General features: G+C 39.9%; 1 protein-coding gene across 1 annotated transcript; it reads right to left on the reverse strand.

Annotated features, from left to right (window-relative positions):
• Nucleotides 1-8543: 8543 nt before the first annotated feature.
• On the reverse strand, nt 8544-36810 carry LOC131232478 (protein TWIN LOV 1). The gene is made up of 7 exons (XM_058228737.1): nt 35961-36810; nt 29129-29336; nt 28961-29025; nt 19564-19643; nt 19381-19436; nt 19186-19249; nt 8544-9254 (listed from the first exon to the last, which is right to left on the reverse strand). The coding sequence occupies exons 1-7, from the start codon at nt 36610-36612 to the stop codon at nt 9099-9101; spliced, it is 1281 nt and encodes a 426-aa protein (XP_058084720.1). The 5' UTR covers nt 36613-36810; the 3' UTR covers nt 8544-9098.
• Nucleotides 36811-72089: the final 35279 nt, after the last annotated feature.

Consider the following 72089-nt stretch of genomic DNA (forward strand, 5'->3'; position numbering starts at 1 on the left):
GCCAACTTCCTTCTTCCCTTTCCTTCACGTTTCCGCCTCCAGCCGTCTCCTCTTGGTATTCCCGTTCCTCCCCGCCGAGCTCACCTCTCTTTCCCTTTTATAACAGCAGCAGCCGTCGGTGGCTAGGTCGTTCACCGACCTTATTTACGTAGGACAGTTTGCCAAAGAAAACATCCGACTGCGTACCTCTGTTCTGCGCAGTAAAAACGCATAACCGCATTGCGTTTTTCTGAATCTGAGACAAAGGATCATCTAGATTTTCATATTCGCCTTCTTGGACAGCGTTAGGACCTTCATTGCGAAAGTTTGGACGGTCCGGATCATGCATCAGAATGTGATCTTGATCACGTTACGTCCCACAAGTGCCGTCTTTTCCGGATGTGCGCGGGCTGCGTAAACAGCGCCCGATCTTGTCGGCGCTGGACTCTCGGTGGGGCCCACTTACCTTGTCGCTTGATAAATCTGACCCGCCCATTGAATTCCTCTCGAAATTTCAGCAGAAAGGGGTGCTTTTACTCGGGTTCAGTGCGGGCTATCAAATCAACTCTTTCCACCGTCTGCCTTCAGTTTTGACGATCAAAAACTGACCTCCGATGTATCTCGCCATTTCGCCACCTAGACCATGTTTACGGGGCCCTTTTAGGCCTGATGGATGGTCCCGATTATCTGGATCATCGACCGTGGTGGCCCACAAGACCGGACCGCAATCTCTGTTTCATAACAGAAACAGAACTTCTGTTTTTGAAGAGGAGACGTCCAGAGGACGGTTTGCCATGCAAGTCTTAGTGCAAAAAGTGTACTATGTACACTGTATGATGATTATGAGAAATCCACACCATCCATCTTGTTGTCCATTTCATTTGAGCCGTGGGGGCCGAAGTTAAAGAGTATCTGGACAGCGGGTGGGCCCCAAATCAGGGTTTTATGGACTGATCTGTTAGTTCAGCCACTTTCACGAGGATCCAATGGGTGAAATTTGACGTGTACGGTTAGTTTTTGGTCCTCGAGCTATGTATAAAGTTTCGAGCTAAACGGATGGTGGGAACCCTGTGATCTTGCATTCTGGACCAATTTTCGGGCCACTTGAGCTTCAGTTTCCCGATTTTCGCGGATCCCCGGTGTGTAGTTCCGTCGATCTTGGTTCCCTGGAGTCTGTCCCTTGCCTTGGTGCATTCTGAACGTTAAATCCGTGCTTTTAGCATCCCGATCCAGTCTCAGCTCGTAATTCCACCTTGCAACACAAACATGATTAAAATGGGTCATTCAATAGTACCATGTTCATAAATCCAGCAATAACTGAGTCTGATATGTAATATTTGACCCTCAACATCATTAATACAATTATATCATGCATGCAGAGAAAAAAAAACTACATACTTGGGATAATATAAGTGGAAAGAAAATATTCTAGCCGATTTATTAAAGATAAATAGAAAGTATAGATTGACAGCAGACAAGTACAAAGCAATCAAAATTCAAAGAATGAAAAAGAGGCAATCGCTTCTTGAAGCTTCGACCGCTTAGCTTCCTGCCGATGAAGAGAAGCTCTAATTTTAGCTTCTAAGCGTGTTATTTGATCAATCAGTGGAGTACACTCTTACATATAGGCACCTAGTTTGTTGATTTTAGCCTTTTGACCATGTCTGTGCTCGGTCAAAGATTTCTCTTCTTCTTTCAACACTTTTAGTCTATCATCCATAAGCAAGATTTGAGCTTTTAGATCGATCAAGGTTGTATCTGACTCCTTCAAGTTGTTGTATACAACATAAAGTTGTTTTTTAGCAGTTGCGATCTCAGTCATTCTGAGGAAGATGCCTAAATGCTTAGTCTAAAGTCTATCGATCGCACCAACTATATCTTAATGCTCGTGAATTAAACTCAAAAATTTATAGAGTGCGGGCAATTTGGCCAACAGAGACTCATCAGACCGAGTGAGAGTTTGGTACCGATTAATGATGAAGTGGAGTCTCTCAATCAATTCCGACGAAATAATGTCAACAACACCAGAGTGAATGAAAACTCGTAATTCATCCTAAAGTTGTTGGATCTCTGATGAAGGTGAAGGAGATTCGGCCATGAGAATATCACAAAGGAAGGCCTGATCAATGGAGGATAAGATATCTTCCACGGGAAGTAGCTCATCAGAAGAAGAAGACGGGGCAAGAAAAATATTGACTGATAGGGCCAGAGAGGCAAAGACGTAGACTGTATAAATCTCTATAGCTCGACCAGGAGAGACTTCAGTTGGTCAAGAGTTTTCTTCTTCCAATACTTCTGTTTCGTCCAAAGGAACCATTGTGTTACTCGACCGTGGTAAAGACTAGTTGATCGGTCGGTTCTATGGATGGAGCAAGCTAAATGGAAGATAAAGTTATCTGCGCAACCGATTCCACCACTCCATGATCCTAAATAGGTGCGAGCGATGAAGTTATAGATTGTAAAAGGAGACTAAAGGACCCCACAAGCTAGTATATTATTACCTCCTCTTGAGTTTGACCTTCTAACTGATTTTCTGATCGACGAATGTTGCTCATAGTCTCTTTCAAGTCAGAAACTTCAAGTCTTTTTGTAGGAGACCAAACAACATTGATAATAGTGTTTGGAATAACTATCTCATCTTGAGGAGGAGGCCCAGAGACTAGCTTTTCAAAAGTCGAGAGCTCTCTAGTTACTGTGAAAAAAGAAGGGAGAAAGTAAGACATGAGTATTGCAAAATAAATAAAAAGGAGGAGAACATAATATTGAAATAACATCCACCTAAATCTAACCGAACAATAACGGTGGTAAATCGGTCGACCGTTGGTGAAATTTTGGTGGGATCGACGACCAAAGCTAGAGCTCGACTGGAACAAGGAAAAGTTGGAGGATTAGGATGATATGGCTTGAAAAATTGATCAAAATGAAGATTGGGATCGTTTTATCTTTCCGTTTCACTTCGTCATTTATTAAAAGCTCTATTAAAGTGAGCATCCTCGTGTTTCATATACGCCTCTTTCATCTCCCAATAATATTTTAAAGGGGGGAAACCTAGCCAGAATTTGGTTTTGTAATATTTTTCAAATGTTGCGATATCTTTAGTCGAAGAAGAAATACCTAAAGCAGATCAATCAAAAGTTGCAAGAAATGTAGGATGAGGAGTTGAGAGAGGCACGAGCACAGAAATCCTCAAAATGCTTGGAGGAGCTATAGGTGTTGGGATTGAAGCAATTGTCGGAACCATCTTAACTAGACTTGCAACTATGGTCGTTTAACACTTCAGTTCAGGTTGAGCTAGCTTGACTATTCTTATTAACGTGAAAGAAAGTTCGACCATCTTTATTAGTGTTGGGGATGGGGCAGTCGATGCGACTAAAGTCATCTTCCTTGATTGTGTCTTCCTATGGATAGGAAACACGGCAGACTGAGGTGCAATCAATTTTTTGGTGCCTTCTTTAGTCATCTTCTTCTTTTCGGCTACACGTTTCTCTACTTTAGATGAAGGAGAAACTTGGCTGATGATTAATTCATGAGACCCACTAATCAAAGTCCCAAAATAGTTTTTCCACCAGGAGTGAAATGACTCTAGCTGTTGAGGATGGTTTGTAAAGAGATGAAGCATGAAAGAAGAACTTACATAATCAAGTCATCTGTGAAGAATCTGAAAGGTGATGATCGAATCCGCAACTGGTCAATGAGTTGGAGGTTGGTTACAAGTTCAGTGAATAAATGAAAAGGGTATGTTTTTAGCCAAACTAAATTGATGAGCAAGAAGAGTGGGGCAGTATTGTTCGATTATGGCCTTGGCATTAACTCTTGTATCTACTATGCCGTCATACGGTAGGTACCTGCAGATCAAATAACTTTTCAAGCTGCATCTCTAATACTTGGCATCTTGGTATCGGTCGGCCCATATTCTTCAATGAACCAGATTGGGCCGAATTCTTTATCTTTAAATGGATTGAAGGAATGCTTGGACTTATCAAGGGTAAAAGAAAGGAAGAAACTTATACATTCGTGAATGAATAATTGATTTTTGAGCAGAGGATATTATGGTGGTCAAAGGAAGTGAATTCCACATTTGTTGGAATAGATTTGATGAATTTTACACCAAAATATTCATAAAACCACATCTGGATAAGCCAAATAGGCCCGCTAGAATGGAAAAAGCTCTTCATGGTTTCTTTAAGCATGTTGCGATAAATGTAATTGAGCACAAAAGGGGTGAGAGAAAGCTGACGTCCTTGAGCAAGTGCCTCGACTAGATGGATGTATTCCTTGGTGATTTGAAGAGCACTTACACATAGCAGAAATTAGAAAATCCACATCAAAAGAAAAGTCGTGTGTTCTTGCTTATCAACTTCATCTTAAGATTTGCATTTTATAACCATAAAAGTGGAATACAACTTGTTGGTATTGTCCAGAAGGGTGAATAGATATTGATTCTTCGAAACAAAGCCTAGATAAACAGACTTACCAAAGGATAAAAGATGGGTGAAGGCACATACGTCCATGATTGTTGGAGTCATGAAACGACATCCAAAATAGAATGGATTTGTTGACCAACTCTAAAAAGTTAAAATTGCTGTAAGGAGGAAGGTATTGGTTGGGTATTCATGCAAGGAAATTTTGATAAATTCATCTATTCCAATCTGCTTCCATGTGTCATCATATTGTACTTCAACACGAGTAAACCATCTGCCCAACCATTCATCAATTTTGGCTATGATCTCAGAGACTTAAAGGCATTGGAAGGCTTCGGGAAATGATCAGATTGCACAAGTAGAACTTTATCAAGACACTTTGGAAAACATGGTTCGATTTCATGAAGTTGTTCGTAAGTATCTGCATGGTAAAAGCTGGACCAAGTGTCAATAATGCTTTATTCGGTTCGATGGGAGTATTGAAAAGAATGTCATTGACTACTCCTGAAGACGGAACATCCAGCTAATCGAGAGAAAGAAGGTTAGAAAGTGAGTTTTGACACAAGAGAGAAAAAGCAAATGGTGAAGAAAGGTAAGCACCGACTTAGAATTGTGTTTATGTATCAGCCACAATATATGCGCATTAATGAAAGGGTAATTATGACTCCTCGAATGATATAATTCTATACGACATGTCACATGGGCAGATAGAGGGAAGAGGTAAAGGATATCTTTTGGTAGAACCTTAGTTAGGTAGAGTAAATGGAGAGACAACACTTGGCCCAACGATTGCATTAATTACATTGGGCAATGGAACAATGTCACTTCCATCTTTTTCCTAAAGGTGAAGCAATGTAAGAGCTCTATTTCTGACGATTCTAGAAAAAACCAATAGGAGGGCGACATGTGACATTGTAAGAGAAATATGAGGTGGATGAAAAATGTTCAAGATACTTGGAATATTTTTTACGGAATCATAGTTGGCATAAATCCAATCTTACATGTCATTGGATGGTCGACGAAGTAATGCGGTCAAGTTATCCAAAAGTTTAACAACTGAAGAAAGAAACAAAATCGAGCAATTCAAGATACATAAAACGAACGAGAGATACAAAACTTGACCGACAGAAGAGGAATAGTCATTAAAAAAAAAAAAAAAAGGAAACATCACAAAAATAATGATTTAAAGAAAGGCTTTTCAACTACTGTAACTGCTAGAGTAAAAAAGAGGCATCTGAAAGAATAAGGTACATGGTAGAATTCCATAAATAGCAAAGGAAATCTATAGATCAATTACAACCAATCATCTACAAATCCAATCAAATCAAACAAACCTATCAATTTACTTTATCTCAGATTATCCTAGGAGTTGCGATAATCAAATAGTGATAATTCTTAACTATAATGTTAGTTATAATCCAAATCTACGCTCATATATTGGATTTGTCATTTATCCAGTATCACACATTCTTTTAAGAAAATAACATTTCCAAGAAGGAAATGTTATTTTCTTTGTTTGTTTTTCAAATGCATTTTCTAAATATTTATTATCTATTTTCTAATTCGTTGTTTGGCAAAACAAAACCTTTTTTTGAAAAATAAAAATAAAAATAAAAATAAAAATAAAAAAATAAAAATCTATATAATCACTGATATATGCTAAATTAACATGTAGCATATGTTGGATGCTTGAAGATGAATAATGTCACATATGGCACATGTGGCATACACGGCATATGTGGGCACTTAAATCTAAATTATTGTTTTCAGGTACTTGGAGTTGTACAGTGGTATAAGTCAAGCACTGGTACATGAGACATATAGGCACCTGAAGTTAGATGAATGCACTTGTGTGCATTGGCACTATTGACACATATGGCATATTTGGAGGTGGGCACAAGATAAGATGGATGATGTCACGTGTGGCACATTAGCATAAGTGGGATGCTTCAAACATAAGGTGCAAGAGAAGATGGATGTCACATTAGCAATTGTGCCATAGGGCATATAACCGAAGATGGACAATAACTCATCAGGCACATTGACACATATAGAACATGTGATAGATGATGGCACATGTGGGCTTAACCCCTCGAGAAACCCATTTTCATAACGGAAAAATGTCTTTCGTAGGATAAGAGGTGGGAAAATAATTTTCCAACAAATATGAAAAGTGCAAAAAATTAAATTTATTTATTTTCTAACAAATATTTTTTTTTAAAGTACAAGAGGGTGTTTTCCCACTAATTTTCATAAGGCTTGACAAAAGTTTCCCAGGAAATAATGATTTCTTTCCTTTCCATGAATACAAAAAGATGGAAGTAGGATTTGTTGTGATTGGATAACAAAATCCTAAGACTCATGGTCCAGAACGTCCATCATGTGGAAGCCTACCTTTGATCACTGATCAATCTCAAAAATCACTTCAACCAGGCCTACTTTCGATCACCTATCCACCTCAAAAATCACTTCAAACGGGATGATCCTCATCGATCAATGGTTATCCATATTGAATGTACTAGGAAAAGGCCACCATTGGCATGGACCATCCATTCCATATTGGTTGTACTAGTAAAAGGCCGTTCATTGGTGTGGACCATACATCATGACCTTTGAATTGCTCATCCCTCTTAGAATATCATTTCCATTGGATGATCTAGAAAACATAAGGATTGGTCACTGGTTAGGAGCCCAAATCATGTGGGGCATACCTTTATTGCCTTCCCTCTCAAAAGTCACTCTGATAGTATAATTCTGACCATCCGATCAATGGCTTAGATTGGCAGTCCATGCTAATTATATTCGAAAAGGTCCATATATATGGTCCTTCCATCATGTGGAGCCCACCATTGATGTTGCATGGTGATGAGAGAGAGGGACAACCATTACGGGCCCTTCAAGTTGTAGAGGGAAAGGAAGAGACTCGTGTGGAAACTCTTGTGCGTGTGATTTGCAATGAACTCGATCCACAGATTCTGAGATAACAGTTGATTGGTGGGCGTGGCAATTAGTCGGGTTCACAGGGTCAGCCGGGTTCAGACCGGGTTAGGGTCAGTGCAAACCGACCCATTTACGAAACGGGCGAAGATTCAGCCCAAACCTAACCCAACCCACTTAAAATTTTACCAAGCCCAACCCAACCCATTTAATTGTAAATGTGTCAGGCTCGACTGACCCGATACAACCCAACTCAGGTTTAAGAATTGCATGACAACATTAAGGCTATATAAAACCTAGCCCAGACGGTGGACACACACACACACACACAAAATCATATATAATTTTCTTCTTTATACGTTTCAGGTTTTGGGTCGTCCGGCCCCACAATTGATAACCTATTGGGGCAGCTTAGGTCAGGTAGGGTTCAACCCCAGTCCGACCCATTTACTTAAACGGGTCACAATTGTGTCTTAATTACCTAGGTTTTTAAATTCTCAAGCAAAAAGCTTGGAATGGAATTCCTGGTTAATGGTTTTATATATATATATATATATATATATAGATATATATATATATATATATATATATATAAAGCAAAGATCTGCTAGACCAAGAAATCGAAATACCACCAACCAAACACCCCCTTACTTTCTTATTTTTGTGTAAGTTGAATTCGCCTGGAAGAAGGGATCTGCAACGAATGACGACAACTTCCTTAAAGTCGAGATCAAGGACATCCAAACGACCCTAAAACTGTCTGAGGTCCATGACTCAGTGCATTGTGGCTTCCTGATGAGAACGTGAAAGGCGATGGACTGCAATGTTGATTCACTACCATTCACCATTAAAAAGAAAAGGGGAAAAAAAAAGAAAAAAAAAACAACTCTTACATCCATTGCAAATGCAGCCTACCAAGCTGATTCAGGCCTTCAAAATGTGGATGACTTATTTGAAGCATAGGATCCCAAGAATCAGACTCATCAAACTATCCTAACCATCGAATTGGTGGACATTAAGAAAAGGCATGGCCAGTGGTGTGTGAAAGCAGATGGTTAGGATCACCCAATCAAATGTGACTGTCGGTCTACAGTTGTATGATTTAGATTGGCATAAATGTATGACACATACAGCAGCAAAGAACTTGCCCCAACTCAGTGTGCTGTAGCAAAAGAATTCGTAGTCTGACATCTCTAAGTCAGCATGGAAAATGAAACTGTGGATATTGTACCAAATTAATAAATAGCAGTTTCAACATCTGATTGAAACCGTCCATCCGTAAATGACAAGAATTACAGCAAAGAGATGAACTAGTATAATCGAAGAGTGTTATACTGCCATTATAGCCAAAATGGTGGTGATTCATCCACGATACATGCATACATGTGACATGAAAAAAAAAAAAACATATCAGTCCAGCGAGTGTGGATGGAGCATATCTGAAAATCACATAGATCAGTTTTTTCCCTGCCCAATTAATAGCCATCAATTGGATGGCTGAGATGTCCAATCAGTGCGAACTTCAAGCATATGTTCCATCCTCAACAGTACACATGATTTGGATACTCCATACACAAGTGCCACATGTATGGCGGATGAGTCACCGCCATTCGGAAAATATTGATGAACTATCAAGTCATTAGCCCAGTTGAAGGGTGATTTTCGTCTAAAGATGAGGAAATACATATAAAACAGATAAGCAAAAGCACACTTTACAGGCAAATAATGGAAGTACCCCTGTAACAGTATAGATGAGGAGTCCTATGATGATTTTGATGAGCCAACGCCCACTGACAAGCTCCTGACCGCAACCTTAACTGCACCCACAGCACCAAGCTGCCTCATTTCCGGGCTCAATCCTCCTTCACTGACGTTCATCGAGTCCTCATCTATCTGAACTCCAACGTAGAACGCTATCTGCACAGACCACAGAGCGTGCAAAGTTACGAGCAGTTCTATTCATCTTTCCCAGGGAGAATGCTGCTTAAATCTACTTTTCATGACTTAAGGAGGAATGCCACTTACTATGACATGGGTACACCAAATATCTCAATAGCACCCCTATGCATGGTGTGCCGTAACAGCCATTACAGGGTCGTAAAGGCCGTTAAAGTAACGGTGGCAAGGTTACACATTACGGGTTCATAACGGCCATTATGGAAAAACATTACCCATAACAACCATTATGGCCCCCATAACAGCCCATTATGCCCCCTGTAAAGGCCGTAACAGTCCGTTACGGGGCAGATACAAGTTTTTCAGGTTTTTTTCAATTTTACAAAGAGAGAGAGAGAGAGAGACCATAACAGCCGTTAGAGGGGCCATAACAGCTGTTACGGCCGTATCATAAAGGCAATGGTGGTGGCCATTATGGCCACCATTACCTTATGGAATACCTTGCCCATATAACTTGTGCATGGTAATAAGCACCATTGATTTGGTAGGCCACCATATAGATGGACAATATCATTGAAGGGAAAAGGGATGGGACTGTGGAGTCATCAGATCAGTGCCCATGAAAATGGTACAGTTCACCTGAAACACGGGAAGGCAGCACACTCAATGGACAAATCTGAACAACTGGATGGCTGGAGTTGTCCCATTATCACAATTTTTTGCCTGTAGATCATCACCTTCTTTTCTTTTCCTTTTCTTTTTCTTTTTATTTTTTATGAATATATACCATTTGATGACCATTAAGACAGTCCTATTTACCATAGATGATACATGTTTGGCACATGTATTCTGAGGAGATGGCATAGGATATAACTTCCAAAAGTGTGTCTGAGTGGGTCCTCTTCCACAATGGTGCGAAGGTCATTGGTGTAAATGTTGTGAGTTGTTTTGCAATTGCACTACCAGTCTTGGCTTGGGTTTCCTCATTCTCAGCTTACTGACAAAAGACTACATGATGGCTTCCAACATGCACTCACATTCCTTGACATGAATAATCACAAGAATCAAACAGGATCTTTTTTCTTAGATAGTCCCAAGGAAGATGTCAGACAGTACTTGTGTTGTAAGAAAACAGATTCCTAACCAAGTGTGTCCCTAACAGAGAATCCTAGGCAATGCGAAAACCATGTTTTCGTGCTTAGGGGCCACGGTGGCAGCGACAGGAAAACTTGGAAATCATGCTATTGTGCTTGTGTATATCTAGAAACGCAGTGGAAAGTAGAGATGCGCACTAGGCCGCCATTACAATATGCACCATGCATGCATTTGTTTTAGTATCGATTCAAGATGCCCTCGTTGATTGTAATCAACCTATGTAATATACTATCAGATAACACTTGATTGTGATCAACCTACGTAATAGTCTATTACACAGCCTGATGCAGGATCAATGCATGAACTGAGTAACATGTGAGATCAAATAGCCGAATTAAAATATTTAATAAAAAAAACACAAACATCGCTATAATCATCACAAATATCATGAAAATCAAAAGAAAACCATGCATAATAATCCTAACCTAAGCTACCAACATCATAACTCAAGATCATTAAAATAAAAAGAAACTAAGATTTAATAGATGTAGGGACACCTAATTAGCATAGGGTATGGTCTATTTCAAAATAAGAAACCTAATAGAACCTAGGGTGAAAATTAGTGTTTTAGTAATTTGGGAAAGTAGGAAATTTAGAAAATTTAAGTTTAGGGTTAGGATTTTGGGGATGGAAGAAAGAGGTTTTAATATAATGATGGTGGAAAACCAAAAGGGGCAGGTGGGTTTCACACATGTGGCCGTACGGCCACACGTGTGGCATGGGAGAATGAGTTTAGGTCGGTTAGGGTTTGGATTGGGGATGGGTATGAAAAAGTTGGGTTTAAGGGAAGACGAAGATTTGGGATGGGAGAATTAAGAATCTGAAGAAAATACCTGGAAGGGGAAGAAAAGAGAAGATGGTGTGGGGATAGATGGAGACCTCGCATCTCCGTTGATGAAGATTAGCCTCGCACCATCTTCCTTCTAAATCACATGAAAGTATCTTCAAATCGCATGAAGATGAGAAAAGAAAGCAAGAGCTTTTCTCTTTTTTTTAATCATGAAATTCAAAGAGGGAGAGGTCACACACCCTTCTCTTTTTATAGATCCAAGAAGTTTCGAAAATTACAAAAATCCTTGTCTTGTGAACTTTAATGAAAATAGCCCTAGTCTAAATAAAATCAACTAAAACACTCATAATGTGTCCAAATATAAAATAATCAAAAACTAAATCCTAAAATATGATAAAGTCTAAAACTGATGTGGACGATCAGCGATCATGTGATCCATGCAATCCAATGGCCTGATCATCGCATCCCTCCGATCTAACGGTCTGGATCACTCTATAAAGCAGCCCATGTGCATCTTCCTGGTGTGGGATCTTCCAGATGCTCGCACATGCACATGGGGTCTTCAACACGATCACGGGTACTCGCCTAGCCATAGAAAAATCGACGCAGCCCGCTTCCGCCTCTAATACGTACATAAGGGTGTACGTGACGTGATGTCATCATCAACTCTCCTCAGCTGAGAAGAGTTCGCCTCTGGCTGACTAAAACTCTCGTAGCGCTCCAAAATGTCTGGATCTAAATGTTGTAACTCGTCCTATGCAATACACGTACTGTCAGAGATCGGCCTGTGCTTCCACTTGACAAGGAATTTCTGAAATCCTCCATGTCAAGTGGAAACTGCTTGTGTATCCAGTATGTCTTCCATTTGTTTACTTCGAATAAGAAAGGAAGGTAAAGGTGGTAATGGCTCGGATGATTGGTCAGGTAAGGGTCATGGATTTGGGACTAGGTCATGGTCTGTGGGAGGTTCTGTGGATGGATCAAAAGGTGAAGTAGCAGGACCCTTGTATTGTACTAGATCTTCCACATTAAAAGTAGAACCAATTCCCATGGTAAGTGGAAGGTCTACTACATACACATTAGGACCCAGTTTTTGCATTATTTTGTATGGCCCTGCGCTACGCACTTGTAACTTTTTAATGGCGCCATGTGGGAACCGTTCAGGCCTCATGCGAACCATGACATAATCTCATACTTGGAATTCATGAAACCTGCAATGAGAATCAGCAAACGTTTTGTATTTTTCATTATTTACATTAATTCGCTTCCTAACCCCATGCATGTGACATGCAAACTCATTTGCGGACTCAGATGTCCTATGGGACACAGACATAGGTATGAGATCTACAGGTTTCCTAATTCATGTGACGTCCGAACTTGGGATACCGTTTCTGCATTATTTTGTATGGCCCTGCGCTACGCAGTTGTAACTTTTTAATAGCCCCATGTGGGAACCGTTCAAGCCTCATGCGAACCATGACATAATCTCGTACTTGGAATTCATGAAACCTGCGATGAGAATCAGCAAACGTTTTGTATTTTTCATTACTTAAATTAATTCGCTTCCTAACCTCATGCATGTGACGTGCAAACTCATTTGCGGACTCAGATGGCCTATGGGATACAGACATAGGTATGAGATCTACAGGTTTCCTAGGTTTGTAGCCATGCACAACCTCAAATGGACTCATGCCTATAGACCTATTGATGGAACTATTGTATGCCAACTCGGCTATAGGCAAAACGGTATCCCAAGTTCGAACGTGATCACCCACAGGACATCTAAGCAGATTTCCAAGACTCCTATTGACAACTTCAGTTTGACCGTCTGTTTGAGGGTGATAGGCAGATGAAAATTGAAGCCTTGTCCCTATCATGTGCCATAGTGTCTTCCAAAAATAGCTCATAAAGCGTACATCACGATCAGATACTATGGTCTTAGGTAGACCATGTAAATGCACTACCTCCCCAAAGAAAAGCTTAGCCACGTTGGATGCATCTAATGTTTTCGAGCACGGAATGAAACGAGCCATTTTGGAAAAACGGTCCACAACCACGAATACAGAATCGTGTTTCTTGATAGTTTTCAGTAAGCGTAACACGAAATCCATACTAATATCCTGCCACAGAGCATAGGGTACTGGCAAAAGCATATACAATCCTATATTTTGTTTCCTTTGCTTTGCCAATTGGCAAGTCCTGCACTGTCCAACAATCTTGGCTACATCTCACTTGAGACTTGGCCAATAAAATCTATCCTCCACAAAGGTCCCTCCCCAAATGACCAGCTAGCCCTCCTGCATGAAGTTCCTAAACCAGGAAATCACGGAGGGAAATATGAAGAATGCAGGGTCTGTCACATTTAAATAGGAACTCATCGATGATGACAAACCCACAACTATCGGTCGACTGACCGTCTCGCAGTGACGCATACAACTCACCAAAGTCTGGGCATGTAGGATACTCTTCTCTCAGCCGATCAAACCTAGTCACTTCTACTCTCATACTTTGGAGTAACGCCACACGACAACTAAGGGCATCAGCAGGTTTGTTCTCGACCTCAGCCTTATGTTTAAGAACGAAAGAATATTCCTAAAGAAATTGGACCCATTTAGCATGCCTAGGGTTTAGTTTCTTCTGGGAACTGAGGTAAAATAAGAACTCGTGGTCAGAGAACAAGACAAATTCTTGTGGTAATAAATAATGCCACCAATGGCGTAAGGATTGGACGATCGCATAGAACTCTTCGTCATAGGTGGAGTATCGTTAATTTGCCCCATTCAACTTCTCACTAAAATAAGCAACGAGGTGCCCTTCCTGACTGAGCACGCCACCTATACTTACCCCAAATGTGTCACATGCGACCTCAAAGACTTTACAAAAGTCTAGAAAGCGGGTGACAAGGGCTTCGCTCATCTTGCCCTTAATCTCCTGAAAAGCTTTAGAGGCAGCTTTAGTCCATACAAACTCATTTTTCTTGATGCAATCCGTAATGGGAGCCATAATGGAGCTAAATCCTCTAATGAACCGCCTATAAAAAGTCGTCAAGCCATGAAAGCTTCGCACCTCATGAATATTACGCGGTTCAAGCCATTCAACTATTACACGAACTTTCTCGAGGTCCACTCTCATGCCCTCAGACGATACGATGAACCCTAAGAAGATAACGTTCTTTGACATAAATGTACACTTCTTAAGGTTATTATATAGCTTTTCAGTTCTGAGGACCCCACAAACTTGCCTCAAATGGTGGAGATGTTGTTCCTTTGATGTGCTATAGATAAGAATGTCATCAAAACACACCACAAGGAACTTACCCATAAAGGGTCTCAACACCTAGGTCATCACTCCCATTAATGTGGTCGGGGCATTAGTCAAGCCAAAGGGCATGACTAGCCACTCATATAGCTCATCCTTCGTCTTGAAGGCTATCTTCCACTCATCTACTGGATGTATACGTATTTGGTGATACCCGCTCTTGAGGTCAATCTTTGAGAAGATCGTGGCACCCGCCATCATGTCTAACATATCATCAAGATGCGGTATGGGAAACCAGTACTTGACCGTGATTTTATTGATGGCTCGACTGTCCACACACATACACCACATGTCATCTTTCTTAGGCGTGAGAAGCGCAGGCACGGCACACAAACTCATGCTCTCTTGAATGAAACCCTTTCTGGGGAGCTCATCCACTTGCCTCTTCAACTCCGCATGCTCCGTAAGATTCATTCGATAATGAGGGAGGTTTGGCAGAGTCAACCCAGGGACAAGATCAATGGCATGTTGGATGTCCCTCGCAGGTGGAAGCTCATTTGATAAGTCCTCTAGAAATACATCGTGAAACTCATCCATAATTGGCTTCACCTCAGGGGGTCCCTCTACATTAACCTCGGGTATAATTTTTCTCGCCACTAAGGCGTACACCATCGAATCCACCGGAGTCTCTCTCTCAAACTCCTTGGCGTTGATTACACATAGAGTCTTAGGTTGGGATTTTCTTGTATCCCTTGGGTTACCCAACTTCCCCTCAGTTTTCTTCTCCGCATTGCTCTTTGGTGGGAGAGGAACTAGAGATAATTTTTTGCCTTGATGCATGAATGAACATACATTTAAGTGGCCATATATCATCAAATTGTGGTCAAATAGCGAATCTAAATAGGATCCAAAATTATCGAGCACGAGACATCGCTGAGTAACAGGTATGGAAGATGCATCCACCCATGACACTCTATAAGGCTGAGGGTGCGGTTCAGGTTTCAACCCCAAACGGGACAAAGTGCTAGTGAAGACCACATTGGTACAATTGCCACTATCGACAATTACCTTACAATTCTTCTCTCCATATTTTGCATAGGTGTAAAATATCATAGTCCGACGCTAATCATCATTCTCCTTAGCATTGGTCAAGGCACACCTGACTACTACAAGTGGTGTGGTCTCTTCTCCTTCTACTTCTTCATCACTAACACCATTGATGTTAGGCTAATAAAATTCTTCTTCAAAAGCACCATCTTAATCTCCTTCTTCCCCACCATCATCAATTACCAGGGTTTTGTTCCTCTCTTTCGATGGACATTGATGCGCAAAGTGACCAATCCCATGGCAATTGAAGCATCACGTTTGCTCACCTCCCCTAGAGCTAGCACTCTCTATCCCCTTTCCTTTGACATCTCTAGGGTTGGGTTGAGACCCAATTTAGGGCCTAGACTGACTCCCCATGTTAGGCTTAGCCCCTTGAGAGCAAGTCTTGACACTTGGATCCCAAGAGTCATAACGCTTACCAACTGGTGTCTTTAGGTAGTGTTCAATATCTTGCACCACTTGGTACATGCGCTCCAATGTACCTACATCACGAGAATAAAGTTCTCGTTGGATCTCAAATCGGAGGCCCATCCTGAATCTAGACAATGTAACCATCGGGTCTTCCTCAATGTCACATCACATCATGTACTCCTTAAACTTAACGATGTAATCTGGAACGGTCACGGATCCCTGGCACAAAGCCTGCCACTGGTCTAGGAGCCTCTGACGATAAGTGAGATATTTTTCTTTAAGGACCTCTTTCATCTCGACCCAATGCACAACTGTGGGCTCTCCTTTCCATTCAATTTTACGCTCCATGTTGGTCCAAAAAAGTTTGGCCTGGCCTACCAACTTCATCTTGACAAATCACACTTGACGAGCATCAGACATATCATATCACTCAAAATAGTTGTCCATGTCAGCCAACCAATCAAGGAATGCTTTGGGGTCCAAGCGACCATCAAAACTAGGGGCGTCAACTTTCACACATTTCATGACTTGTGCATCTGGATCATAACAGTCATAACGTATCATAACGGTCATAACGCTCCTCACGTGGTGGTAGAACGTGTGCTCGACCACGACCAACACTTTCACCATGATCATGTTCCCGCCTATCAACTTGATTTCCAACCTGAGATTGAACGTTATCCCCAGTGTCGGGGTTTGCCTGTAAGGAGGCCTCAAGTTGATTGACGCGCCCATTAGTCGCGGTTAATTGAGTGGCAGTGGTTCTATTGTGAGCTTCAATGGTCGTCAGACGGTTATTGATAACATTAAGGGCCTCGGCAATCTGCTCTAGATTCATACTGGGATGTAGACCAAAACCACGTCTTGAACAAGTGGGCATACACAAGGAAACTCTAAAAGGAAACCCTAGATGTGACTTTAACCTAGATGCGACATAAAATCTCATATGGCCTAGATTTATATGGGGACTCAATAAAACCAAGAAAAATGGTTGACTAAACAAAATGTCCCCTTCACGAAGCCGGTCAGGCGGGTTGAGCTGTATAAAATTTTCCCCACAAAGACGGGTTGATAATAGACTGACCTACACTAAAACTGTTCTCTGATACCAAATTTGATGCAGGACCGATGCATGAACTGAGTAACATGTGTGATTAAATAGCCGAATTAAGATATTTAATAAATAAATAAATAAAAACACAAACATCGCTATAATCATCACAAATATCATGAAAATCAAAAGAAAACTGTGCATAATCCTAGCCTAAGCTACCAACATCGTAAGTCAAGATCATTAAAATAAAAAGAAACTAGGAACTAATGGATATAGGGACATCCAATTAACATAGGGAATAGTTTATTTCAAAATAGGAAACCTAATACAACCTAGGGTGAAAATTAGAGTTTTGGTAATCTGGGAAAGTTGGAAATTTAGGAAATTTAGGTTTGAGGTTAGAGTTTTGGGGATGAAAGAAAGGGATTTTGATATAATGATGGTGGAAAACCAAAAGGGGCAGGTGAGTTTCATACGTGTAGACGTACAGTCACACGTGTGGCGTGGGAGGATGGGTTTAGGTTAGGGTTTGGATTGGGGATGGGTTTGGAGGAAGACGAAGATTTGGGATGGGAGAATTAAGAATCTGAAGAAAATACCTGGATGGAGAAGAGAAGAGAGGATGGTGTGGGGATAAATGGAGACCTCCCACCTTCGTAGATAAAGATTAGCCTCGCACTAATCTTCCTTCCAAATTGCATGAAGATGGAAAAAGAAAGCAAAAGCTTTTCTCTTTTTTTTTAATCACGAAATTCAATGAGGGAGAAGTCACACACCCTCCTCGTTTTATAAATCTAAGAAGTTTCAAAAATTACAAAAATCCCAGTCTTGTGAACTTTAACGAAAATAGCCCTAGTCTAAATAAAATCAACTAAAACACTCACAATGTGTCCAAATATAAAATAATCAAAAACTATATCCTAAAATATGATAAAGTCTAAAACTGATGTGGACGATCAACGATCGATGGCCCGATCATGTGATCCATGCAATCCAATGGCCTGATCGTCGCGTCCCTCCGATCCAACGGTCTAGATCACTCTATAAAGTAACTCATGTGCATCTTCCCAGTGTGGGGTCTTCCAGATGCTCGCACATGCACATGGTGTCTTCAGCACGATCACGGGTACTCGCCTAGCCACAGGGAAATCGGCGCGGCCCGCTTCCTCCTCTAATACGTACGTAAGGGTGTACGTGACGTGATGGCTTCATCACAGCCCCTATAGAAGTTTTTTGCTTTTATTGCCAATTCCAAGCCCAGATAAAGGAGGAGAGTTGCGTCAAGTTAGCAGCTGGCGTCAAATTTTTGCCATAACTTTCATCCTGAATCCGGAGCTATGGCCCTCAATAGAGTGGAGTGGCGGAAAAGGATTCATGTAGACGACCCCAATTAGTAGGGATAAGGCTTAGATGATGATGATTATATATGATGATGATGATGATGATGACACTGTTGTTTACAAGATTAAGGCTGTATTCTATTAAGCTGGACTTGAACCCGAGACCTCAATGTTGAAATGCATACTGCCTCCCACCAAGATGATGATGATGATGACAATGACACTCTTGTTTACAAGATTAAGGCTGTGTTCTATTAAGCAAGACTTGAACCCAAGATCTCAATGTTGAAATGCATACTTTGCCTCCCACTGAGTTAAGGGCTTGAACCCTCATTAAGGCTGGGTATGGATGCACGAGTGAAATGAATTGCAAGCTTAACCAAAAGTAGATTGCCTTGTGTATCCATTGCTTTACTGTATACATTTTTGTAATCTGTTTTCCTTTCTTTATTAAATCATTTCTCGTTGTTGATCAAAATAAATTGACAAGAGCCAATAGTGTTTTACTACAATTTGTAATGGGTTTCTTTCTTTCATTTCCAGCTGTGCACGACCCATTGGCTCATACAACTACCCCATTGTTTGTTTTGAAATCTCCATCAACCAGTTTAAACGCTTTGTCCAACATGTGGCACTTTCCAGTAACATGACTAAGACACCTAATCCGTACTGATTTTGAAGTGACATGTTGTGCCCAGGAGTGTCCAAGTGTCCGTAAGTGTCGGCATGGTAAAATCCCAGAAGTAGAAGCGTCGAGGTAACATGGGAAGAAATTAAGGATAACAAGAGGACAAAAAGAACATTCAACAAAGCAATGACAGTGGCAGAAAATGTTACCTGGCCAGATGCATTCCGAACAGGTGAAATGTGAAGGAAATTCCAGAAGGAGCTTTCATCTTTCCTGAAATTTAAGCATATGCCAAATCAGTCAAAGAAATGGTTGCCAAGCCCAAAGTAGAACACTAGAGCTCCAGTCAGAATTCGTGCATATGCTTCTGTTCTAATTATTGCAGCCAAAAGTAAAGTATGCACCTGTAATTCAAAATACGCACTGTACAAGCTCGCGAAGATTGGATGCTTTCCCTTATCTATGAAACAGTGAACAAGAAAAGAAAAATATATAGAGAGAGAAAATGTAACTGAATATGCCCAGAACTAAAACAAATGCCATCCTACCACCTAATTGTACAAGAGAAGCTCAAGATAGCTCTAAACCTGACATAACGCTTCAACATCTGTGCCGGGCCCTTGTAAAAATCTACAATTGCGTCCCAACACTTCATGTCTAGAGAAGCCTAGAAGAAGAAAAGAGAATTTTTGGTTAATGTAAACTGCCCATTTCCCTGAAAATAACGTTCGTGATTTAATATTGATGTTGAAGTAAACAATATACATAACAAAACCTGCAACTTTATGCAATGCCACTGTTCCCCGTCATATACAGTAAGGGAAAAATGAAGTTATAAACCCATCAAATAAGATGCAAGTCTAATGAAGTGCTTTGCAAATTATGCTGTAGACCATGGAAAACTTCCTAGAAGGTCATCTGCAATGAAGTACAAGGCATATCCTCATGGTTGCATGTATTGATAGTACTCCATTGATGTGTGAGGCACAAATATAAAGTAACAACATCATTTCACCACTATTTAATACAAACCCTCCAAAAACCAACAATCCATGGTTGTCGCATAAATCCAGCCAGTGTTTTAAATAGCTTATGCTATAGCGTATAGCTTACGCTCGTAGCTTCGCCTTCACACTACATAGCTCATTAAAATAGCTTCAGTATAGGCTACATGCTAATTAGCATAGGTAGCATATGCTACAAGCTACGTAGCCTACACTACATGCTGTGTAGTTTACACTACAAGTTATTTTTCACTCAAACATTAAAATCAATTAATGTTCTCAATGATTTGTTACATTTTTCTAGTTTCACTAGAAATTAGTTAATGTAATGCAGGGGGCATTTTCACACCGGGCTCGAGTGGGGTGGCCTGTGGGATGCGGGGGCACACTCGGGGTGGGCAGCCCGCAGAACACATATGATTTGGGGCCCATGTGAGGCGGGTGGCCCGCATAAGGTAGAACCCATGTGATTTGGGGCCCTCAAGGGGGGTTCGGCCAAAGGCCTAACCCATGGATGTGGGGCCGGGGCTATGAGATAAAGGGATTGATTCGCCACGCTCTATCAATTCAAGCTTTTAAAGCAAGTGGTTAATTGTCCTGCATCATAATGTTTTCAGTGATTTTTTAAGTAACAATGTTAATCAGTTCTCTAGCTATTTATTTATCCTTATATTTAATCTTTGCACTATTTTTCCTATTATCTTGAGATGTGTTTGATTGCATCAAACATTGTTCCAGGTATTGGTGATATTATTGATAATATCGCCAGCTCGGCGATACCGATATCACTGGTAGTATCGGAAATTCCAGGTATCACTGAAATATCAACAAGTATCGCTAATGTATCAATATCACCAATGTTTTCGACTATGTGAATTCCAAGTGTCACTTGTATCACCAACATATCAGCAATATTTCAATAACATCGCCAATGTGTTGGCAATGTATCGGTATCGCCAAAAAACTGTTCATTAAAAAAATCTATTTCAAAATATTTTTTATGGGTTCATGGTCGTACGATGAAATGGATGCATGTATCATGGATGGAGGGATGGATGGATGTATATATGTGTGTAGGTATGTATGCATGCATGCATGGATGGATCATGTATGCGTGTACATATGTACACGTCATTGTCTGTGTGTAACCATGTATGCATGCATGGATGGTTGGATGGATCATGCCTATTTGTATATATGTATGTGCATGCATGAATAGATGGTTGGATGGATGGATCCACCATTTTCTCTATGTTTCCCCAAGTCAACGATACATGCTTTTAGGCCCCCATTAAAGGGAAACTTATTATTTGACTCCTAAATATGCAAATATGTGTCTTTTTTGTTATTATTTGATTCTCAAATATGCAAATATGCTACTTTAACATCTCCTTAGTATCATTGAAAAATTCCACCATTGTTCCCATGTTTCCCCAATGTTTTCCTGAGTCAGCGTTACATTCTTTAGGTCCCCATTAAAGGGAAACTTAATATGTACGTCTTTTTTGCAATTATTTGATCCCTAAATGTGCAAATATGTGTATTTTAGCATATCTCCTAAAGTTTCATTAAGGAATTCCACCATTTTCCCTATGTTTCCCTCAATCAAGGATACATTTCCAAGTATCGGTGATAATATCAGCAATCTCGATATGTGCTTTTCGTATCCCCAGCCAGCGATACATAAATACCAATACTACGAAAACTGGCACCAAATATCATGAAATTCCATGATACTTTTCAGCAAATTAGAACTTTCATAAAATTTTGGTGCAACCAAACACATCCTTAATTAAAAAAGAGAAGCAGGTGGTCAACACCGCACATTATGTATCTCATGCCGGCAAAGGAGTGAACACTACACTACACACTATTCGTTATTTCAAACACTGGATCCAGCACTGCATGCAATCTTAGCATGTTGGCTGACACAAAATAGGTTGCTTTGCAGGTCTGATAATCATATGCACACTATAAACTGTATTGACTATAAAAACTTACAATCAAAATGCCAGTGTCTGGAGATATGTTGTTAGAAAAAAAAAGGAAAAAGAAATGTAGATCATTACCACAGTAAACAAATTTAACACAAAACACACTAAAAGGCTAAAATGTTTAACAGTTGATTGGAAAGGAAATTCCACTAAAAAGCAAATGCCAAGGACTTCAATGGAATTTTTAGGAAGAAAATGTACTTTAAGTATAACTTTTGCAGTCCTCTGTTTCAAATTGCCTCACTAAAACCAAACTTACTACTACAATAACTAAACTGGATCATTATTTGTCTGTCATTTGCAATGCACCTGAAAGAAGCAATGATATCCAGGTAACGAGGAAGTCTGTATAGCTAAAAGGAGTGGTGGTGAGAGCATTGACGCATTGAACTGCATTCCTTCATGATAAAAATGAATGAGCAGGTGCTAACATGTGCTAACTAGCAGAGGCAGTTGATGTCTCACAATTCTAGGCTATGGCAGAGACCCCACCAAACATAGGTTTTCAAGATCAGTTATCAAGCCAATATGCTATGGAGGATCTTACTCTTAATCTTTAGATTTTGCAGGAGCCTAGGCTAATACCTTCTTAACTAAACCTAACTTTTACCTAATCCTACCTCAAATCCCAGCAATGGACCAAGGAAGTTTAAGAGGTGTGTAACCTTAGCCCAAACCAGGTCTAAGGGCCCACACCATTACTTTTTTTGATGTCCCTTTGGGAAACAGCAAAAGTTCCAGCAGGTTCAAATAGTTGTTTTTTTAAACTAAATCTCTGGAACGCGGAAAAATTGTTTACACATCCCAGAGACTACTGTGTACTCTAAACTCCATCTTTGGGTTCCAATTACTCCCACATTATATCCCACTCCATTATATAGCCCATTGTGTCAGCAATCTATCAAGTCAAAAACCAACCGAAACCCATCTCCAGACATGGATGATTGTTTTACCTTTCATACATGGAGACTAGCTAGACTACAAAGTTCAGAAGTTGACCCAACTTCTAGAGCCCATATCTTCATAACCCCTTTGAATTTCAACCTCAAACCAAGCCTATCAGATAGCCTATCAAATCATCTTTCCAACTAGCACTAGATCACCCAAAATCTGATGTCCGCGTGCCGAGTTCTGATTGAAAAAACCATGAGGTTAGTAGGTTAACTTTCATGCAGGGAAAAATTCAAAGAATGATATTTATGTCCCTACAGGGAAATTCAAAACCCAAAATCCATATTCCCCTGACCTTTTGCCCCACAATTTTTACAAAAATTTCCCTAGATCCTTAGACCCTGACCAACCTTTTATTTACAAAACTATCCCCCTACAACCTATGGGATGTGAAGTTCCATGTCTACCCCTAAAAAGCAATGAGAATTTGACAAGTGGTTAAATCCTTCTTTGTAAAACCCAAACCTCTAGAAACCTCCTAGAACCTTCCCCCATCTCTACCCTTCAATCTCCAATTTTATTTTATTTTTTTGAACAGTGGAAATTTTATTGCAGCAGGCCACAGCCAAAGAATGCAAGAAAAACAAAAGAAACACGAAAAGGAAAATTACAACTCTTGCCAATTGAGAGGAAAATGGGCAATCACTTTTATATGCAATCGCCCATTCCATTACATGCCTTTTAGCCTATCGAAAACCTCCAATACCCACATTCTCAATTCCTGAAGCAACGATTGTTCCTTTCTAGCCATATGAACCAGATTCCCACCACTAAACATAAGTACCAAACTCTTTTCCATATTTTTCCTGAGCCTCCTCCATGCCACATCAAGAAGAATTGACCAATGGACCTTGGCTAAACCCATGCAACTCCGAACAGTGTGAAGAAACATTCCCACATCCTTGTCATAAACAGATGGTCCACCGATTCCTCATCCTGATAACACATTAAACAAACATTCGGAAGGATCATCTTCCACTTGCGAAGGTTATCGACCGTTAACACCTCATTGCAACCCACAAGCCAAGCAAAAGCAGCCACCTTCGGAGTAGCACCATAACGCCAGAAATCAATAGATTGACTGACCCCAACACTAGATCCTTCGCCACTAAGCATCTTGAAGAAGGATTTAACTGAAAATTTACCAGATTTCTCTAAAGGCTAGAGTAACGAATCCAACTCTAATAGCACAAGATGCACTTTGGAGAGAAGCTTCAACAGCAAGACCAACTCCTCAACCTCGGCATTATCTAAATTTCTTCTACACCACTCGATCTCCACTAATGTACCCTCAAACCACCCAATCAAGCCTTTAGATCACACCACTTGACATCCATCTCTAACACCTTGTACCCCTTAGAAACCCATCAACTTTTCTCAAATTGCCAAGAAACCCTGCTAGATCTCTATAAATAGAGACCCTTCTCCCCCAAGAGAAGGATCTTGATCTTGAATTTCAATGAGTCCCTAGTCTTAGGAGCAGTCTCTATCTCTACATAAATTCCTGAAGTAAAAGTTCTTGCAAAATTAGGAAAAGTTCAGGAAAAAAATAAAAAATAAATAGAACAATAGAGAATATGAATCCATAGATGGAGATCTTGAGGATCTCTTACCTAAGTCTACGGCTCAGTCCGATTATCTAACTCTACTCAAGATGAATTTGGAAAGATGAGCCTCCTAAAGAAATCAAGAACATTAGATTCCAAGGAGAACAAGAACATCAGGACATTAAGAACATTCGAGGAAGGAAATCAAGAATATCTTGAAAAGGAAATCTGGAGCCAAACTTGCCGCAATTTGCTTGGATTCCATTACCTTCTCTTTCTCTTCAATACATTCTACTGCTAATTGTTCAAATTCCCTTTATGCATCTTTTATTTTTAAAGCCAACACCAAATTGCATCTTTCTGAAATTCCAGTTTTTAGGAATTTCACCTCTCGCCAAAGTAGAGACTGCAAGTTACACGGGTGGGGAAGGATGCCTAACCCCTTCATTTGCTACAACCAAGGCCCTTGCCTGGAATCTCAAGTTCACAGCTTGATCTAAAATTGGCTCAGTGGCATCTCTGTTTTTCTCTTTAGCCTGATACCTCCGGTAGAGGCTGCCACTCTCATTCACAGCTACATATTTGCTGCTGCTGCATCAGGTTGGAGTTAGTTATAAACCTCAAATTAAGCCAAAGGAACGTGGAATCATCTACCTCTAAAAATAGCAGCAACTTTACTGCAAGGGGTAAAGGCCTCTAATTTCCTTGTCACTTGACAAATAAAACCAATGTTCCTTGTACACTCATCAATACAATCATAGTCATAACTGCTTAAACAAGGCTAGATCCCCTTTTTATGAAAAGGAGAATAAAGAAGACGGAGGCTTTAGGAAGACATCAGTGACAGGGTACACTGAAAGTACTAGATCTGAGCTGCAGGATCCATCCATTTCAACTCATGCTGCCACTTCAAACCAAGGATTTGAGCTTTCAATTCGGATTATTGTTAGGAACTAAAATTCTCCCTCTAAACATCCGTGCTTCCAAATCCGAGGAATGCATTTCTTTTTTTTTTCTTTTTTCTTCTTTCTTTTTTCTTTTTTTTTTTCCTTTTCACTTCCCCAAATGGTATATGCTATTTATCTCCTATATGCAAATGGGAGTCACTGTTCTGTCGCCAAAAAAAGATAACCATTCATATAATCATCCAAACTCGTTTGTTTATATTGGACAATTAGTCCATTCTTATTTGTTCTTGATAGTTGTCCAGAGTTATAATTGTGTTGGGCAGTTAGCTCAGCTTTGGTTGAGCTGGATAGTTGATCTAGACTTGTTTATGCTAAATGGTTGTCCCGGTGGCTCATCACATCACTGAAGTTGCAGAAGTGCTTGTTTACCTGAAGTTATTGGTCATCCCATCACCTCCACTTCTACTCTGCTCACTTGTCTCTCGTCACAACCAGTACTACTCATCTCCACAGCCACGCTACTTTTTTATTTTATTTTATTTTTCCTGCTTCTAAGAGATCTTTATGTGCCTCTCCAAATTCAAGTTCCTCTTTTCAAAGCACATTCACTTTGGGGGGGGTGTTAGAAAAGAATTTCTTTCTTTCTTAGGTTTGATTACATTAGCGCTTGTTCTAAGCTGAGCCTCATTAAGATGCTCCAGCTTAAGGGAGAGTATTGAAAGGTTGATAGTTAAATAAGGCCCATTAGGCCAAAGTCTATATAATAAGTCCTATAAGGCCCATTCACAAGTCCATGTACGTAAGGCCCATGGGACTCATTCACGTTTTTATTATTATAAATAAGAGTTGAGGGCTGGGATTTCAATATAACTTAAGCATCTCTCTCTCTCTCTCTCTCTCTCTCTCTCTCTCTCTCTCTCTCTCTCTCTCTCTCTCTCTCTCTCTCATTTTTCTTCTTTCTTCTCATTGTGGATTCTCATAGGCTATCAAGATTAGTACCATGTACCCATTTAACAATCTATAAAGATGCATGACATGTTTCCGTGTGCCACATGTGCAACCGTTGAAATGCAAGCATCCCACATGTGCATACATGCCACCATCAATCTTCAAGCACTAAAAAATGTAGCACATGTGTCAATGTTCCCATGTGTCAAATGTGCACATGCACAAATATAAGTGCACCACCAATCAAATTTTAATTTTCCACATGTGACACAATCTATCCATGGTATTTGACAAATAAGGGATGGAACAACTAGTCGGCAACAGCATGTCAACGGCCAGATAGCCTTGACAACGTGCCATGGATTGCGAATCGCAAAACAACTTTGCCCTAATTGAAATAGACACTTAGTCTTCTAGAAAATTATGAGATGCACATCGCAACTAAGGCTCATATCTTGAATAACCAACAAACATAGATTTTTTTACCAAATGACATCTTTTCGAGGTTTAATAGGAATAAGCAAACCACTAGATGTCAAACCATAGTTGCATTTGTACAAAGTGTTGAAAGAACAGGCAACAAATTCAGGTGCATGGGGAAGTATCTGTTCCAAAACTATTAGCAAGTATAAAAAGCTAGGAACTTGGAGGGGAAGCACAAGTCCAAAGCTTGATTTTGATGGGGACATCACACGTATACGCACGCCCCCTCTACGCACATACGCAAGGGGAGGAGGGCCCCACCATCGATCTGGATCGATAACGACGTCCAAGGGGGACCCCCTAGCTAAAGAACTGTATTTTGATTCCTTGGAGTGGACCCGATCGTCATGTGAATCCCACCATGGGATCTCATGATCGTGGCTCACTATTTGAGATGATCTAGTACTTTGAGTTTTGGTTATTATTGTTGTTAGGAACGTCATGGACGGTTTAAATTGCTTTAATTAGTTGTTATTTGTTATTACTTCATCTTTAAGTCGTAGGATGCGCACATGGTGCGGCTTTTTAGGGTATAGGGTTTTCTTATAAATATGCACCCCTTGTAGGGTTTTTTTCTCATTGATGATTGGAATAAAATTTCTATGTTTTCTTGCTTTTCTCTGAGTTGTGAAAACCTAATTGGGTGCGAAACTCTCCCTTCTTCGAAAGGCTACTACTATGGTGCGAAGCCACACCCATCCCAAACCGCCTCCATCTCCTACCATCCATATTCACCTTTTTTCTACAGTCATCCAACCTAATCCACCATTATTTTGTTGTCAATCCTCATCTACAGCAAATTTTCAAAATCTGACCCTGCAGGAGGGTTAAAACTTTGGCAGAGCACCACACACGGACCGGACGTCGGATCGGGTTGAAATTTGGTAGGTGTGTGGTCCAGCCCTGGCTGACTAGACCCAAGGTAACTTTTTGGGTTCGTGGGCCCCACACACATGTGGACAGCCATTAGCGCACGTGCGTCAGGCCCTGCACACTATCCACACATGCGAACTGGTTACAGGTCTTCTTTTTCCTCTCTTTCACTCCTCTTTCACCTGATTTCCCTAACCCTAACCCTAGATTGTCCTAAATCCCCAATTTTTATTCCCTTTTTTCCAACCCTAGAATTTTCCGAATTGAAACTTGTGAATCCCTTGGATTGGGGAAAATATTCATGTGCATGTGTGGCTGAATCTACTCTCCTTTAAGCATTGTTTGGTCTATAACTTTAATTGATCCAACCCTAGCATGTGTAGGCCTGGACCCGTATAGATTCCCCTTATTGAGTGCTTGACTTTATGTGGAATGTGAAATTTTGTGTGATTGTTTCTGAACTAGTATGATCTAAAGCCTGGAATCTTACATAGCATATTTAAATTTTCATGTCCTGCATCAAATTTGGTATCAAAGCGGGAGATCTCGTAAACGGGTCACCTGTGGGATGCAGGGGCACACTCGGTGTGTGCGGGGCCTACGGGGGAGGTCTCGTGTTCAAGGCTCCTCACCGGAAATGATTAATGCGCATTTCACACCGGGCTCGAGTGGGGTAGCATGTGGGATGCGGGGACACACTTGGGGTGGGCGGCCCATGTGAGGTGGTATCCATGTGATTTAGGGCCCACGAGAGGGGTTCGGTCAAGGTCCTAACCCATGAGATGTGGAGCCTGGGCTATGAGATAAAGGGATTAATTCGCCATACTCTAACAGTTCGAACTTTTAGAGCAAGTGGTTAATTGTCCTGCATCAGATTTGAACTAGGAGCTGCCCCAAGGTAGAATTTAGTGAACTACATAGCCAATCAAAAGAGAACATTGTGATGTTTCTACTCGTCAAATTTAGAATGCAAAACTGCCAAGCTCCTAGATGGAATCTCTTCATTAGAAGCATGGTCATCATCCTTCTCACAAACTCAATAGGAGAGTGAAGGAAATTTTTTATGTTTAGAATATGACTCCAGAGGCAGCCCAACAGGTTATATGCAGAAACAAAAATATACAAAGAATTGTGATAAAGTAAAATTTCAGTATCCATATCAAACCAATCAAGAGACTTATTACAAGAGTAACGGATTTGTTGTCTGAGAAATGTTATTGTCCAAGAGAGAGAGAGAGAGAGAGAGAGAGAGAGAGAGAGTAGTAGCAATGAGCACCTGTCATATTTAGAAAAGCATCACTTGCGTAAACAATGGGCATGTCATGTAAGTTGGGATCAGTCCTGCAAGACAGAAGAACATGTCAAATCATGCATTCAAGAGCCTAATCATTCCTTTCAAGCATTATCACTGAAGAAACGGAAACAAGAATTTGTAACAACTCACAATACAAAGCTTTGTTTGATTCTACCAAGAGATATGTTTAAGGATGATCCAAGAGGAAAAATTCTGACTGAGCTGCATCTTTTTCCACAGACCACTCTGCCTGTTTGTTCACTATCGTGAGTCAGTGCAGATAAGATGCTGCTAATAGCTGTGGCAGCTTTATGTTTCTCCAGATCACTTGCTTCACACGACTCTTCAGCTTCCAGGCCTGTAGTCACAGATGGAACAGATAAAATGAGGAATGGATCTTTGCCAAATTACTAGAACATCAGAAAACCGCAGAACTACAAGCATCGGAACAGTTGATAGTTCATAGGACACATAGCTACAGAACAAAAGATGGTCAATACAGTATCCCACTTAACATAAAAAATTAGCAATGAAGTAGCCTATATAATTTACTGATCTGAAACCCAAAAGCGAGATAAGAATAAGCAATCAATTATATATATATATATATATATATATATATATATATATATATATCAAAACAGAGAAGAAAGAAGAGAGTCCACTTCTAACTGCAGCAAAACTGTAACTGCAACTCGATAAAATAAAGCATTTGATCGAGATTAAATACCATCACCGAGTACCCAGCCTAATTAACATATAAATCTCATTGACCCAAGGGTTCCAGCATAAGTATTGGCCCTATATTATCCAGCCTGCTGGCTAATATACAATACGTCCCCGTAAAGGCCTCTTCTTTTCTTTTCTTTGTTTTTTTCTTTTTCTTTTTTTCTTTTTTATTCCTTTTTTTTGGCAAAAAAAAAATCCTAAAAATATTGAAAAAAAATTTTGGAAAAAAAAAGGGGGGAGGATCCCGAATATGTATTTCTTTTGTTTCGGACATGTATTTGATGGTTTAATGGGCCAATATTTGGTAAGAATGTTATATGTTGGCAATGTCAGCTTGACCTGCTGAAATTCGACCCAAATAGGCCCTAATCGAATACAAAAAAAGCATGATTGGTGAATTATTCCCATTACATATAAATACAGCAAAAAGAAGATGAAAAAAAAAGTGATGGTTTATCCCTTCTTCCGATATTTCCCAAAATGGTCCTGATCTTGTTTAAAATTAGTTTATAAGCTTCCTTCAGGGTGGAAATAAAGAAGTGGAAAAACGAAAGAAAATTACAAAATTTCAAATGGGGTGTAACAACTATATCGAACCCATAACTGTGTCGATCGATATGGGCCAATACAGCCCATTTTCTTCATAGTGAAATGGTTCACCTCTGTATCACGTAATATGGGTGAACAATAGGGTTACGTAACGGTCCATACGGCCATAATGTAACCATTTTTCAAAACCATGTATTGACCAAAACTTTGTGAAAGCTGCAAATGAAAACTCCAACTCATAACAAAAATAAGCAATAAATAAACAAAGGCAGTCATGATCTCCCTAAGAGCATAGGGATTTAAGGAAGTATAAACTCAAATGACATCAGAGACCATAGACACTACCGTAGAATTAAGATACCTGAATTGAAAGAAACTAGAAAGATGAAAACAAGAAAGGCCTCAGACTAGATGGTATGCCAATAGAGGTTTGGAAGTGTATGGAAGTTATTGGGTTATTTTGGTAGACGAAGTTACTCAACAAGATTGTAAGATCGAAGAAAATGCCAGGCAAATGGAGGAAAAGTACTATAGTACCTATTTATAGGAATAAAAGAGGCATACAGAGTTGCACTAACTATCATGAGATTAAACTTATGAGAATACTATGAAATTATCAGAGAGAGTGATTGAGAAAAGACTAAGGCATATGACGAATGTATCAAAAAATCAGTTTGGTTTCACACCTAGGAGGTCTACCACTAAAGTTATTTTCCTACTTAGATACTTGATGCAGGACAATTAACCACTTACTCCAAAAGCTCGAACTAATAGAGCATGGCGAATTAATCCCTTTATCTCATAGCCCAGGCCCCACATCCCATGGGCTAGGACCTCGGCCAAAGCCCCCTCGTGGGCTCCACTTCACATGGGTTCCACTTCACACGAGCCACCCGCTTCACAAGGGTGGGGCCCGCCTCACACGGGCCGCCCACCCCGAGTGTGCCCCTGCATCCCACAGGCCACCCCACTCGAGACCGGTATGAAAATGCCCCTGCATTAATAATTAATAAAGAAATATAGGAAAGGGAGGAAGGATCTCCACACGGTCTTCATTGGCTTCAAGCATATGATAGGGTCCCTAAGAGTTAAATTAGTAGGTGATGGTAAAGAAAGGAGTTTCAAGAGAATACACTAACGTGATTAAGGATATGCACAAGGGAGTGGTAACAAGTGCAAGGACCACTAGAAGAGAGACAGGTGAGTTCCCAAACTATAGGCTTACACCAAGGGTTGTCATTGAACCCTACTTGTCACATTGGTTATGGACGAGTTAATGAAACATTTGCAAGAAGAGATCTCATGGTGTATTGTTTGCAGATGACATAGTTTTGATTCACAAGACAAGCAAGGGCATAAACATGAAGCTAGATTTATGTAGGGATGCTTTAGAATCTAAAGGACTTGAAATCAATCGGACTAAAGTAGAGTATATGGAGTGCAATTTTATTAACAATAGGAGTGTAAATGAGAAATTAGTTATGATAAGTGTTCGAAATATCGGTATCGCGTTACGTATCACATTCTTGGGATACGGATACATGTCAGTTATCGTATGTGATATATCGATTGTATCGTGAAATGTATCATTGTTGTTGGAAACATGAGGAAACATTGGGAAATTGGTTGAATTTTTCAATAAAACTTCGGTGATTGTTAAAAAAGACATCAATACACACTTATAAATCAAAACATTACAAAAAAAAAATACACATAATAGGTTTTCTTCGTATGGGGTCCTAATCTATACGTTGTCTAACTGAATTGATGCAAATATATTCAATGTCTATTCATATAATTTATAAATATAAGAAGACGTGGAAACACAAACAATACATTCAAAGGCAAAAGAAGAATCACTAGATTAGGTTACATGCATGTTTGATTTGATGCCTAAACACAAAGATTGCAAACAATTTGTGAGAAATTGGAAATTTTTGATTTTTTTCTTCAATTTACCGCAACTCGGCCTAGCTCCTCCAAATCTCGAACTCAAAGCTCCCAATCCATGATTTTTCATGCAGAACATGAAAAATCATTGATTTGTAACAATTTGACACTAATTTAACATGATGAATAGAAAATAAGAGGATCAAAATTCAAAAATGCTCACTAGATCGAATGTGTTGGATATATCACACTACTTGTGCGTTTCATATCGCATTGGTGGGATACAAGATATATCATCAGATATATCGCCCGATATCGTCGATATTTAAAACACTGGTTATGATTGTCGATCAAGAAGTTTCAAAATATAACACTTTCGATACCTTAGGTCAATACCCATAAAATTCAAGCTCGGTAGAAAAAATAGAGATGTACCTCTGGAGTTATGTGCAATTATCATGTATCACTCAAACTAAACAGGAAATTTTATAGGATAGCTATAAGACTAGCCATGTTTTATGGTACAATGTTGGGCAGTTAAGAAGTAACATATTCATAAGATGAGTATATCTGAAATGAGGATGTCGAGATGGATGAGTGGCAAGACAAGGAGGTTAGAATTAGAAATATATGCATTTGAGGGAACTTAGGAGTAGCACCAATAGGTAATAAGATGAAGGAAAGTAGACTTGGACGGTTTTGTCACGTGCAACAGAGACCAATAACTACTCCAGTTAGAAGGAGTAAATTGGTACAATTTGAAGGCTCTAAAAAGGTAAGGGGAAGGCCCAAAAAGGACACAGAAGGAGGTAATAAGAAAATACTTGATAACCTATGGTCTAACTAAAGATCTGGCACTTGACAAAGTGGAATGACGGAATAGAATTCATGTAGCCGACCCCAATTAATTGGGATAACGCTAAGATGATAATGATGATGATGATGAATCATGATCACCAACAATTAAAAAAGGCTGACACTATAACATGTAAAAAAATAGCTAAATGTTGAGACTCAAATACTGCATATTTATCCTCTCATAAGTATTATTTTTTCATGCATTCAAGTGTTAAGTTGATTTAATTAAATATGTTTTCTACGAGCGAGGTGATTTTAAATCTAAAGTTGAATACGTGCTTAAATGGATGATTTAAAGCCCAAAAAGAGAACAAATGAAGAATTGAAGTTTAAAGCCTTAAAGTGAAGATTTCAAAGGCCCAAAGTCCAAGGAAACCAGGTACTAAAGTGGAGAAAGCGAAGATTCAAAGAGAATTTGAAAATTAAAGAAGTTTAGCACTTGTCGATAGGTCCTCGATCCCATCGACATATCTTCATTTGGAGTTTGATGCCATCGAGCCACATATTGAGGAATTCCAGATTTTCCAAATTGGTTGTTGGACACATTCTTCAATCCCATCGAAGACTACTTTGATCCCATCGAACAACTCTATGATTTTGAAAGTTAGTTGCTGGAGAAAATTCTGTTTTCTACTTGATCCATCAAGTAGATCTTCAATGCCATTGACAGACGTTTGATAGGTCTTGATCCTATCAACGCACCTATTAAAGAAGGCGGTGACTGCGTAAGTTTTGCGGAATTTACAAGTCAGTGCGAAAGTGCAAGCCCCCTATCTATATAAGGAGTCGTTTTAGACGTTCTTAGGTATCTTTTAGGGTTTGAAGAGAGAGAAAAGGCTCAAGTGGAGCGCCAACAATGCCTTTCTGCTTCGATTTCCTTCCAGATTCTAGTAAATGTTTTGTTTTGTTTTTTTTTAAAGATAGTTATGTCTGGCTAATCTCTTGGTTGTGGCTAAGGGGTGAAGCTTTCTAGTTTATTTCAATGTTTTAATTCGTTTTGATTCATACATGGAATTTCATGATGATATATTAATTGAATTAGGTTTGGATTTTACTTTTAAAGCTTTTGGATTGTTTATTTTTAGATCTGTTGTGAACTCTGGTTACAATGGATACTTTGATTCAGCAATTGCTTAGCTTGTTTAGAGAAAAAATCAATCTGTAAAATTCCTTTATTTATCATAGACTCCAGGCACAGTAAATGCTTTGAATTCCCTGCGATTGATTACCGAGTGCTTCATAAGAGAATCCTTCAGTTGAAATCATACATTGTTGGATGTTTGTGATTAATTTAACTATTTGATCTTCTAATTAGAACGGATTGGAATCCAGTTCTAGTTGAGTTATAGAAGATGAATAGACGAATTATGCATTGTGATTGCTAGAGGTGGATCCCTGGATCCTTAGTGTTTATCTTTATTATTTTTACCCTTATCTCAATTCACTGGATTTCTTAGATCTTAACCTTAATTTTAGACTAGTTCTAGTTGTGTTTCACATTCCCCGTGTATTGACCTTGGTCTCACCGAGTTATTACTACATCGTAGCCCTGCACTTCTGGTTGTCAACCCTTGGGTTCGATCACTAAACTGTAAGACCAGCCGGTCACAAGACTAGAAATTTATATAAATAACTTAGCTTGGGGTTGGGTGCACAATCAAATTGAATTAAAATGATAGTTTAATCATGAGGAAATGGTGAAAGATGACATTTGTGAGTATTCATATTGATGAGCCCTCATATTGCAATTATGTTTCTTTCGAGTCCAACTTCAAAGTGACATAAATTGCAATTTGGAGCCCAAATCATCAATATGAATGCTAAGTAAATTACAATTTAGTCATTTCCACTTTATTACACTGATATTGCAATTCAATTCAATAGTACATCCAAATGCACCCTTATGGATCATCAGCAAGTCAAGGAATCAAGACCTGATGAAAACATTATGGTTCATTACTACTCACCACCATTCATGTGGTGTACAATTGGTGAATCCGGATCACTGCAGAGTTTATGGCCCGAGGTAGGAAAACAATCCAACTAGACAATCCACACTCTCCAATCTCTAGCGTTGAAATTGCAATAGACAACGGGAAGCAAAGTCCATTAATAAGAAGGCAAGGGTCATCCAAATGGAGTGTTTTCTTAACATAAGCCATCCATGGTAGGGCCCAATAGATGGACCGTCCAGATAAACAAGCCATAGAGCCACGTGTATGGTTATAACTAGTGGTGGACTGATCCAAAAGGTGTTCAACATGACAAATAGGAAAACTTCTGATAATCAAAATGAGCATAGCAGAAAACTCCATTTGCAACCAGAGATTAACTGCGAAACAGGAAGAAAATTCCTTCGATGAATAAACCAAGCAAATGAGTAAATCAAGACGTAGCTCATCATTTGTGTTGGCCACAATTTATGAAATTGTGGCAGCTCATCCCTGAAAACATGGTAGACACAGACATCAATTCCAAATCTTGGGTCCCATTGAGGACGGACCATAGTCCGAAAATCACTCTGATCAGATTATCTTAACAAATTCACCCATAGAATCGGGACCAACAAACATTTCTCTTCAACTGTCCGTCTGAATGCCACTGATTATACAATTTTAATAGAGCAATCGGTAAGATTTTCAGTCTATGCTCTACCCACAGCCAGCCCACAATATGGACAATCTGGATTGGTGTTCTTGGACATATATGGTGGATGAATTGCCACAATTTAGTCAACTATGGAAATCAACAGATTATAACAAAACTAGAAGTCGGCAAGAACTAATAACATCAACAATCAACTAAAAGAACAAAACCAGATTGAAACAATTGACGAAAAACAGTTCCGGAAGAAATGAAATGACTACCAAAAAACAAATTAGCAAGAATTACCGAATAACAAACAATCAAACATGAAAAGATTTCATCCACAGTCAATTTGAAAACAGGAACGAACCTCTATTATCCGAATCAAAATATGAATCAAAGGGCAGAACGCGGCCCAGTTCCCCCACAGGATCCAAACCAAACTCCCTCCGACAAGACCCGAAAAAAATCTCCCGCCCGGTCGAATAATCCTCAACTCGATTCCTCTGGAACCCAGACCCAGGACCCCACGATCTTCTGCAAATAGGGACTTGAACCGCGACAAAATGGATAACCCGGCCATCTTCCTTCCCAAAAATGGGACACAAATGGAAAAGCACCCAAATCGGCGTCCCATCCTTCCTGTAATTCAACAAGCTGATCTGCAGCGTCCGCTCCTGTCGGATTGCCTCCCGAATCTGTGAAACGGATCGCCGGTCGGTGCCGGGCCCCTGAAATATCCGCCCGTTGCGGCCCACGATCTCTTCCCTTGAGTACCCGGACATCTTCAAGAACCCGCTGCTGGCAAAGACGATCGGATGGCCAGAAATGCACGGATCGGTGATCAGGAAATTCTCGGGCACATCATCGAGGGCGTCCCGAATCCACGACGGGTAGCGAGTGGTCAGCGATTCATCGATGAGACGGAGTCGATCAGGATCCAGTTCGGAGCTCATCCTCGCTGCAACTATTCTACTTCTTCTTCTCCTGTCTCCGACGATAGGATGAATCTTCAATCCCATGTGCGTACGTTAAGGGCGTGTGCTCGTCATGCGCATTTTAGCTCAAACGGGCAAAGCCCACTATGGCAGAGAGCATGATTGCATCACTTCTTCATTGGAAGCGCGGGTGGATTTAGGCTTTTAGCAAAATATCAGCGAGATGGATAGCCATCAGTCGTTTTTCCCGTCCGTCGTTTTTCCGTGCATCGTATAAAATCTCGAGGGATAACTACAGTCGTTTTCTCCCTGGTGCTAAATGGAAGCGAAGCGGATCGTGTCCTGCCCAGCCTGGACGCAGTCTGTCCGGGCAGGGGATCTGTGAGGTCCACCGTGATGTATGGGTTTATCCACGCCGTCCATCCATTTTTCCAGATCACTTTAGTGAGTGAGACCCAAAATGGGGCAGATTCGGATCTCAAATGGACCACACCACAGTAAGCAGCACTGATAATGACGCCGACCGTTGAAACTTTCCTAGGGCCCACCGTGATGTTTATTTTCCATCCAACCTGTTCAGAAGGTCACATGGACCTGGATGAATGGAAAATACAAACATAAGCTTGATCAAAACTTTTTTATGGTGAGTGTTTAATCCTCACTGTGTGGTCTACTTCAGCGTTTGATCTGTCTTATTTTTGGGATGATAAACTAAAATGATCTGGAAAAATGGATGGACGGCATGGATAAAACCCATACATCACGGTTGGCCTCACAGATCCCTGTCTGGACCGAACGGGTCCACGCTGCCCAGGACGCAATCCACTTACAGCGCTAATTCCACCCTGTGGGTTCAACCTACAATCACGTTTATCTTTTGAGATGACGCGCTCACGTTCGATTACACCTGGCTCCGTAGCCATCCTAAGGAGACGATCACAACCATCCAATTAAGAAATAGCAATGCCTTCATTGATCATATGCCCCTGATTATCCGGAGGGCAATCCTCTAAAACACCCGAGTTCTGTGGTGCCCAGCAGTTGCATATGTAAAATCTACTCCGTCCATCAGGTTCTATCTTCGATTTTAATCTTTTATGATAAAAAATTAGCCAGATACATTGCTCAGGTGGGCCACATCAGAGGAGAAAATGGGGATAGCATTACAACCATAGGTTTCTGTGTGGAGCCACCATGATGTGTATCTTTCACCAAACCCGTTAACCAGATATAACTCACCCGGATGAAGTGAAGATACTAAAATCAGAGGCATCCAAAACTCGGGCGGGACAAGGTTTTAGCCTTTATGAGTAATTTTATATTTTTAGAATTAGTGTTGCCCATCGGAATCTTTTATCAGGCTCATCTTTTGTATGTATGGTTCAAATAAGAGTTCCCATCTGATGGACGGAGTGGATTTACATATACAACATGGTGGGATCCACAGAGCTTGCGTGTTTTACACTGCTGCCTGTTCTAGTGGGAAACGGATTGTCCCATCGGTGCTCTGTGGGCCCCACCATGATGTATGTGTTTTATCCATTCAGTTCAGACATTTTTAAAGATCATTTTATCTCTTGATCCCGAAAATTATAGGGATATAAGTATAAGGTCGACCACACAATAGGAAAACAATAGTGATTGGATATCCACCATTAAAATCCTCCTAAGGCCCACTGTACTGTTTATTTGACATCCAATCTGTTGATTAGGTCATACAGGCCAAGATGAAGGGAAAAAACAAATATCAGCTTGATCCAAAACTTTTATGACCCCCAAAAGGTCTTTAATGGTTGATGCTCATTCAACACTGTTTCCTGTAATGTGGTCCACTTGAGATTGTTATATAGCTCATTTTTGGTCTCATATCATAAAATAATCTGTAAAAATAGATGGACGGCATTGATGAAACACATACATCATGGTCGGGCCCACAGAGCACTGCCCATCAGCCATTGGCTGATGTCAGGGGGAGTAGCCAATCCGTTTCCCCAAATAGTGCGGTCCATTTTGGATGGGACACACGTCTCAGATTAGATTGACCGGACCATCTTTTTTCATGTACTTAATTCATCTGTTGTTGGTTTAAGAGTCCAGTTGCTTGTTTTTCATTTGAACTGTCATGTCCACCAATATTTTAAGAAGAGGCCCACGGTTTCAATGCACATGGTTGTAGGTCCATAAAAAGTGTCGCGTGCATAAGTAAAGCGTGGGGTCAGTGAAAATGATGAAACCATTATTTCGCAGGAGGAATTTTCGTATTTTCATTGCGGTCCCATACATTATCATGCTCGCCCCATCTGTCTCATTTGAACTGTTTGACTGGTGCGCGAGTACGGATCGTCACTTTCCGCCAAATAAGATAATTATGAATGACATTTGACCAGCATTCCCACCACCATCATCTAAGCCTTATCCAAACATTTTCTGTCACTCCACTCAACCATAGGTCATAACTTCATTTAAGCCATAAGCCATAGATTATTTTCTTATCACCTCAACCTTTTTTCCTTAGGACATGTTTGATTTTCCAAAGTAATCATAAATGCATGGTTAATATGTAATAATTACTTCCTGGATAATTACCTCATCGCTCCGTAAGGTTAATTTGACTCATTTTTTTCAACACTAAAATCGAGGTTGCCCACAAATATATGTGGAGCCTATCATAATATATGTGAATTATTCACACTGTCCATTTGTTATGCCAATTGAATTTAGAGCATGAATTAAAAAATAAGTCAGATTCAAAGTTCAAGTGGACCACACCATAGGAAAAAGGGAATTAAACATTCACCGTTAAAAACTTCATGAGGCCACTGTTTACTTTAGTGTGGGCCACTTGAATATTGGATTTGCCTTTTTTTTTTTGCTCATGCCTCAAAATGATATGATAAAACGAATGGACGAAATGGATATATCATATACATCACAGTAGAGTCTAAAAATTTAAACTAGCACTTTTAAATCGATTTCCAAGACAGAAACTTCAATGGATTTTCAAACTGGTGAAATGGTAATAATTACCCATTATAGGATATTTGCACTTGCTTTAAAAAATCAAATAGGCCCTTAGAGCCTTTCCCTCCATTTCAGAGCTTTCAACTTTTAGGAACTCATTCATTTTAACTAACACAGTTCTTAGTATCCGTTTTACATGGCTAAGCTATTTAAGTCTACTTTCACTCATCCTTTAGTGGTATCCCTATATTCCCTTGAATGCATTCATTTTGAAGTTTGCCTTTCTTTGTCTTGCCACTTATTAATCTCAACATTTCCATTTCAACAACACATCCTATGAGTATGTTGTTCTTTAATTGCCTAATATTTTGTCCCATATGAAGCATTGTTGTTTTTTTAATTATCTTATAAAATTTTATTTTTAATTAGAGTAGTACACAATGATCAAGTAAAACTCTAAGGTGCATCTCAATTTCTTCTATTATGGGTAAAAATGGACTAACCAGATGAACAGACTCGAAGACTATGGATTGCTTGAGGGCCCAAAAATCACCCCGACCTCGCCCTCGGGAGGTTGGCCTCCACCGAAGACCTCGACTTTGGAGGTCGGCCTCGGATGCCGACTGACATCGGCTTCAGGAACCAACTTTGGAGGTCGGCCTCGGGAAAGAAATACACTTATAAGAGTTGAGAAAGGATCGACCATATTTCTACATCAACATCTTCCATCTCTCTTGAATTCTATGGGCAATATCCTTCTTAATCTCTCCACTCTCATGAATAATCTACCCAAGATATTGTAAGTAGTCATTTTGTAAAACTTTTTGGTTAACCATCTTTGCTAATTTATTGTTCCCACTTATTCTGTTTACTAATATTGCACTTCATACATTTTGTTTTAGTCTGACTAATTTTAAATCCTTCATATTCTAAAACACATTTCCATAAATGTTTGTATTTGTGCTCTCTTTCACTTTGTTAATCAAAACTATGGCATCTTTTTTTTCACATGCACTCACATGCATGTGCACTCACACAACAATGGTGCTTGAACCCATGACCTCCTATTAAAACTCTTATAAGTCTACCACTGAGCCAGAGGGTCATAGTCAAAACTATGTCAGCAACATACACCATGGTATATTTTCTTACAAATGTTACATTAATTTATCTATAATGAATGTGGAAATACATGATCTCAATGTTTGACATCTAATGCAAACCTACGGTGATTGGGAGCTCACTCATTTCTTTAGTAGTGGTCCTCAAGTTATTATTAATCCCTTGTGTGTGTGTGTGTGTGTGTGTGTGTGTGTGTGTGTGTGTATTACTATGGTCGACCTCATAGGAAGTTCTCATGAGGTTAAGTTGTGTGGGCCCCACCGTGATGTGTGTCTAACATCTAACCCATTAGTCAAATGCATCATTCTATGGTGGGTAGCAGGCTTTAAAATTAAGTCAATTCATGACTTGGTCAAGCCGCACCAAATACAACAATTGAGAGGGGTTACCCTCCCATTAAAACATTCATAATAATTTATTGGGCCCATCGAGATATGGTTCATAAATCCAGACCATCCATTATGTGTGTGACAATGTCCCACTTGGATGAGGGGTAAAACAAAGTTTCATCTGCATCCAAAACTTAAGTGGCCCTACCAAGTACTTTTTGTATGTTTTAGGCATGTCTTCACATGGTTTTAGATGGTATGGCCCACCTAAGTTCCGTATACGACTGATTTTTGGAATATCTCATAGCCTAAAGGAGACCCATCAAATGCATGGTGTTGATTTTCGATACACAATGTGCTCGACCTCATGGGAAGTTTCCATGAGGTCGACCTTATAATACCATTTTCCGTGTGTATGTGTGTTGGGGGGGGGGGGGAGAAGGTCGAGTTGTGTGGGCCCCACCGTGATGTGTGTTGAACATCTACCCCATCAGTCAGATGCACCATTCCATGGTGGGCCTCGGACTTAAAAATCAAGTCAATCCATGACTTGTGTGGGCCACACCACATACAAAAGTTGAGAGGGGTTACCCTCCCATTAAAACACTCATAATCATTTATTGGGCCCATCGAGATGTGGTTCACAAATCCAGCCCATCCATTATGTGTGTCCCACTTGGATGAGGGGTCAGACCAAATTTCATACGCATCCAATTTTCAAGTGGGCCCCACCAAGTGCTTTTATATGTTTTAGGCATGTCTTCACATGATTTTAGATGGTATGGCCCACCTGAGTTCCGTACAAGGCTGATTTTTGGGATATCCCATAATTTAAAGAGGACTCATCAAATGCAAGGTGTTGGTGTTCGACACACATCATGGCGAGGCCCACACAGCTCGACCTCATGGGAAGTTCCCATGAGGTCGAATACACACACACACACACACACACACAGACACACACACACACACACACAGAGAAATGGTCTCCTGCGCACAAGGCCGCATAGAGATTTTATGCGAGCTTTTCATATGAGTTGTTAGATTATACTCACAGTTGGGATTCAGCAGCCGTGAGAACGAGAGAGCCTCCAAAATAATGACTCGCGACGATACTTTCGCACTCTCATAGGGATTGCATGTCGCACGCAGCTCCAAGGCTATTGGACAGTGCTCTTTGATTCAATCATGATGTATCTGTTTTATTCATGCCGTTCATCTAATTTTTCAGATCATTTTCAAGCATGAACCCGAAAACAAAGTAGATCTAAATCTCAAATGGACCTCATCGTAGGAAAACAGTTGTGATTGAACACCATTGTTAAAAACTTCCTATGGCCCACTATAATGTTTATTTGCCATCCAACCTGTTCATTAAGTCACACAGACATGGATGATGAGAAAATAAAAATATCCAATTCATCCAAAACTTGTGGCCCTCAAGAAGTTTTTAACAGTGAGCCAATGATTCTCATCCTTAAAACATTTGTAGGCCCACCGTAACATTTACTTTCCATCCAATCTATTCATCAGGTCACACAGACCTGGATGAAGAGAAAAAAACAAATATCATATTAATCCATGATTTCTGTGACCCCGAAAAGGGTTTCAATGGCAGGTGTTCAATCCCCCATTACTTTTTAGAGTGTGGTCCACTTAGTTTTTGGATTTGTCTTATTTTTCAGCTCTAGTATTAAGAGTAGATCACCAAGTGGACATGCGGTTTGGATATAACTCATACCCCATGATAGGACCCACATAACTTGGTGATGTCAACACACCAGCCACATCGGTGGTGTGTGTGCTACACCAGCCAATTCGCTTCCTTCGCACACACCATGAAATTAGATTGCCTACTGAGTTACTCCGTACGCTTTTATCGTTCTAAGTAGACTCTGTTGGGACCACCGTAAGTGTATTTGTTTTATCCACGCCATCCATCTATTTTTTAAATCTCATTTCAAGGGTTGAGCCCAAAATTGAAGCATATTGAAAGCTAAAGTGGACCATACCACAGGAAACAATGGAAATAATGATTTTCCACCGTTGAAACTTTTCTAGGGCCCACGATAATGTTTATTTGTCATCCAACTTATTCATAAGATCACACAGATATGGATGAAGAGAAAAATACAAATATTAGCTTGATACATAACTTCTATGGCCCCCAAGTATTTTTCAATGGTATTCATTTAATTCACATTGTTTCCTGTGATGTGGTCCACTTGAGGTTTGGATATACTTAATTTTTGGTCTCAAGCCCTAAAATTATCTGTTAAAATAGATGTACTGAGTGGATAGAATACATAGATCACGATGGGCCCCACTGAAGGTAACAACAATGATGGTGGAGCGATTGGTGTGATCAGATGACTTTTATTCCAACGCGAATAAATGTTGCATGTGGTCATGCTTCATGTAGTGTGGTCCACTTGAGCGTCCTATGTGCCTCATTTTTGGGCTCATGCACTAAAATAATTTGTCCAAAAATATGAACGGGGTGGATAAAACATATAGATCACAGTGGGCCCCAAAGAGGCACAACTAGAACCACCTGTCTCTAGTTGGGTCATGGTGAAATCAAATTGTGTACTGAGTTAAGAGTAGACTTTTATCATGTTGAGCAAAATTATGTTGGGCCCACCATGAATGTGTGTAGTTTATCGACGCCGTCCATCTGTTTTTCCAACTCATTTTATGGGTTGAACCCAAAATTGAAGCATATCCAAAGCTTAAGTGGAGCACACTACAGGAAACAGTGTAAATTGAATGTTCGCCTTTGAAAAATTCTTCTGGCCAGAGAAGTTTTGGCTCAAGCTGATATTTGTGTTCATCCATGTCTGTGTAATCTTATTTAGTAAATTGGATGAACGGAGTGGATAAAATAGGTAAATTATAGTGGGCCCTACAGAGTTTACTCAGTACGGTAAGCGTACTTGGTTACTCACTACGTAGTGAGCTTCCGTCCTGCTTGGGGGTGGTACTCATGCATCTAGGGGACATGGATTGCCTTATGAGGCAGCGTCACCAGATGGCTACTACAGGGTACTCTGTGGGCCCCATCATGATGTACGTGTTTAATCCATGCCGTCTATTCATTTTGAATACTTATTTTAGGGCATGACCTAAAAATGAGGTATATCCAAATCTCAAATGGACCACACCACAAGAAACAATGGTGATTTAACGCTCACGGTTAAAAACTTCTTAAGGGCCACAAGTTTTGGATGAAATTGATATTTTTGTTTTCTCATCATTTAAGTCTTTGTGACCTAATGAATAGATTGGATGGCAAATAGACCCTATAGTGGACACTTGGAAGTTTTTAACGATGGGTGTTTAATTAGCACGTTTTCTTATGGTGTGGTCCATTTGAGATTTGGCTATACCTTTTTTTTTGCTAATGTTCTAAAATGATCTGAAAAATTAGATTGATCAGCCCATAGAGCACCGTCCAATAACTACCTAATTGCGTACATCATGCCATTCCCGTGAGCACAAGGAGTCTCGGCGGGAGTCATAATTTTCGAGACTCTCTTATTCTTAATGCCGTTGAATCACAGCCGTGAGTGTAATCTAACAGCTCACATTAATGCTCCCGAGCTCGGCACATGCAGTGCCTATTAGTGGCGACTATATATATATATATATATATATATATATATATATATATATATATATATATATATATATATATATATTGACCACATCATTAGCTTTTTTAAGTCAATAAAGATCATGTGGAGATTTTTCTGCTTATCCTTACATTTCGCTATTAATCATCTAAGTAGAAAAATAACTTTGATTGTAGATCTCTTCAACATGAAATCACATAGATTTTTTGCTATATTCATGATATAGAGCAAGCTGCATATCTATTCTTGGCACAAATGAATCAAAAGAAGCTCGAATGGATGCGGATGTAGTTTGTCAAATTCGGGCCAATCCTAAGTAGGGCATGAGGTAACTAAGCCTCAAACATATCTAGTTGAAAGAAATTCATTCCAGATAGAGAGAAATTACCATTTGAAATGTGAACCATAAACTGGCTATAACTTTTAATTCGGGTATTGTTATAGGATACACGATTTATAAATTTTTATTGTAACTAGCCATACAGGGCCAACTGACCCTCGTTGCGGGTTACGTTAGTCCGTTTTGCAAGAAAATACTTCATTCCAATTCAAAATCACAATTTTAGGATAACCTCATTATTTTTAGTAAGTTTTAATTTGGATGCAACTCATTCGTTTTAAAGTTTTAGTATATGCAATCTTCCTAGGAATTGTTTCTAATCATGTTAGGAGTCATCTGACATGATTAAATTGTGATATTTTATTTTTAGTAAAATTTACTATTTTGGATAAATTCTAATTTAATTGAATTATGACTCTTAATTAGGATTTTTGCTTCTTCTTTATAAGTAATATAATCGGAAGACTAAGCATTATTGAATAATAAAATTTCATTTTTTTTAAAAAAATAATTGAAAACATCTTTCTTATTTTCTTTTATCCCAAATTTGTTATAAAAATCATTATAAGTCTTAAATTTAACCTCAATACTTTTTTAGTACAAGCTCTTAGACTTTGAGACATGCACGGTTCTCATCAATAGCTTTTTGTACATTGTCATTCCACCCAGCATTATTATAAGATTAGTTTTCTCTCTAGATACTCTAAAACAACTTTTGTTGATTTCCTAATACACTTAACCATCTCATTCCACAGAATATTCACTTATTCCTTAATATTCCACTTTCTATCTTCCATCAATTAATTTTGAATAATATCATTTTCATTCCTATTAAATTCTACGACGTAGTTTTTGGACACCTATTATTCCATTTCTTCCATCTCTTAATACAATCATACATAACTATTAACCCACATTGCGCAATAAAATTCTTTCAAGTTAATTACCTACGAATCCTCATTCTACCTAAGTAGAAAAAAAATATATTTAAAGGTTCATATCTCTTTTTTAAGTATGTGTTTGCTAGAGATAGATTGTATGCCATAACAAAATCAAGGATAGCTTCCCATCTCATTTCTTCTCTCTAAACCATTGCCTCCATATACTCTCTCATATCCTTCACTTTATTTTCCTATGTGACCATTTAAGTTTCTTCATATAAATATCCTTTATCCGTTTGTAAATTCTTACATCAATATCTATATCCTCACATGATTATCTGAAGCAGGGATGAACGTGATGAGGATAACTACTCTGAATCCACAGAGCTTCTCTGGACTCCTTATAGAGACTTCTCGAATACACGAGAAAAGAAAGCAGGAAATAGAAATAATTTCTAATAAATTTGAAATTGATAAATTAATTAATAAAAATGAGTTCACAACCCTTTAAATAGGGGTACCAAGCAATGGGAAAGAAATCAGAATCAAACTACAACTAAAACTCCTAGAATCCGCAACTTATTATAAATAGTAAACTTACTATTTATGGACGGTCGTGATGTCTACTAGTGTGCAAGGTTTTCGGCCAAAAATAGTAAGTGTCTTATTTGGCTTCACCAAACCGTTCTCCTAATTATTTTAAGCTCTTTTCCCGTTGGACGCAACTCCTAAAGCCCGACGGATGAAGAGTTATAATCAAACTAAAACTTACTATTTATAGTAAAAACGAAATTAAAATAGGGAAACGACCGTCGATTCAGGGGTATTTCGCAAATCTGGGTTGCGCAACCCAGCATAGCGAGGTTGGTTGGCTAAAGTAGCTCATTCTAGCCCAAAATCATATATTTTACGACTAATAACTCATTCCGGATTGTGAGATATCCCCGATCTAAGGTCCGACGGTCTGGATCACTTCTGGCATCGACCGGGCCTTTTCTGATCCATCTTAGCCATGAAACTGTCCGCAACCCGCTCTACATCATTATCTCTTGATTTAATCTTCCAACCTTACCTCTAGTGCGTGTACGCTGATAACATTAATTATCTCCACTTCTAACACAATTTATCAACAAAATCTTATTACCTACTATCTTAATATATACAATTTTATCCTTTAAATGTCTATCATTTTATCACATTTTTATTATTATCCTTTCTTATATACCAAAGCTTATATCCACCAAATTTTTTAGTTTTCCACTTTGTCTCTAACCCTTGTCCATTTCTCACTCCCCCTAACTTGGATGCAGCCAATCACTAACAGGGGAATACCCTACTTATGATAGTTAACTACCATTTAAAAAATTAGTGATGACTCATCCTCACATTTTTCACTCATTTGCACCTATCCAGACCATTCAAATTGTGGTTCGGTTGTGCCAAGTCCTAGTGATTAAGAAATCCTATCGAACTAATTAATCCCTATGAAATGAATGGTTAAAAGTTAAACAGTGAGTGGTCCAGATTCCAAGTCAAAATTCAGATGTTTACTTATATTTTCTATTATGGATTTCATGGCTGGCTAATTGATTTTACAGAGTGTTAATTGATTTCCCAAAATTTAGATTTTATCTACCCTAGTACATATATGATGTACGGCTATTTGTACATATACTCATTTGATACAAGATTAATACAGTGAAGAATACAGAGAATTTTTTCAAATTTCCTGTTTTTGCACTGGTATCAGAGAGATCCTTCAATCTAGGCCATATATTCAGTGTTTTCTTTTAACGGCCAGATCTTCCTGTGCCGACCACAGCATACACCTATTCTCGGTGTGAAATCTTCCAAATTCAAAACCCTAATACCAAATCCACAGTTGGGGCAGCGCTTTGGGTGGTCTGGATTGCCATACAATCTCACTGATTAGAGATCTCTATTTTAATCACACACACACACACACAAAATGTGTGGGAAACTGATTTACTGGACCAAATTCTCTAACTTGGTCTCTTCGTATAACAAGACGTCTGATGTATTGAAATTTCATACCATGTTGCACGCCAATGGTGGATCTTCGAGATGAATGACCTGGATTATCGTGTGGTGGATAGTGGGGCGAGCAGATTGGGCAAGGCTGCGGGAGCAAGCCATTCACCTGGCAATACGAAGGCATGCGGATTGCCTGTGCGGGGGGAAGAAAGTTCCCGTAGTCCGAAGCTCTGTGGGGCCCACATAGATTCCCGTGAAAAATCTACTCCGTCCATCAGTTTTCTAAGACACATTTAGACATAAATTACAAATAAGAAAGATCCAAAACTCCTGTGGGCCACACAAGATGAAACAGTTGGAACAGAAACGTCCACCATTGAAATCTTCCTGCAGTCGGACATTATGTTTATATGCCATCCAAACCGTTTGTAGATTTAGTAACACGTAGATGAACTTTAGGTACAAATATCATCCTGATAAAAACTTCTGTCGCCCCACAAAGTTTTCAATGGTGGAAGTTCAATCTCTGCTGTTTCGTGTGGTATGGCTCACATGGGTTTTCGATCACTGTCCCATTGTAATCTTGAAAAGATGATGGACGGAGTGGATTTGTCACGGGCATCTCTTTGAGCCCCACACAGCTTCCGACTACACGAACTTCATGTGCCCAGGGGCACAGGCAATCCGCCCGGAATACGGAGGCTATCAGGTTGGTGAGCGCCTGAGCGGACTAGTGTTACCCGGCTAACACCGAAGTAGTGTTTTCGTGGGGACCACCTTGATGTATTTGTTGTATATTCACTCCGTCCATCCGTTTTTCCGGATTATTTTAGAGCATAGTCAAAAAATGAAGTAGATCAGGATCTCAAGTGGACCATACCATAGGAAACATTGGTAAATGACCACCTATTAAAAGCTTCCTAAGGGTCAACATAATGTTTATTTGAAATCCAACCTGTTGGTAAGGTCAAACGGACCTGGATGAAGGGAAAACACCAATATCAGTTTGATCCAATACTTGTGTCCCACAAGAAGTTTTTAACAGTGGACATTCAATCCCAACTATTTGGATCCCTTGATATTTGGATCTATTTCATTTTGAGGGACATACCACAACATGAGATGAAAAAACTGATGGACGGCGTGGAGATACAATAAATATATCAATGTGGGCCCATGGTCAGGGAAACACCCACTACTGTGCTACCCGGATAACAGCTAATCCGCTTACGTCATATTGGCTGTTGCTCCGTGGCGATCTAATCCATCCACGACGTTGCCACGTCTTGAGCTTTGCTTGCGTACACGCCACCATCTGCCGGCATGGCACATAGGTGGGAGATCTAATCTATCCATTGGGTTGGTCTGACATTCTACATGTTTTCCCAGAAAATTAATCTGATCCACTCACCATGTGGGACCCAATACCGTAAACAGGTGAATAGTTAGAAAAAATTCAGCCTAACTTTTCCATAGCTGTAATTGTTTTTGTAAACTGTGGCCCACATGAGCAGTGAATCAACCTGATTCGTAGGATATAAAATCAATATAATGGTATATTTCTGATGGATGGATTGGATCTCAGACCCGCCGTGCCATGCTGGCACATGTATGGCGTGAAGACGAGCTTTTTTGCACACGCGTGTGCGCTTAGCAAAGATTATCGGCATTTATACATAAAATAGACACCGCTAGGTACGTGTAAGCCTCATGTGAAGCACAGCGAGTAACTATAGGGTCTCCTTATGTAAGAAATTACAGAGACGCCACTGACCTTCGCAAAAACAATAAAAATTGCTGCGGTGTGTCTCCTTTACATTCCGTTATTGTTGTTATTATTATTATTATTATTATTTCATTTAACATCGCTCCATGGTTTGGGGAAACGGATTGGCTACTCCCCCTGACACCAGCCCAGGAGCTGGTGGTCGGTGCTCTGTGGGCCCATCATGATGTATGTGTTTCATCCATTCCGTCTATCTATTTTTCTAGATCAATTTATGTTAATACACAAAAAATGAGGTATATCCCAATCTCAAGTGGACCACATTACAGGAAAGAGTTTTTAATGAACTTCGACCGTTAAAAACTTTTTGGGGGCCATAAAAGTATTGGATCAAGTTGATCTTTGTTTTCTCCCTTCATCTGGATCTTTATGACCTAATAAACGGATTGGATTTCAAATAAACAGTACATCAGGCCTTAGGAGGATTTAAATGATGGATATCCAATCACTATTTTTTTCCTGTGGTCTGATCCATTTGAGACTTATATCCCTCTCATTTTTGGGATAAAGACATAAAATGACATTTTAAAATGGATGAACGGAATGGATGAAACACATACATCATGGTGGGGCCCACAGAGCACCGACCACCAGCTCCGGGGCTGGTGTCAGGGGGAGTAGCCAATCCGTTTCCATGGTTTGGGAGCGGATCAGGTGAGACCTCGGATCCACCGAGGTGGGTGGGACCCCGACTGTGGTGGCCCACTGTGTTGTATTTGACTATATCCACGCCATCGACTGTATTGAAAGCTCGTTTTAGGGCACAATCCAAAATGAAGTAGTTCCAAATCTCAGATGGACCACGGTACAGGAAACAATAGTGATTGACCATTAAAAGCATCCTGTGGGCCACAAAAGCTTTGGATAAAGATGATATTTATGTGGTCTCTTCATCTAGGTGTCTGTAACCTTATCAACATGTTGGATGGAAAATAAACATTCCCATGGAATGTATGAAGTTTTATTTATTTATTTAAATTTTTTATGGTGGGGATTCAATTACGACTGTGTTCTAGTGGCGTGGTCCAGCTAAGATTTGATTCAGCTTCATTTTTTGGATTATGGCTAAAATGAGCTTTCAAAATGGTTGGACGGTGTGGATTTAAGGCACATACATCCCTGTGAGCCTCACAGTCAGGGGTCCCACCCACCTTGGTGAATATGGGGTCTCACGTAATCTGCTCCCCCATGGTCTGGGTAGGTGCCCACATGTGACGGCCAGAGTCATTAATTGGCTAATAAATGATCCTAGGGCCCTCTTTGGCCGGCTGGATTAGATGGGCTTAGGTGGGATGGAATTGAATCTGGTCGTGTGCCAATTCCACTCCATGTTTGGGAGGAGCGGAAAAACTTAGAAGTGGGCTAGATGGAATCGTATCAGGTCCCGTGCTAATATCACTCAATGTTAGCAAGTTGTGTAGGTCACACCATGATGTGTGGCCTATATCCACACCGTCCATCCATTTTTCAAGATCATTTTATAGCATGGGCCAAAAAATCAGGTAGATCTAAATCTCAAGTGGACCCCACCATAAAAAGTAATGGGGAATGAATACTTACCGTTGAAAACTTCTTTGGGGCCACACCAGTTTTGGATCTGCTTCATTTTTAGGCTCATGCCATAAAATGAGGTTACAAAACAAATGAACAGTTTAGATATAACACATGTATATTATCATCAATAGTTTCAAATGATGGTAGGTATATCCTTTCAATTCGCCACCGTATTACAAACAAAAAGGGGAATTAAGCTTATCCCATGGTAACAGGGAACGGTCCATGCCATGGGTAATAATGATGTTTTTTGAATCCCATCCCACCTAATACCGTGGGATCGGTCCGTTCAAACAGGCCCTAGACATCTATATAATAGAATGATGGACATTGAATAAATGGTCAACTTCTGACCAGGCGCTTGAGATCATCCGATATGGAACAGATTCTATAGATCTACGGTCTAGAATGCAGCCGACCATAGAATGAATTAGATCAACGGAATATGACCCCATGTGCATACCTTGACAAATGAGTATTTAAATTGGGAAAAGAACTTGGGATTCTCTGTATAACTGCTCGTGTATTTTTGGATAAATGCATGCTTCCAAAATATTTAAAGCAAAAACAAATTGCATTTTTTTTACCTTGACTACCCGCGGTGGAATTGAGCTATTAATTTGCCTAAATGATAAATTTGCTTCTACACTTTTATTTTTCCCCGTTGTACTCGTTGCAAGGGGGCAGGTGTACTAAGGAATCTACGGGGCTACCTTTATATAAATGTGTGTGTGGGAACCTTACCATGAGGTTGAGATGCGTGGGCCCCACCGTAATGTGTGTCGAACATCTACCCTATCAGTCAGATGTACCATTTCATGATGGGCCACATGCTTAAAAATAAAGTCAATACATGACTTGGGTGGGCCACACGACATATAACACTTGAGAGGGTTTACCCTTCCAATAAAACATTCTTAATCATTTATTGGGCCCATCAAGATGTGGTTCACAAATCCATACCATCCATTGTGTGTATCCCACTTGGATGAGGGCTCATACCAAGTTTCAGCCGTATCCAAAACTCAGATGGGCCCTATCAAGTGCTTTTATATATTTTAGGCATGTTTTCATGTGGTTTTAGATGGTATGGCCCACCTGAGTTCCGTATATGGCTGATTTTTGGGAAATCCTATAACCTAAAGGGGACCCATCAAATGCACGGTGTTGATGTTTGACACACATCATGGCGTGGCCCACACAGCTAGACCTCATGGGTAGTTCCCACGAGGTTGACCTCATAGTACCATTTCCCTGTGTGTGTGTAAAACATTGGACTAAAATGGCATATGTGTGTGTCTAGAGAGAGATGGCATATGTGTGTGTCTAGAGAGAGAGAGAGAGAGAGAGAGGAATGCTCACTTATATACTAGTTCTCAGGAGAACTTTTTGACAATTCATCTCCTATAATATGAGCTCAAAATTTGAACTGTCCATGTGATGTAGCACCTCGTGAAACCCCCATGGCTTAACTTTTACTTTGATCCAAAACTTTGGTGGGCCATGAAAAATGAAACAATTTCCTCCCTTGATTTGCCTCTCTCTTTTGCCATGGCCCACCAACGTTTTGACTCAGGGTACAAGTTGGGCTATGGGAGTTTCATGCGGTGTTGTATCATGTGACCGGTTTAGACTTTAGGCTCATATTACGAGAGATGAGTTGTTAAAAAGTTCTCACGGGTTCTCATAAGAACTAGTATGCACATAAGCATTCCTCTCTCTCTCTCTCTCTAGGTTTAGATTTTAGGCTTATATTATGAGAGATGAGTTGTCAAAAAGTTCTCATGAATTCTCATGAGAACTAGTGCACACATAAGCATTCCTCTCTCTCTCTCTCTACACACACACAAAGCAATGCTCACCTATGCACTAGTTCTCACTATGACTCGTGAGAACTTTTTCAGAACTCGTCTCCCATAATATGAGTGTAAAATCTGAACCATCCATGTGATGCAATGCCTAATGAAACCCCCACGACCCAATTTTCACCATGATCCAAAATTTTGATGGGCCATGTCAAAAGGAAACAATTTCCTCCCTTGATTTGTAACTCTCTTTTGCCATGGTCCACCAAAGTATTGGATCAGGGCGAAAATTGGGCCCGAGGTTTCATGGGATGCTGAATCACATGTACAATTTAGATTTTATGCTCATATCGAGTTCTGAAAAAGTTCTCACGAGTTGTCATGAGAATTGGTGTGCAGGTTAAAGTTATAAAACCCTAGTCCTCTCTCTCTCTCTCTCTCTCTCTCTCTCTCTCTCTCTCTCTCTCTCTCTCTCTCTCTATATATATATATATATATATATATATATATAACCAGTTCTCACGAGAATTCATGAGAAGTTTTTCAGAACTCATCTCCCATGAAATGAGCGTAAAATTTGAATTGTCTATGCGATGCAGCATCCTATGAAACCCTTTGGGTCAAACTTTCACACTGATTTAAAATTTTGGTCGGCCATGGTGAAAGGAAATAATTTCCTCCCTTGATTGGTCGTTCTTTTGTGATGGCCTACTAAAGTTTTGAATCAAGGTAAAAGTTGGGCCCTAAAGGTTTCATGGGGTGCTGCATCACATGGACCGTTCAGATTTTGTGCTCACATTATGGAGGATGATTTTTGAAAAAGTTCTCATGAGAACTAGTGCAGAGTTGAGCATTCTTCTGTGTGTGTGTGTGTGTGTGTGTAAACATTGGACTTAAAAGGCATGCATTCCAACGTTCAAAACTCAAGTTGGTCATAAAGGAGGAAACAATAGAAATAGGATATGCAACCATTGGTTTGTGTATGGGGCTACAATGGTGTGTATCTTTCAAAACCTTTACTCAAGTGTACCTTATTATAACGAAGATACGACTCCAAAATTAGCTAGATGCAAAACTCAAGTCACACCATGTGAGCTTAGACTTCTACGAGCAATTTCAATATGTTTCCATTGGTGTAGTCGTAGTCCTTTATTATTTGTATGCGTAGTGAACAAACACAAGGGTTATAACCAGATAGCCAGGGGTGGATTTTCCACAGATCTTGGGTGTTTGGTGCGCTGCGTCAAACGAGTGTTACTGATGTTTGGGGTCCTTTACAAACAACTTTCATAAAGAAGCTCATACATTTAATAAATGATCCCAAGATGCTTTGATTTGACAATTCCCAACACCTCTATCATGTGCTCTTAAAGCACTGTAAGTTATGGTGCTTCTAGCTGCATCAGTTCACTTAAGCAATCTGTTTGACTGATCTGAACCGTCCGTTTATGTTAAAAAAATATTTCACGGACTGCTGAAAAAGAAAAGAAAAATTCACACAACTAGAACATCTAGTGGATCCCTTTTTGGCCTTCATAACATGATTACAATTTCCTAACAAAAGAGGTTCTTTAGAATCATAAATAACCCGTGATGGTACCTAATAGATAGATGGATCAATGTCTTGATTGGACTTATATTTTTTAAATGATTTTAACAGTTCATGTTTAAGGCCATTTATCAAAAGGTTAACTTTTGCGAGATCAGTGAGATATTTTCATGGTAGCCCATGAAATATGCATGGGACCTAATGAACGGTCTAAATCAATGGATTGGACGGTCTAAGTATCACAGTGTAACTCAGGAGCATTATTACTTATAGTTCTCTAAGAGCACTGGAGCATCTCTCTTTTAGTACAAAGTCCCATGTGACATGCTCAAAAGATTTTTTTGATGTTTTGAACGTTGATGGTTTGACATGGACACCTAAACTAACAAATAATCCACCGAATTGGTTGTACAACGTTACCCCATCTGACGCGAGTTGCCTATACCCCCTGCCACAAGAAGTTCCTGTGGTCAGAAGCCATGTGGGGCCCATAGAGATGCCCCTGACAAATCCACTCCTTCCATCGGTTTCTCAATATTATAGTAGGACAGGAGTGCAAAAATCAGTCAAATCCAAAACTCAAATAGGCCGCATCTCAACAGTGAGGACAGAAACGACTACCATCCACTGTTGAAACCTTTCTTAAGCTGGCCATGATGTTGATATGCCATCCAAATTGTTCATAATGTCGTTATCACTCAAATAAACCATAGATACAAATATCTTCCTCACACAAAACTTTTGTGACCCCCACAAAGTTTGCAACTGTGGCAGTTAAATCCCACTTTTTTTTTTCTTTTTCTTTTTCTATTTTACCGTGTCGCTCACATTAGTTTTGAATCTATCTGATTTATGGATTCCTGTCTTATTGTGATCTTGATGCAGCTTCCAACCACAGGAACTTGTGGCCAGAGGCACAGGCAACTGGAATATTCCTTCCTTCGCAAAAAGTAGAAACTAGAAAGGGGAATGTACTTATCCATCCCAACGTGGGATAATAATAAACACATTGTTTCAAGTAATCAGTCAGTACCCATTGGCAGGCTCATGGTTCAAAAATCTCTTAGATTGGAAGCTATAATTTTAAAGTTTTAGTTGAATTTTGATCATTAGGATTTATTTGGCAACATATATTGAATATGAATTAAAATTCAAATGCAATTCTTTTCAAATTTATATGAATTAGAATCCTCAATTATATTTGACACCATTTAGATGAAATAAAAAATTTATATTTCGAGAAGTGCTGCATCATATAGATTCTAAGAAATTTTACATGTAGCCCACCGTGATGTTTAGGTGAAATTCACCATAATAACTAGGTAGGTCATCTATTTTAGTCATACGGCTTCCACCAGTCTATGATTTAGGTAGCCTCCATTATTGGAAATAATATATGAGGCAACTCTCACCCTCCAAAATGTTTCCCCTCATGTGGCCCACCTGAATTAGGTGGAAGCGTGATTTTGTCTTGAGGCTTAAATTTTAGCTTGGCATGTGACGGTTGGAAGGGATACCATATAATGATCACGACAGGCCTTGAAAAAGTCAATGGTGGGTGTCCCTCTCCCTACTGATTCCCTTTGTATGGCCTGCCTGAATCATAGACTAGGGGGGTTTTTCGGCCCACGGCGTAAATAGGGTGACACCTTGATGATCAGGGTGGATTTCCTTATATATCATAGTGGAACCCATTAGTCCTTGAAGTCACATTATCACTGCATAGAAGCTTGATTTGGAACGCCTTGATTCAGAACCCTCTGGATTTGAAACCCCTTGGATTTGAAATCCTATTACTGTGTTTGGCACCCTTGATTGGGAATCAGCTTTAATCCAAAAGAAGCCGTGCATGGCATATTTATAGGGTTTTGAATTTAATTACTAAATTAATTTTAATATCTCTAATTAGTGATGTATGTAATGTTTGACAGATGGTTGTAATAAGCCGCTAAAATATATGCTTTGCTCGAAAATGATGAAATTCCAAGCCTCGAATGGGCCACAAGCATAAGATCATGTCCGAGTGACTAACCAACGATTTCTAGCCGTTGATTTACATGGACAAGACAGTGCTGATCATCATATTAAAATAATTATAGTAATGCAATTGATAATCTAATTGTTTTTGGATATCATTAGTGGGCCATGTGCCCAATAGAATAATAATATGGTGACACATGTTACATATGCAACTATAGAAAGGATTTTAGATGTAATCCAAGCTCTCACCTCACTATAAGAGATCTAAAAAAAAATGGTTGAATAGGCAGTAAACAAGCTAACAAATACAAAAACTCATTCCAATTCCTACTGATTATCACCCCATTATCATCGAATCCACATTGCCAAACGACCATCTATAATATTTCTCTTGCAGTAAACAAGCTAACAAATACAAAAACTCATTCCAATTCCTACTGATTATCACCCCATTATCATCGAATCCACATTGCCAAACGACCATCTATAATATTTCTCTTCTTAACCGTATACACATGGCCATAAGTTGGAATTTAAGGATTATCACGGCAAGGTTTTCTTTTTATCGTGGTCCATCATTGATTGGGACCAAAATACTAATGGTTTAGATGATCATATCATACCCGTACTTGCACAAACTGACTTGAGAATCATATGATTAGGGTACCACTGGGAAGGGTTTGGATTGGGTGCTCATGATCCATACTCGACTAGCCTAACATGGTCGAGTTCTCATCTATTAGTTCTAGCACGTAATGGGTAACCATCAGATCTTAAGTCCTTGGTTTTGGGTTGGGTCTTGGTTGGATAAGAGTATTATAATGGTTAGACCCACACAATGGACGGATTAGCAGTCACGTGCATATGCCGCTCGACTTTGGAACATGAATGGACTTGAATCCTGTACAACACTTGCTTTGTGCAAGGCGTGAAGGCAACCAGGTTCTGTGAGCCTACCATGTTGTGCGGTTGACATCCAATCCGTCCATTAGGTGCGTCCCTCAATTTTAAGCGTTAGGGAAAAAATTCAGCCAAATGGAGAACTCATATGGGCCACACCACAGGGAACAGTGGGCATGGATGCCAACCATGGGCTTGTGTTTTTGGACAGGATGGTCTGTATCTTCCATCAAACCCCTTCATTAGGTGTGCCTCAGAAGGATGAAGAGAATATACAAAGTTCAGATTGATCCAAAAGTCAAGTGGGCCACACTGCTTGAACTCGAAAGGTTCTGGGTACAATTTTATGTTGTTACCATTGCTGTGCCTATCATCCCTAATATGTACGGTGAGCATGAGGGTTCTTTATCTGATGGATAGAGATACAACGTGGATTACCCCCAAACAGGGATTGGATGGGTTTTCTCTGTGTGCGAATAAACTGGTGTTTGGGCGATTCGGGTCTCACATACACGGTGTGTTGATGGGTTTTTCTTACACGCGGGTAAACTAAGGGCCTGTTTGTTAATACTTAATTTTTTTCACTTAATGAAGATTTTGGAAAGCGTTCTATGTTTAGTGGCATTTGTTAACGCGAAGCAAGGAAAGGACTATCATTTGATGCTGAACGACCGGGGTCGAGGTTAATGGTGAATCAAGAATGGCTATGTGATTATTATTTTTTTAATACAAAATTGTCCTCTTCGACATAGATTTCATCATGTAATACACAATTCAACTTTTAACGTGCGACACTTCTATGGGCCCAACATAATTTATGTGATAGATCCACGTTGTCCATCAACTTTTCTATATCATTTTAAAGCACAATGTGAAAAAAGATGCACATCCAAAGCTCAAGTCGACCATGCCACAAAAAGTAGTGGGACTGGAACAACTACCGTTAAAATCTTCCTGATGTCCACCATGAAGCTTATTTGCCATCAAACCTCTTTCTAAGGTCATACAGACCTGGATGAAGGAAAATCACAAAATCAGCTTGATCAAACCCTTCTGTGACCCCAAGAAGTTTTCAATGATAGACACCCAATTCCCATAGTTTCTTTTAGTGTGGCCTACTTAAGCCTTAGATCAATCTTATTTTTTGTCTTAATTTCTAAAATAATATGAAAAAAATGAAAGGATGATATGGATAAAACATATATATCATGGTAGGCCCCGCAAATCCCTTAACTATCCGTCGTCTCTAGCTAGATCTTGGTGGGGTAATCTGCAATCTCCAACAACATTTGGGGTGCGGATTTTGGGCAAAAGCCTCTAGCACGAAGTTCTTGGGCTAGAAAGTTAGGTGGGGCCCACCATTATGTTTATGATAAATCTAACCTGTCCATTCATGTTTTGAGATCATTTTAGGACTTGAGACTAAAAATGAGCAGGATACAAGACTCAAGTGGGCCGCACTAAAGGACAAGGCGGTAGGAAAATTCCTACAGTTGAAACCTCTCCGAGGTCGACAATGATATTTACATGCCATTAACGCTATTCATAATGTCATTACTAGTGACATTAACTCAAACCATAAATATTAGCATGAGTGAAAAAAAATTTTGGCTGCACGAATATTTCAATTGTGGACGTCCAATCCTCACATTTTTGGCCCATTTGAATATTGGATCCAGCTCATTTTTGGCCTCATGATCTAAAATTATCTCACAAAATGGATGAACATGATGAATTTCACACAAACATCACGGTGGGACCCACCTATATTTCTAGCACTGGACTTCATGCGAAATGCGTTCCCATGAAATCGGCCTCCAATTTGGGGACCCAGTTTGGCCAGTGAGGCTACCATTAGCAAGGTGGCTAGTCGTCGGTGCTCTGTGGGCCCACCGTGATGTATATGTTTCATCTACACTATCCATCCATTTTTTCAGATCATTATATAGATTGATACAAAAAATGAGGCATATATAAATCTCAGGTGGACCACACCATAGGAAAATAATAGTGATTAAGCGCCACCATTAAAAATCTCTTAGTGCCCACTATAATGTTTATTTGACATCAAACCTGTTGAAAGGTTATACAGACGTGGATTGAAGGGAAAAACAAATATCAACATGATCTAAAACTTTTGTGGCCCTGGTCAGTTTTTAATGGTGGGCGTTCAATCAACACTGTTTCCTTATGATTTGATCCACTTGAGATTTGAATATACCTCACTTTTGGGATTATGCCATAAAATAACTTAGAAACATAGATGGATAGAGCGGATGAAATGAATACATCATGGTGAAGCCCACGGAACACCGACCAGTAGCCATTGGCCAGTTGCAGGGTCACCGGCCAATCTGACTCCTCGGCCCAGGGGAGCCGATTTGGTGCGGCACCGGGTCCACCTAGGTGGGTGGGACCCCTGACTGTGGGGCTTACTATGATATATGTGACTAGTTCATGCCCTCCATCTGTATTGAAAGCTTATTTTAGGCCACGATCCAAAAAAAAAAAAAAAAAAAGTAACTCCAAATTCTAGATGGACCATAGTACAGGAAGCAATGGTGATTGACCATTTAAAAATTCTTGTGAGCCACAAAAGCTTTGGATCCGGATGATATTTGTGTCATCTCTTCATCTAGCTATTTGTGACCTTATCAATGGGTTGGATGACAAATAAATATTTCAGTGAAATCTATAAAGTTTTTAAGGATAGGGATTCAATCGCAATTGTTTCATATGAGTAAATGTGTCAAATTAATATATTTCAAACATTTCATACGTTTGTTACGTGTTGTTCTAGATTCACTACTAGTTTTCTCCTCAGATTCAAACTTTAGATTCAAATTTTAGATTCAGACTTTGGCTCACAAATTTAACAAACAGGCCCTATGCAAACCTAGATCAATTATATATAGGGTTTTGTTAACCCCCCAACGTCTCCTAACATCTCCAAACCTATTTAATGACACATAGTGAGCACCTAATCATCAATTTGAACCTCTCACTCTTTCACACAACCTGAGATAAGCCATTGTGCAAACATCAAGCCTATGGGGTAACTATAACCATCCGATCAATTAGCATGAAAAATGGACTTCTAGAGATCGAGAAGATAAATAAAATAGGTCCAATCAGCACCTTCAATCATTTATTGGTTTGATGATTATAACCATGTGATACATGGCTCATAAAAAAATAATTATCTATAACAAATTAGCCTTATTCATATAATTAGGATAATATGGTCAACATGATTCTTATATGATTCTTATATGATCATGGCTTGCTCCCATGCATGCACGACCTTGATTGATAATTGGGCATCTTGTGCTATTGGCACTTGGTTTGTTTTCCATCATGTGTGGTGTGTAGGTGTGTCAGAATTGATAAAGTGGCTCGATCCAAACTTATCAACTTTTGACTCCAAGAGCTAAAATAAGCAGATATGTTAGATGCAAATGTATATGACCAAATTATGAGAAGATCGGTTGCTTACTTAGCTATTTGCAGAATTTTATAATGATCAAGCGATAATAAGAGGGTAAGGTTCTTCCTTCGAAAGTGAGTTGCCTATTGCCTCCCACAAGAAATGACTCTTTAGAATACCAATGCAATCAAACAAAAGAAAAACCTCACAATCGGTCACTATAAGAATGAGTCTCTTGAAAGAGTTACATGATATTGGAAAAAGGACAAATCTAACTATGAGTGTAGATTTGGATTACAGCTAAGAACTATAGCTAAGACTTACCGCTAATGGATTATCGCTACTCCTAGGATAACTTGAGATAAAGTAAATTAATAGATTTGTTTCGTATTAGATCGGATTGTGTTTGGGTTTTGGGTGTGTTGATTTCCTCTGTTATTTATAGAGTTCTGTTGCAACTTATTCTTCCAGATGCTTCTTTCATTACTCCAACGGTTACAATAGTCGAAGGGCCTCTTCTATATCATTCTCTTGTTACGTTTCCCTTTTGTGACTATTCATCTTCTATTGGCTAGGTTCTGTGTCTATTGATCACCTCTCGTATCTTGGACTACTCGACCACTTTTTTCTCTCCACTCGTTAAATTTTAGCTAATTCGACCATATTACTTTGTCGACCATCCAATGACGTGTAACATTGGATTTATGCCAGTTGTGATTCTACAAAAAAGTATTTCTAGTATCGTAAAGATCTTTTCCTCCATCTCTTATCTGTTGTGAAATGCCACATGTTGCATTCTTATTGGCCTTTTCTACAATGGCTAGAAATATGGTAAAACATTGCCCCCACATCGCTTCTCCTTTAGGAAAAATGTGATAACGACGTTGTTTTGTTACCCAATGCAATTAATGAAATCGACCGTTGGTCCACGTGTCATCTCCCCATTGATCCTACCTGATCGAGGCTGAACTAAAAGATATTATTTGCTCAAAAGGCGTTGTTAACTAGCCTTAAAAGGCATTTTCAACTAAAGACAATTGAACTCATCGGAGATGTGCCAGTTCGATCTACTCTTGGTCTTGTTTTTCGAGATTCTTCCTGCTAATCAAGATCATAATTCCAATCCCGAGGGATCCTCAGCTATTGGCTAAGAATAAGAAGTAAAAAGCAACTGACGCTTTAGATTTGCTTTAGCTGCCGCTTTCTTTCATAACAAAGCCGGGAATAACGGTCGACATAGAAGTCTCTTGCATGCAAGGAGATGCTGCTACTGGATGTCATGGTTCCGGGGTGCCATGATCCTATCCGATAGAAGTATATGCTGGACGTCGAGTGGCATGTTCCCCCTCCTTCCGATCGAGTGAGAGGGGTTACGGACCATCCTTTCCATTGATCGGATCAAGAGAGCTATCCGATCCTAGCCAGCAGTACTCCTCTATCTCCCGTTCAGTCTGCTCCGATCGAGTTGAATAGGACATGATTCTTAGACAGGCTTCCAGCATCCATTTACGGCGTGAGTGGGATCAGCTTCCACAGGCTAGGGTAGGGAATTAGCATTAGCGGGGGGAGAAGCAGCAGTTGGAGATCAAATCCACTTGACTGAATAAGCTAGGTCATCCCTCTGATATAATATAGTCCACCCTTACTCAATTCCTCATTGAATTCGGAATTGCGGGCGGGAAAAAGTAACACTAATTGCATAGATTTACATCAAACTTTTGGAAAACCAATTTCATATATTTACATCACACCTTTTTTTCGTAGGTAATCATATAACACAAGCAGTTGGTGATCAAACAAGGAACATCTTTTAGGTTCCGGGCTACCCGACCAACTAGACAAGAGCCTGTTCATCCACCTCCCTCAGTTGTGGAGGATGTTCCTCGGTTCCATGAAAGGTTTGGCAATTTGCTCTGACTTCTTCCAGTCAGAGTTCATCAACCATTGATAGAATCCTTGGTTCTTGGGATCGAGAAGCGATTTGTTTCCGCTTTAGAGGCTTTGAGCTTGTTCCCACTTTGGAGGAATGTGGATGGCTCTTGCGGCTTCCTTATGACTTGGATGCTTTGGCGTCTTTGTCCGGGAAAGACGGTAAGAGGGCCTTGACTTTCTTTCTCTTTCTTCTAGGCTATCCATGTGCACATTGCATAGAATCATATCGTACAAGGAATCATGACTACCATTTCATTAATGTGCACATATTGCGACCGATAAAAAAAAAACTCTAAGTCCAAGTTTACCTTTTTTCACCTTTTACTTCTCTCTCCATTCTGCTTTTCTCTTGATTATCATGGCTGCATCTTCCTCCTCTTCCATTCCAGTCTTCCACCTGGAATCGTTCATTAAAGATTTGGATACTCTTTCTTTAAGAGTGGTTAATGACCTTCTTTTCAATACTCCCATCGAATCGAATAAGGCTTTTTGACACTTGGTCTAGCCTTTCATCCTACAATTACTTACGAACAACTTTGTGAAATTGAACTATGTTTCCCAAAGTGCCCTGATGAATTTCTGCTTATTCAATCCAATCATTTCTTGGATCCTTCTAGTGCTTTTAAATCTCCCAGATCATGGCCGAAATTGATGAATGGTTGGACATAATATTATAGTCGTGTTGAAGCACAGTCCGATGACACATGGAAGCAGGCTAGAATCTTTGAATATATCAAAATTTCCTTGCATGAATATCCATTACTACTCTCCTCTTTGTAGCAATTTCAAATTTTTTGAGTCGATTGACCAATACACTCTATTTTGGATGCGACCCCATGAGTCTAACAATCTAGATATATGTGCCTTTACCCATCTTTTGCCCTTTGCTAAGCATGTTTATTCGGGCATTACTCTGAAGAATCAACATTCCTTCACCCTTTTAGACAAGATCAACAAGGTGTATTTCACTTTCATGGTTCTTCAACACAAATCTTAAGATGAAGTTGATGAATAAGAATACATTTTTTCTTCTGATGTGGATTTGCCAATTTCTTCCATGTGTGAGTGCTTTGAAATTACCAAGGAGTGTATTCATCTAGCTGAGGCACTCACTCAAGGATGTCAACTTGCCCTTGCCCCCTTTGTGCTCGGCCACTTGTATCGTAGTATGTTTAAGTCAACCACGAAGGGTTTTTACAACTCTGACGTACCTATCTTTGTCTAGATGTGGTTTGATGAATATTTTGGGCCAAAATTTGTCAAATCTGTTTCAACTGATGTGGAAATTCACTTCTTTTAGCCACCGTAATATCCTCTGCCCTAAAATTAATAATTTTTTTTATTGAATGTATGGGGTTTCTTCCTTTCTTTCCACATTGATAAGTCAAATCATTCTTTTTGTCCATTTAATGATAAATAATTCAGCTTGACTTGATTCACAGAAGAATATGAGCCGAACGATATCGAGATGGCAAGCCTCAGAGATGTGGCTTGAAAAAGTTATTTGATTTGCAAAGACCTTTCATATGGTGGCACAATAAACATAGGCGTCAATGCCATTGCTGAAATTGAACAATATTGCCCTAATATTTTTGCTCGTCAATTTAGTTTGGCCCAAGGCATTCCTTTTTCATTTATTCACTGAACTTGAAATCAACCTCCAATTCATCGACCAGTTGCGGATTTAGTTAGCACATTTTAGACTCTCTATAGAGGGTTTGATTATGTAATCTCTTCTTTTATGCTTTCTCATTTACCAACTTTCCTCAGTAGCTAGATTCATTTTACTCTTGGTGGAAAAACTATTATGTGACTTTAGTTAGTGGGTCCCATGAATTGATCATCGGCCAACTTTCTCCTTCATCTAAAGTGAAGAAACTTATGGCTAAAAAGAATAAGATGACCAAAGAAGGTACCAAAAAATTAACAACACTTTAGTCAACCGTGTCTCCTATCCATATGAAGAATGATTAAACAAAACGAGTTCAGTCACATTGACTGTCCTGTCCCCAGCACCGATAAAGATGATTGAAACTTCTTCTTTTGTGTTAATAAGAATTGTTAATCCAACTCAACCTGAACTGGAGCATCAAAAGACTATAGTTGCAAGTCTAGTTAAAGTGGTTCTGACAACTGCTTCAATTCCAACACTTATAATTCCTCCAACCATTTTAAAGATTTCTAAGCTTGTGCCTCTTTTAGATCCTTGTCATACATCTCTTGCAACTGTGGGTCGATTTACTTTAAATATTTATTCTTCGGCCAAGGCTATTGCAGGCTTTGAAAAATATTACAAAACCAAGTTTTGGCCGAGTATTCCTCCTTCATAATATTCTTGAGAGGTGGAAGAGGCGTATAAGAGACACAAAGATGCTCATTTCAATAGGGCCTTTAATAAGTGGCAAAGAGAAAAGAAAAGATTATCCCAACATTTATTTTGATATATTTCTCAAGCCATATCATCATAATCCTTCCCATTTTTCTCGTTCCATTTAAGCTCTGGCTTTGATCGTGGAACCCACCAAAATTTACCAGCGGTCGACCAATTTACCACTATCATTATTCAATTAGATTTTGTGAATGTTGTTCATATTATTTTCTTTTTAATTATTTTGTAATCTACCACTTTTTTTTCCCTTTCTTTTCACAATAACAAGAGAGCTCTCAGCCTCTAAAAGCATGGCCTCTATGCCACCTCCTCAAGTTGAAACATCTATCTTACATACTTTGGTCGATGTTGCTCAACTTCTTACAAAAAGACTTGAAGTTTTTAATTCGAAAGAGATTATGTAACACCATGAAAATTGATACCCGAGTACATAAACTCCAATCTTGAGTTTCCGGGTATTTACCAAATAAAAATGCATGTGTGACCTTATTCATATTCACACTCATTTCATATACGAGCAATCAAAGTAGCGCAATTTAAATTAGCCGATCCAAAACGAGGTAGAGATAACAATAATAAATGAATATAGGGTTAAGAGTAAAAATACAATTCTAATAGTGATGATTGCCCAAAATGGGGATTATACAAGCCAGAATATACATACCCAAAATGATTAAAGTATAAAATTTTTAGTTTGGTCCAATCTTCTAAACACAACGTCGGCGGTGCAAGCCACTCTAAGCTTACCCTTTCAGATTTCGATAGTACCTGCATTGATAATATCGTTTGGTTGGTGTTTTAAAACACCGTCCCAGAGTGGGATTAAGTGATTAACTTAGTGGTTCCATTAACTTTAAGTTACGCATGTTATCAATTCCACTAGCACAAGTTATGATAAATCAACTGTTGAGTGTCAAATATTATATATTTTCCCTATTTATATCTTGGTTTTATGAATATGATAATGCTTAATGAGTATATTTTATACATATTTGTATTGCAAGGTGAGTTTAAGAGCTTGGATTGAAAAGAATATTAAAAGCATGGATTTGATGCTCAAGAATTTCCAAGGCAAAGAATGGATCTTAGGAGACCAAGATTGAATATTTCAAGACCCCAAGATCCAAGGAAACCAAGTGGAGAAGGAAGGAAGTTGAAAGTGCGGAGTGTAAAAATTTCACTGTCTATGTCATTGACCACCATTCGATAACATTGAAGCTAGTGTTCGATGACATCGAAGAATGTAACGCCCTGAAAATTGGGGGTCGAGTATCGGCCCAACTCCCGAGTTCCTACGCATCACTTATGCAACATGGATAATGATGATTAAATGTTGTCCGTATTAGTGCATTTAACATGAATGGGATTATACCAAAACAACATATTATACTCCGGAGACAGTTACATTACGCAAGCGAAAGACTATGATAAGTATATAAAGTATGTAAGTGATTGTGAGTCTCCCAAGTATGATCATGTTACCAGGTTGAATAGTTACAAGTATTATTTTAAAATACAAAATGTCAAAATATGGTAGTTTACTACAAAGTATCAGCCCTGAAGCCCTGTTGATTCAGAACGGTCTACGTAAACCCACCTGAATACTGCATGAATGAGAATGCCTCCTCATCATCCTCAAAGTCTAACTCCGCCTCGTAGGCTGCGCCATCACCTGAAACTACAACAGGGTCTGGTTGGTGTTTAAAACACCGTCCTATAACGTGGGAGTGAGTGATCAACTCAGTGGAGCTATAAAGCAAAGGTTAACATGTCATCAATTCAGTCAAGCAGTAATGATAAAGCAGCACAATCGAACATCCCTAAATATTCTGATTAATGCAAGAATGATATGAAATAATGATGTATGCCCTCGCCTACTCTCCTTCAGTGATTTCATCTCACGATCGCGGCATGCAACCCTTCCTCAGTGCTTGACCTGCTACGCCAAACGCACACGTAATGCAGTGCATGAACGTGATTACCGAGTTCTTATTAGACCTTCTTCATACAGAAAGATTGGGATGCTAAGGTATCTCCCTTATATCAATTTCCAACGATGATCCATTTTAGGGTCGTCAGTCCTAGTAAATCTCATACGATGTTATGGTTCTAGGTCATTGCAAAGGGCTCGTCACATGATCAGTGTAGGCCTAGTATGTACTCTTATTGTTACATAAAGGCTCGTCACCTCTACGCGGTCTTAGAGTATGCTCAAGGTCACTACAAAGGGCTCTTCACCTTATCAGTGTAGGCCAATAGCTCGAATACAGTGTCCCATACCATCGTATTCGGCTCACGAGGCTGTGTAGCTCACTGAACACTACGGGGAGGCTCGTCACCCCAGCGTAGGATAACAGCTCGACCATGGTGTCCCATACCACCATGTCCGGCTCATGAGTCTTAGCAGATTGAGGTACCAAGGTTAAAGGGATTTTCAGTGGTAATTGGTACCTTAGGTTCAAGCAGTAGCATCCATACATGGTGAACATACATCGGGTCAATCGGGTTACTTGACGAGCTCGACCGGTATGAGCGCACATCGAATTGATCAACATGAAGTGCAGGAGCACTCCGTGTGGGCTAACCACTGTCAACAACCGAAGTACGGCTCGGACTCATCGAACACGTCCTGTGGGGTGAAAATAACCTCAGCCACCAAATCAGCGCCTGTTGCCGATTGCCTGGACTATATCATAGTCCCAAGCGCATTCAACTTCAGCAGATAATCATATGAGAAGATCAAGGTAGCAATGAATCAATAATTCAATTCATACAATCATTTGAGCATATTAGGAAATACAACTTAAACATGAATTCACACATATACATTCCATACCTAAATAGACACTATAGTATAAATACATAGAGGAAATCATACACATAATTAAGGTAGTTGAGAATCATATCTCAACAATCATATAAAGTATAATTTACTAACTACTAATTCATTCGGACATTTTTACAAACACTTAGACTACACTTTTTAACATACACGACATATGTTGGCCATAACATGTATTGGGCCAAATCCTTTCACCAAGGAGTTGTTACACATACAACTAGTATAAACACACAGCAATTAATCATGACAAACACATTTTCAAATTCCATACATATACGACCCTTTCTAGAAATACATGAAATACTCTAAACTCAATATAGTTCATATATATCTGAAACGTGAAACAAACATTGTATTTGGCATGTAAAATAGCACCCACGTCAATAATAAATCATTAACCGACATTAAAAGCCTTGAAAACCATAACCTATACGTTTATAGTCCACACCTTATGCCGGTAAACACGTAACGGATTCGTTTTAGACACTTAGTCTTTGTCAACGGCGGATTGACAACCTATAACATGAATTAGGTTAGCTATTTCATAACTTATACTATCTGAAACTCTAAAACAAATTAGGGTTAGGTTTTCTTACCTAAGTACATTGTCAAAAATGCCGGATTTGTGATACAAATAGGGTGGCTAAGTGCGTAGAGCAACGAGATCAAATCCCAGGATGAATCTCGAACTCTCTCTCTCTCTCTCTCTTTCTCTCTCTTTCCTTTCCTTTTCCTCTCCTCTCTTTCTTAGGGTTTAAAATTCGTATGGAATATAAGAAAGAGGGTTTAAGGCCCTTATATAGGCCGAGAACTGATGGGAATGGCCCCAGCGCCATGGTATACTTAGGTTATGTCTAAAGATCGGCTGTTCCGATCCAACGGAGCACTTCTGGAGCCCCCTTTTTGGCTTGCAGTCAGACTTAATCTCTTTGACATTGGATCTAAGTCAGGCTGAGTTTTCGCTCCGATCGGGTTTACAGATCGACCGTGGCGGACTAGTTTCAGTTCAACGGTCACCATCACTTAATCAGGACCACAGGTACATTGCCATGTATGTGAAATTTCTCCTGATCCGAGGGTGTATTTGGGTCAAATTCTGATGGTCTGAATCCTTATATTTGGCCCGCAAGCGACACGACTCAGTTTTATTTCTAAAGATATTCACATTTCTCACACACTTTGCTCCGGGCTCAAGTTGTGCATTTCTAGATAAATTAAGACTTAATCTTCGAGGGGGTTGTCAAGTCCAGTAATGCGGTCATAGATGTATATTTTTGCGGTTATCGGACTTTTGACGTGTGGTCCAGGTCTGATATGGAGTTTCGGTGTGCTCCCGAGAGCAATTGGGTTTAGGGATGGATTTTATATTTCAAGGTAATATAGCGTTAATGACACTGCATGTTTTGGGTCTTGCAGATATATTTAAAGTGATTAGTGCTAATTTCACAAGTACTCTAGTTTAGCACTTACTAATCTTAACCTAATTGCTAAAGGTTCTGGTCCTGGGTGATTTTCGCCTAAGGTGGTACTCGGGTCCTTGTACAGATTTTTCCGAGATGTTACAATTTACCTCTCTTAAAGAAAAATTTTGTCCTCAAATTAGTACCTTTTCATACTCCTCGAGAATCTGAGGGTAGTTCTTTCGGACCTTGGCTTCTGTTTCCCAAGTAGCCTCTTCCTCAGTGTGATGTGTCCACAGTACCTTCACAAGTGGGATGACCTTGCAACGCAATACCTGCTCCTTCCTGTCTAGGATACGCGTCGGTCGTAATATATATGTAGCATCCTCACTCAACTGTACCTGCTCCCATCTGATAATGTGGGAATGATTGGGCGTATTTCTTCAGCATTGATACATGAAATACGTCGTGCACGCTTACGAGTAGTGTGGGTAAAACAAGGTAGTATGCTACCACCCCCACTCGATTAAGTATCTGTAATGGGTCAATGAATCTACGTGTGAGCTTCCCCTTCTTCCCAAACCGGAGGACTCCCTTCATTAGGGAAACCTTCAAAAATACATGGTACCCAACCTCGAAATCTAACAGTCGCCCTCTCGTATCGGCGTAGCTCTTCTGTTTGCTCTGTGTTGCCAAAAGTCAGTGCCTGATAATGTCAACTTTCTCTGAAGTCACCTGAACTAACTCTGGGCCAATCAGGCTTTTCTTACCAACCTCTGCCCAACAATGCGGTGCCCTACACGGACGCCCATACAGTGCCTCGTAAGGAGCCATGCTAATGCTCACCTGGAAGCTGTTGTTATAGGCGAACTCTGTATAAGGAAGAAAGTTATCCAAACAGTCCTTGAAATCCAGCACATAGGCTCGCAGCATATCCTCCAATACCTAGTTTACCCATTCCGTATGCCAGTCAGTCTATGGGTGGAACGCGGTACTAAACTTCAACTTCACACCCATTGCTTCCTGGATACGAGTCTGGAAGATAGATGTGAATCGCGTGTCTCGGTCCGATATGATCTCTAATGGAACTCCATGCAGACGCACAATCTCCTTGATGTACAACCTGGCCAACTCGTCTGCAGAGTTCGAAACTCTGATAAGGAGGAAATGGGCCGATTTCATCAACCGGTCCACAATCACCCATATGGAGTCATACCCCTTCCTTGTCTTTGGTAGCCCAGAGATGAAATCCATTGAGATGAAGTCCCACTTCCATTCAGCAATGGGCATGGGTTGAAGCAGTCCAGGAGGTCGGCGATATTCGGCCTTAACCTGCTGGCACGTGAGACAGCGTGATACACACTCTGCTATGTGGGCCTTCATGTTGTTTCACCAGTACGACCTTTTCATGTCGTGATACATCTTCGTACTGCCAGGATGCATTACCATCCTTGAATTGTGAGCAGCCTCGAGAACTTCCTTCCTCAAGTCAGGAAGGTTCGGGACGCATAGGCGACTCTGGTAACGTAAGTCCCCATCTGTACCAACTCTCCATTCGGCGTCCTCATCACTGTTAGCCTATTCTCTCATCTTCGCCAATAGCTCATCGTCTTTCTGAGCCGCGATGATCCTATCATCAGTAAGGGGTCGTACCCGAATATGTGCGATGCCCTCAAACGGCTCCTCCATCGTGAGTTTCTGCTCAAAGTCTTGCATAAACTCTACCACGTCCCACTTTGCTATCATTAGCGGAGCCGCAAATGCCAATGCCTTTTTGCGGCTCAACGCGTCTGCCACAAGGTTGGCCTTGCCAGGATGGTAAGAGACTTCGAACTTGAAGTCTTTCAAGGTCTCCATCCATCGTCGCTGCCTCATATTCAAAACCCTCTGCATGAATATATACCTAAGGCTCTTGTGGTCGTAAAAGAGCTCGAACTCTTCTCCGTAGAGGTAATGTCTCCAGAGCTTTAGTGCAAAGATGACAGCTGCCAACTCTAGGTCATGTGTAGGGTAGTTCTCCTCGTGTTTCCTCAACTGTCTCGAGGCGTAAGCAATCACCCTGTCCTTCTGTATAAGGACACAACCCAGACCAACCCGAGACGCGTCGGTGTATATAGTATACTTAACCCCTTGCTTTGACAATACTAGCATAGGAGTGGACGTTAGCTTGTCCTTCAGCTCCTGGAAAGCTGTTTTTGTCTTCTCATTCCAGGTGAATTTCAGATCCTTTCGTGTTAACTGAGATAGCGGTCTGGCAATCTTAGAGAAGTCCCTAATAAATCGACGGTAGTACCCTGCCAGACCAAGAAAGCTCCTCACCTCAAAAACCAAACCAGGTTCTTCCCAGTCTTGAACCACGGCTACCCTGGCGAGGTCAACTGCTATCCCTTCCTTATACACCACATGTCCCAGGAACTTGACTTCTTCCTTCCAAAAGTCGCACTTCTTGTACTGTGCAAACAACTGATTCTTCCTGAGCGTATCGAAGACTACCCGCAGGTGCTCCTCATGATCTTCCCGACTCTGGAGTATATCAGAATTTCATCTATAAACACGATGACGAATTAGAACAAAAATGGCTGAAACACCCTGTTCATCAGGTCCATGAACACGACAGGTACGTTTGTAAGGCCGAACAACATGATGAGAAACTCATAGTGCCCAAAATTGGTCTTGAAGGCAGTCTTCTGCATGTCTTCATTCCTGACGCGCAACTGGTGATAACCTGACTGTA

This window comes from Magnolia sinica, chromosome 18, assembly GCF_029962835.1.
Source record: "Magnolia sinica isolate HGM2019 chromosome 18, MsV1, whole genome shotgun sequence".
Lineage (NCBI taxonomy): Eukaryota > Viridiplantae > Streptophyta > Magnoliopsida > Magnoliales > Magnoliaceae > Magnolia > Magnolia sinica.

Coding starts and splice junctions, on each gene's coding strand:
- LOC131232478 (XM_058228737.1), bottom strand. CDS start 36,612: ATGGGATTGAAGATTCATCCTATCGTCGGAGACAGGAGAAGAAGAAGT. Junction 19,644..28,960: donor TGCTTTTCTAAATATGACAG/GTGCTCATTGCT, acceptor TTCTTCTTCTAG/GCTTCTCTAGACATGAAGTG. Junction 9,255..19,185: donor TTCGGAATGCATCTGGCCAG/GTAACATTTTCT, acceptor TGGTCTGTGCAG/ATAGCGTTCTACGTTGGAGT.